We start from the raw sequence: 68,675 nt of genomic DNA, 5'->3' as shown, positions 1-68,675 counted from the left end.
GGCAATGAGGGTACATGACCAGAGAGTGTGAGAGTACAGGAGTGCAGAGTATGAAAGTACAGGAGTGGAGAGTGTGAGTGTACAGGAGTGGAGAGTGTGAGTGTACAGGAGTGGAGACTATGAGGGTACATAACCAGAGAGTGCAGTGTGAGCGTACAGGAATCGAAAGTGTGAGAGAATAGGGCTAGAGAGTGTGAAAGTACAGGAGTGGAAAGTATGAGGTTACAGGAGTGGAGAGTGTGAAAGTACAGGAGTGGAAAGTATGAGGGTACAGGAGTGGAGAGTGTGAGAGTACAGGAGTTGAGAGTGTGAGAGTACAGGACTGGAGAGTGTGAGAGTACAGGGGTGGAGAGTGTGAGAGTACAAGAGTGGAGAGTGTGAGAGTACAGGAGTGGAGAGTATGAGAGTACAGGAGTGGAGAGTGTGAGAGTACAGGAGTGGAGATTGTGAGAGTACAGGAGTGGAGAGTGTGAGAGTACAGGACTGGAGAGTGTGAGAGTACAGGGGTGGAGAGTGTGAGAGTACAGGAGTGGAGAGTGTGAGTGTACAGGAGTGGAGAGTGTGAGAGTACAGGTGTGGAGAGTGTGGGAGTACAGGGGTGGAGAGTGTGAGAGTACAGGAGTGGAGATTGTGAGTGGACAGGACATTAGAGTGTGAGGGGAGAGGACCGGAGAGTGCAAGAGTACAGGAGTGGAGAGTGTGAGAGTACAGGAGTGGAGAGTGTGAGAGTACAGGAGTGGAGAGTGTGAGAGTACAGGAGTAGAGTGTGAGAGTACAGGAGTGGAGAGTGTGAGAGTACAGGAGTGGAGAGTGTGAGAGTACAGGAGTGGAGAGTGTGAGAGTGCAGGAGTACAGAGTGTGAGAGTACAGGAGTGGAGAATTTGAGAGTGCAGGAGTGGAGAGTGTGAGAGTACAGGAGTAGAGTGTGAGAGTACAGGAGTGAAGAGTGTGAGAGTACAGGAGTGGAGAGTGTGAGAGTACAGGAGTGGAGAGTGTGAGAATGCAGGAGTACAGAGTGTGAGAGTACAGGAGTGGAGAATTTGAGAGTGCAGGAGTGGAGAGTGTGAGAGTACAGGAGTAGAGTGTGAGAGTACAGGAGTGAAGAGTGTGAGAGTACAGGTGTGGAGAGTGTGAGAGTACAGGAGTGGAGAGTGTGAGAGTACTGGACTGGACAGTGTGAGGGTACAGGAGTGGAGAGTGTGAGGGTAAAGGAGTGGAGAATTTGAGAGTACAGGAGTGGAGATTTCGATAGTACAGGAGTGGAGAGTGTGAGAGTACAGGAGTGGAGAGTGTGAGGGTACAGGAGTGGAGTGTGTGAGCGTACAGGACCAGAGTGTTTGAGGGTACAGGATTGGACAGTGTGAGTGTACAGGAGTGTAGAGTGTGAGTGTACAGGAGTGGAGAGTGTGAGGGTACAGGAGTGGAGATTGTGAGGGTACAGGAGTGGAGTGTGTGAGGGTACAGGACTGGAGAGTGTGAGGGTACAGGCCTGCAGAGTGTGAGGGTACAGGACCAGATCCTGTGAAGGTACAGGAGCGGAGACTGTGAAAGTACAGGAGTGGAGAGTATGAGAGTACAGGACTGGCAAGCAATGAGGGTACATGACCAGAGAGTGTGAGAGTACAGGAGTGCAGAGTATGAAAGTACAGGAGTGGAGAGTGTGAGTGTACAGGAGTGGAGAGTGTGAGTGTACAGGAGTGGAGAGTATGAGGGTACATAACCAGAGAGTGCAGTGTGAGCGTACAGGAATCGAAAGTGTGAGAGCATAGGGCTAGAGAGTGTGAAAGTACAGGAGTGGAAAGTATGAGGGTACAGGAGTGGAGAGTGTGAAAGTACAGGAGTGGAAAGTATGAGGGTACAGGAGTGGAGAGTGTGAGAGTACAGGAGTTGAGAGTGTGAGAGTACAGGACTGGAGAGTGTGAGAGTACAGGGGTGGAGAGTGTGAGAGTACAGGAGTGGAGAGTGTGAGAGTACAGGAGTGGAGAGTATGAGAGTACAGGAGTGGAGAGTGTGAGAGTACAGGAGTGGAGAGTGTGAGAGTACAGGAGTGGAGAGTGTGAGAGTACAGGACTGGAGAGTGTGAGAGTATAGGGGTGGAGAGTGTGAGAGTACAGGAGTGGAGAGTGTGAGTGTACAGGAGTGGAGAGTGTGAGAGTACAGGTGTGGAGAGTGTGGGAGTACAGGGGTGGAGAGTGTGAGAGTACAGGAGTGGAGATTGTGAGTGGACAGGACATTAGAGTGTGAGGGGAGAGGACCGGAGAGTGCAAGAGTACAGGAGTGGACAGTGTGAGAGTACAGGAGTGGAGAGTGTGAGAGTACAGGAGTGGAGAGTGTGAGAGTACAGGAGTGGAGAGTGTGAGAGTGCAGGAGTACAGAGTGTGAGAGTACAGGAGTGGAGAATTTGAGAGTACAGGTGTGGAGAGTGTGAGAGTACAGGTGTGGAGAGTGTGGGAGTACAGGGGTGGAGAGTGTGAGAGTACAGGAGTGGAGAGTGTGAGTGTACAGGAGTGGAGAGTGTGAGAGTACAGGTGTGGAGAGTGTGGGAGTACAGGGGTGGAGAGTGTGAGAGTACAGGATTGGAGAGTGTGAGAGTACAGGAGTAGAGTGTGAGAGTACAGGAGTGAAGAGTGTGAGAGTACAGGAGTGGAGAGTGTGAGAGTACAGTAGTGGAGAGTGTGAGAGTGCAGGAGTACAGAGTGTGAGAGTACAGGAGTGTAGAATTTGAGAGTACAGGAGTGGAGAGTGTGAGAGTACAGGAGTGGAGAGTGTGAGAGTACTGGACTGGACAGTGTGAGGGTACAGGAGTGGAGAGTGTGAGAGTACAGGACTGGACAGTGTGAGGGTACAGGAGTGGAGACTGTGAGAGTGCAGGAGCGGAGAGTGTGTGGGTATAGGAGTGGAGAGTGTGAGGGTACAGGACTGGAGAATTTGAGATTACAGGACTGGACAGTGTGAGAGTACAGGACTGGACAGGGTGAGTGTACAGGACTGGACAGTGTGAGGGTACAGGACTGGACAGTGTGACGGTACAGGAGTTGAGAGTGTGAGAGTACAGGAGTGGAGAATTTGAGAGTACAGGACTGGACAGTGTGAGGGTACAGGACAGGACAGTGTGAGGGTACAGGAGTGGAGAGTGTGAGAGTACAGGAGTGGAGAGTGTGAGAGTACAGGAGTGGACAGTGTGAGAGTACAGGAGTGGAGAGTGTGAGAGTACAGGACTGGACAGTGTGAGAGTACAGCTGTGGAGAGTGTGACAGTACAGGAGTGGAGAGTGTGAGAGTACAGGAGTGGAGAGTGTGAGAGTACAGGAGTGGACAGTGTGAGAGTACAGGACTGCACAGTGTGAGAGTACAGGAGTGGAAAGTGTGAGAATACAGGAGTGGAGATTGCGAGAGTACAGGAGTGGAGAGTGTGAGAGTACAGGACTGGGCAGTGTGAGGGTACAGGAGTGGAGAGTGTGAGAGTACAGGAGTGGAGAGTGTGAGAGTACAGGACTGGACAAAGTGAGTCTATAGGAGTGGACAGTGTGAGGGTAATGGAGTGGAGAATTTGAGAGTACAGGACTGGACAGTTTGAGAGTACAGGAGTGGAGAGGATGAGAGTACAGGAGTAGAGGGTGTGAGTGTACAGGACTGGACAGTGTGAGGGTATAGGAGTGGAGAATTTGAGAGTACAGGAGCGGAGAGTTTGTGGGTATAGGAGTGGGGAGTGTGAGAGTACAGGACTGGAGAGTGTAAGATACAGGACTGGACAGTGTGAGAGTACAGGAGTGAGGAGTGTGAAAGTACAGGAGTGGAAAATTTGAGAGTAAAGGAGTGGAGAGTGCAAGAGTACAGGAGTGGAGAGTGTGAGAGTGCAGGAGTGGAGAGTGTGAGAGTACAGGAGTGGAGAGTATGAGAGTAAAGGAGTGGAGAGTGTGAGAGTACAGGAGTGGAGAGTGTGAGGGTACAGGACCAGAGTGTTTGAGGGTACAGGATTGGACAGTGTGAGTGTACAGGAGTGTAGAGTGTGAGACTACAGGACTGGACAGTGCGAGAGTACAGGACAGGACAGTGTGAGAGTACAGGAGTGGAGAGTGTGAGAGTACAGGAGGGGACAGTGTGAGAGAAAAGGACAGGACAGTGTGAGAGTACAGGGGTGGAGTGTGTGAGAGTACTGGAGTGGACAGTGTGAGAGTACAGGATTGGAGAGTGTAAGATACAGGACTGGACAGTGTGAGAGTACAGGAGTGGTGAATGTGAGAGTACAGGACTGGACAGTGTGAGAGTACAGGAGTGGAGAGTGTGAGAGTATAGGAGTGGAGAGTGTGAGAGTACAGGAGTGGAGAGTGTGAGAGTACAGGAGTGGAGAGTGTGAGTGTACAGGAGTGGGGAGTGTGAAGGTATAGGATCAGAGTGTGTGAGAGTATAGGAGTGGAGAGTGTGAGAGTACAGGAGTGGTGAGTGTTAGAGTACAGGAGTGGAGAGTGTGAGAGTACAGGAGTGGAGAGTGTGAGAGTACAGGAGTGGAGAGTGTGAGAGGACAGGAGTGGAGAGTGTTAGAGTACAGGAGTGGAGAGTGTGAGTGTACAGGAGTGGGGAGTGTGAAGGTATAGGATCAGAGTGTGTGAGAGTACAGGAGTAGAGTGTGAGAGTACAGGAGTGGAGAGTGTGAGAGTACAGGAGTGGACAGTGTGAGAGTACAGGACTGGAGAGTGTGAGAGTACAGGACTGGACAGTGTGAGGGTACAGGACTGGACAGAGTGAGAGTACAGGACTGGACAGCGCGAGAGTACAGGAGTGGAGAGTGTGAGAGTACAGGACTGGAGAGTGTGAGGGTACAGGCCCAGATCCTGTGAAGGTACAGGAGCGGAGACTGTGAAAGTACAGGCGTGGAGAGTATGAGAGTACAGGACTGGCAAGCAATGAGGGTACGTGACCAGAGAGTGTGAGAGTACAGGAGTGCAGAGTATGAAAGTACAGGAGTGGTGAGTGTGAGTGTACAGGAGAGGAGAGTATGAGGGTACATAACCAGAGAGTGCAGTGTGAGAGTACAGGAATCGAGAGTGTGAGAGCATAGGGCTAGAGAGTGTGAAAGTACAGGAGTGGAGAGTATGAGAGTACAGGAGTGGAGAGTGTGAGAGTACAGGAGTGGAGAGTGTGAGAGTACAGGAGTGGAGAGTGTGAGTACAGGAGTGGAGAGTATGAGAGTACAGGAGTGGAGAGTGTAAGGGTACAGGAGTGGAGTGTGTGAGAGTACAGGAGTGGAGAGTGTGAGGGTACAGGAGTGGAGAGTGTGAGAGTACAGGAGTGGAGAGTGTGAGGGTACAGGACCTGATCCTGTGAAGGTACAGGAGCGGAGACTGTGAAAGTACAGGAGTGGAGAGTATGAGAGTACAGGACTGGCAATCAATGAGGGTACATGACCAGGGAGTATGAGAGTACAGGAGTGGAGAGTGTGAGTGTACAGGAGTGGACAGTGTGAGTGTACAGGAGTGGACAGTGTGAGTGTAGAGGAGTGGGGAGTGTGAGAGTACAGGACTGGACAGTGTGAGAGTACAGGACTGGACAGCGTGAGAGTACAGGAGTGGAGATTGCGAGAGTACAGGAGTGGACAGTGTGAGAGTACAGGACTGGACAGTGTGAGGGTACAGGAGTGGAGAGTGTGAGAGTACAGGAGTGGAGAGTGTGAGAGTACAGGAGTGGAGAGTGTGAGTACAGGAGTGGAGAGTGTGAGAGTACAGGAGTGGAGAGTGTGAGAGTACAGGAGTGGAGAGTGTGAGAGTACAGGAGTGGAGTGTGTGAGAGTACAGGAGTGGAGAGTGTGAGTACAGGAGTGGAGAGTATGAGAGTACAGGAGTGGAGAGTGTGAGCGTACAGGAGTGGAGTGTGTGAGAGTACAGGAGTGGAGAGTGTGAAGGTACTGGAGTGGAGAGTGTGAGAGTACAGGAGTGGAGAGTGTGAGGGTACAGGACCTGATCCTGTGAAGGTACAGGAGCGGAGACTGTGAAAGTACAGGAGTGGAGAGTATGAGAGTACAGGACTGGCAAGCAATGAGGGTACATGACCAGGGAGTATTAGAGTACAGGAGTGGAGAGTGTGTGAGTACAGGTGTGGAGAGTGTGGGAGTACGGGGGTGGAGAGTGTGAGTGTACAGGAGTGGAGAGTGTGAGAGTACAGGTGTGGAGAGTGTGGGAGTACAGGGGTGGAGAGTGTGAGAGTACAGGATTGGAGAGTGTGAGAGTACAGGAGTAGAGTGTGAGAGTACAGGAGTGAAGAGTGTGAGAGTACAGGAGTGGAGAGTGTGAGAGTACAGTAGTGGAGAGTGTGAGAGTGCAGGAGTACAGAGTGTGAGAGTACAGGAGTGTAGAATTTGAGAGTACAGGAGTGGAGAGTGTGAGAGTACAGGAGTGGAGAGTGTGAGAGTACTGGACTGGACAGTGTGAGGGTACAGGAGTGGAGAGTGTGAGAGTACAGGACTGGACAGTGTGAGGGTACAGGAGTGGAGACTGTGAGAGTGCAGGAGCGGAGAGTGTGTGGGTATAGGAGTGGAGAGTGTGAGGGTACAGGACTGGAGAATTTGAGATTACAGGACTGGACAGTGTGAGAGTACAGGACTGGACAGGGTGAGTGTACAGGACTGGACAGTGTGAGGGTACAGGACTGGACAGTGTGACGGTACAGGAGTTGAGAGTGTGAGAGTACAGGAGTGGAGAATTTGAGAGTACAGGACTGGACAGTGTGAGGGTACAGGACAGGACAGTGTGAGGGTACAGGAGTGGAGAGTGTGAGAGTACAGGAGTGGAGAGTGTGAGAGTACAGGAGTGGACAGTGTGAGAGTACAGGAGTGGAGAGTGTGAGAGTACAGGACTGGACAGTGTGAGAGTACAGCTGTGGAGAGTGTGACAGTACAGGAGTGGAGAGTGTGAGAGTACAGGAGTGGAAAGTGTGAGAATACAGGAGTGGAGATTGCGAGAGTACAGGAGTGGAGAGTGTGAGAGTACAGGACTGGGCAGTGTGAGGGTACAGGAGTGGAGAGTGTGAGAGTACAGGAGTGGAGAGTGTGAGAGTACAGGACTGGACAAAGTGAGTCTATAGGAGTGGACAGTGTGAGGGTAATGGAGTGGAGAATTTGAGAGTACAGGACTGGACAGTTTGAGAGTACAGGAGTGGAGAGGATGAGAGTACAGGAGTAGAGGGTGTGAGTGTACAGGACTGGACAGTGTGAGGGTATAGGAGTGGAGAATTTGAGAGTACAGGAGCGGAGAGTTTGTGGGTATAGGAGTGGGGAGTGTGAGAGTACAGGACTGGAGAGTGTAAGATACAGGACTGGACAGTGTGAGAGTACAGGAGTGAGGAGTGTGAAAGTACAGGAGTGGAAAATTTGAGAGTAAAGGAGTGGAGAGTGCAAGAGTACAGGAGTGGAGAGTGTGAGAGTGCAGGAGTGGAGAGTGTGAGAGTACAGGAGTGGAGAGTATGAGAGTAAAGGAGTGGAGAGTGTGAGAGTACAGGAGTGGAGAGTGTGAGGGTACAGGACCAGAGTGTTTGAGGGTACAGGATTGGACAGTGTGAGTGTACAGGAGTGTAGAGTGTGAGACTACAGGACTGGACAGTGCGAGAGTACAGGACAGGACAGTGTGAGAGTACAGGAGTGGAGAGTGTGAGAGTACAGGAGGGGACAGTGTGAGAGAAAAGGACAGGACAGTGTGAGAGTACAGGGGTGGAGTGTGTGAGAGTACTGGAGTGGACAGTGTGAGAGTACAGGATTGGAGAGTGTAAGATACAGGACTGGACAGTGTGAGAGTACAGGAGTGGTGAATGTGAGAGTACAGGACTGGACAGTGTGAGAGTACAGGAGTGGAGAGTGTGAGAGTATAGGAGTGGAGAGTGTGAGAGTACAGGAGTGGAGAGTGTGAGAGTACAGGAGTGGAGAGTGTGAGTGTACAGGAGTGGGGAGTGTGAAGGTATAGGATCAGAGTGTGTGAGAGTATAGGAGTGGAGAGTGTGAGAGTACAGGAGTGGTGAGTGTTAGAGTACAGGAGTGGAGAGTGTGAGAGTACAGGAGTGGAGAGTGTGAGAGTACAGGAGTGGAGAGTGTGAGAGGACAGGAGTGGAGAGTGTTAGAGTACAGGAGTGGAGAGTGTGAGTGTACAGGAGTGGGGAGTGTGAAGGTATAGGATCAGAGTGTGTGAGAGTACAGGAGTAGAGTGTGAGAGTACAGGAGTGGAGAGTGTGAGAGTACAGGAGTGGACAGTGTGAGAGTACAGGACTGGAGAGTGTGAGAGTACAGGACTGGACAGTGTGAGGGTACAGGACTGGACAGAGTGAGAGTACAGGACTGGACAGCGCGAGAGTACAGGAGTGGAGAGTGTGAGAGTACAGGACTGGAGAGTGTGAGGGTACAGGCCCAGATCCTGTGAAGGTACAGGAGCGGAGACTGTGAAAGTACAGGCGTGGAGAGTATGAGAGTACAGGACTGGCAAGCAATGAGGGTACGTGACCAGAGAGTGTGAGAGTACAGGAGTGCAGAGTATGAAAGTACAGGAGTGGTGAGTGTGAGTGTACAGGAGAGGAGAGTATGAGGGTACATAACCAGAGAGTGCAGTGTGAGAGTACAGGAATCGAGAGTGTGAGAGCATAGGGCTAGAGAGTGTGAAAGTACAGGAGTGGAGAGTATGAGAGTACAGGAGTGGAGAGTGTGAGAGTACAGGAGTGGAGAGTGTGAGAGTACAGGAGTGGAGAGTGTGAGTACAGGAGTGGAGAGTATGAGAGTACAGGAGTGGAGAGTGTAAGGGTACAGGAGTGGAGTGTGTGAGAGTACAGGAGTGGAGAGTGTGAGGGTACAGGAGTGGAGAGTGTGAGAGTACAGGAGTGGAGAGTGTGAGGGTACAGGACCTGATCCTGTGAAGGTACAGGAGCGGAGACTGTGAAAGTACAGGAGTGGAGAGTATGAGAGTACAGGACTGGCAATCAATGAGGGTACATGACCAGGGAGTATGAGAGTACAGGAGTGGAGAGTGTGAGTGTACAGGAGTGGACAGTGTGAGTGTACAGGAGTGGACAGTGTGAGTGTAGAGGAGTGGGGAGTGTGAGAGTACAGGACTGGACAGTGTGAGAGTACAGGACTGGACAGCGTGAGAGTACAGGAGTGGAGATTGCGAGAGTACAGGAGTGGACAGTGTGAGAGTACAGGACTGGACAGTGTGAGGGTACAGGAGTGGAGAGTGTGAGAGTACAGGAGTGGAGAGTGTGAGAGTACAGGAGTGGAGAGTGTGAGTACAGGAGTGGAGAGTGTGAGAGTACAGGAGTGGAGAGTGTGAGAGTACAGGAGTGGAGAGTGTGAGAGTACAGGAGTGGAGTGTGTGAGAGTACAGGAGTGGAGAGTGTGAGTACAGGAGTGGAGAGTATGAGAGTACAGGAGTGGAGAGTGTGAGCGTACAGGAGTGGAGTGTGTGAGAGTACAGGAGTGGAGAGTGTGAAGGTACTGGAGTGGAGAGTGTGAGAGTACAGGAGTGGAGAGTGTGAGGGTACAGGACCTGATCCTGTGAAGGTACAGGAGCGGAGACTGTGAAAGTACAGGAGTGGAGAGTATGAGAGTACAGGACTGGCAAGCAATGAGGGTACATGACCAGGGAGTATTAGAGTACAGGAGTGGAGAGTGTGTGAGTACAGGAGTGGACAGTGTGAGTGTAGTGGAGTGGGGAGTGTGAGAGTACAGGAGTGGAGAGTGTGAGAGTACAGGAGTGGAGAGTGTGAGAGTACAGGACTGGACAGTGTGAGAGTACAGGACTGGACAGTGTGAGGGTACAGGAGTGGAGAGTGTGAGAGTACAGGAGTGGACAGTGTGAGAGTACAGGACTGGAGAGTGTAAGATACAGGACTGGACAGTGTGAGGGTACAGGAGTGGAGAGTGTGAGTGTACAGGAGTGGAGAGTGTGAGAGTACAGGACTGGAGAGTGTAAGATACAGGACTGGACAGTGTGAGAGTACAGGAGTGGAGAGTGTGAGAGTATAGGAGTGGAGCGTGTGAGAGTACAGGAGTGGAGAGTGTGAGAGTACAGGAGTGGAGAGTGTGAGAGTACAGGAGTGGGGAGTGTGAAGGTATAGGATCAGAGTTTGTGAGAGTATAGGAGTGGAGAGTGTGAGAGTGCAGGAGTGGTGAGTGTGAGAGTACAGGAGTGGAGAGTGTGAGAGTACAGGAGTGGAGAGTGTGAGAGTACAGGAGTGGAGAGTGTGAGAGTACAGGAGTGGAGAGTGTTAGAGTACAGGAGTGGAGAGTGTGAGTGTACAGGAGTGGGGAGTGTGAAGGTATAGGATCAGAGTGTGTGAGAGTACTGGAGTGGAGAGTGTGAGAGTACAGGAGTGGAGAGTGTGAGAGTACAGGAGTGGAGAGTGTGAGTGTACAGGAGTGGAGAGTGTGAGAGTACAGGAGTGGAGAGTGTCAGAGTACAGGAGTGGAGAGTGTGAGAGTACAGGATTGGAGAGTGTGAGTGTACAGGAGTAGAGTGTGAGAGTAAAGGAGTGGAGAGTGTGAGAGTACAGGACTGGAGAGTGTGAGAGTACAGGAGTGGAGAGTGTGAGAATACAGGAGTGGAGAGTGTGAGTGTACAGGAGTGGAGAGTGTGAGAGTACAGGAGTGGAGAGTGTGAGTGTACAGGAGTGGAAAGTGTGAGAGTACAGGAGTGGAGAGTGTGAGAGTATAGGAGTGGAGAGTGTGAGAGTAGAGGAGTGGAGAGTGTGAGTGTACAGGAGTGGAAAGTGTGAGAGTACAGGAGTGGAGAGTGTGAGAGTACAGGAGTGGAGAGTGTGAGAGTACAGGAGTGGACAGTGTGTGAGTACAGGACTGGAGAGTGTGAGAGTACAGGACTGGACAGTGTGAGGGTACAGGACTGGACAGTGTGAGAGTACAGGAGTGGAGAGTGTGAGAGTACAGGACTGGAGAGTGTGAGGGTACAGGCCCAGATCCTGTGAAGGTACAGGAGCGGAGACTGTGAAAGTAGAGGAGTTGAGAGTATGAGAGTACAGGACTGGCAAGCAATGAGGGTACGTGACCAGAGAGTGTGAGAGTACAGGAGTGCAGAGTATGAAAGTACAGGAGTGGTGAGTGTGAGTGTACAGGAGTGGAGAGTATGAGGCTACATAACCAGAGAGTGCAGTGTGAGAGTACAGGAATCGAGAGTGTGAGAGCATAGGGCTAGAGAGTGTGAAAGTACAGGAGTGGAGAGTATGAGAGTACAGGAGTGGAGAATGTGAGAGTACAGAACTGGACAGCGTGAGAGTACAGGAGTGGAGATTGCGAGAGTACAGGAGTGGACAGTGTGAGAGTACAGGACTGGACAGTGTGAGGGTACAGGAGTGGAGAGTGTGAGTGTACAGGAGTGGGGAGTGTGAGAGTACAGGACTGGAGAGTGTAAGATACAGGACTGGACAGTGTGAGAGTACAGGAGTGGGGAGTGTGAGAGTACAGGGGTGGAAAATTTGACAGTAAAGGAGTGGAGAGTGCAAGACTACAGGAGTGGAGAGTGTGAGGGTACAGGACCAGAATGTGTGAGGGTACAGGATTGGACAGTGTGAGAGTACAGGTGTGGAGAGTGTGAGAGTACAGGAGTGGTGAGTGTGAGAGTACAGGAGTGGAGAGTGTGAGAGTACAGGAGTGGAGAGTGTGAGAGTACAGGAGGGGAGAGTGTTAGAGTACAGGAGTGGAGAGTGTGAGGGTACAGGAGTGGAGAGTATGAGAGTACAGGAGTGGAGAGTGTGAGGGTACAGGAGTGGAGTGTGTGAGAGTACAGGAGTGGAGAGTGTGAGGGTACAGGAGTGGAGAGTGTGAGAGTACAGGAGTGGACAGTGTGAGAGTACAGGACTGGAGAGTGTGAGAGTACAGGACTGGACAGTGTGAGGGTACAGGACTGGACAGTGTGAGAGTACAGGACTGGACAGCGCGAGAGTACAGGAGTGGAGAGTGTGAGAGTACAGGACTGGAAAGTGTGAGAGTACAGGACTGGACAGCGCGAGAGTACAGGAGTGGAGAGTGTGAGGGTACAGGACTGGAGAGTGTGAGAGTACAGGACTGGACAGCGCGAGAGGACAGGAGTGGAGAGTGTGAGGGTACAGGACTGGAGAGTGTGAGGGTACAGGCCCAGATCCTGTGAAGGTACAGGAGCGGAGACTGTGAAAGTACAGGAGTGGAGAGTATGAGAGTACAGGACTGGCAAGCAATGAGGGTACGTGACCAGCGAGTGTGAGAGTACAGGAGTGCAGAGTATGAAAGTACAGGAGTGGTGAGTGTGAGTGTACAGGAGTGGAGAGTGTGAGTGTACAGGAGTGGAGAGTATGAGGGTACATAACCAGAGAGTGCAGTGTGAGCCTACAGGAATCGAGAGTGTGAGAGCATAGGGCTAGAGAGTGTGAAAGTACAGGAGTGGAGAGTATGAGGGTACAGGAGTAGAGTGTGAGAGTACAGGTGTGGAGAGTGTGAGAGTACAGGTGTGGAGAGTGTGAGAGTACAGGAGTGCAGAGTGTGAGTACAGGAGTGGAGAGTGTGAGAGTACAGGAGTGGAGAGTGTGAGAGTACAGGAGTGGAGAGTGTGAGTACAGGAGTGGAGAGTGTGAGAGTACAGGAGTGGAGAGTGTGAGAGTACAGGAGTGGAGAGTGTGAGAGTACAGGAGTGGAGAGTGTGAGAGTACAGGAGTGGAGAGTGTGAGAGTACAGGAGTGGAGAGTGTGAGTACAGGAGTGGAGAGTATGTGAGTACAGGAGTGGAGAGTGTGAGCGTACAGGAGTGGAGTGTGTGAGAGTACAGGAGTGGATAGTGTGAGGGTACTGGAGTGGAGAGTGTGAGAGTACAGGAGTGGAGAGTGTGAGGGTACAGGACCTGATCCTGTGAAGGTACAGGAGCGGAGACTGTGAAAGTACAGGAGTGGAGAGTATGAGAGTACAGGACTGGCAAGCAATGAGGGTACATGACCAGGGAGTATTAGAGTACAGGAGTGGAGAGTGTGAGAGTACAGGAGTGGACAGTGTGAGTGTAGTGGAGTGGGGAGTGTGAGAGTACAGGAGTGGAGAGTGTGAGAGTACAGGAGTGGAGAGTGTGAGAGTACAGGACTGGACAGTGTGAGAGTACAGGACTGGACAGTGTGAGGGTACAGGAGTGGAGAGTGTGAGAGTACAGGAGTGGACAGTGTGAGAGTACAGGACTGGAGAGTGTAAGATACAGGACTGGACAGTGTGAGGGTACAGGAGTGGAGAGTGTGAGTGTACAGGAGTGGAGAGTGTGAGAGTACAGGACTGGAGAGTGTAAGATACAGGACTGGACAGTGTGAGAGTACAGGAGTGGTGAATGTGAGAGTACAGGACTGGACAGTGTGAGAGTACAGGAGTGGAGAGTGTGAGAGTATAGGAGTGGAGCATGTGAGAGTACAGGAGTGGAGAGTGTGAGAGTACAGGAGTGGAGAGTGTGAGTGTACAGGAGTGGGGAGTGTGAAGGTATAGGATCAGAGTGTGTGAGAGTATAGGAGTGGAGAGTGTGAGAGTGCAGGAGTGGTGAGTGTGAGAGTACAGGAGTGGAGAGTGTGAGAGTACAGGAGTGGAGAGTGTGAGAGTACAGGAGTGGAGAGTGTGAGAGTGCAGGAGTGGAGAGTGTTAGAGTACAGGAGTGGAGAGTGTGAGTGTACAGGAGTGGGGAGTGTGAAGGTATAGGATCAGAGTGTGTGAGAGTACTGGAGTGGAGAGTGTGAGAGTACAGGAGTGGAGAGTGTGAGAGTACAGGAGTGGAGAGTGTGAGTGTACAGGAGTGGAGAGTGTGAGAGTACAGGAGTGGAGAGTGTGAGAGTTCAGGAGTGGAGAGTGTGAGAGTACAGGATTGGAGAGTGTGAGAGTACAGGAGTAGAGTGTGAGAGTAAAGGAGTGGAGAGTGTGAGAGTACAGGACTGGAGAGTGTGAGAGTACAGGAGTGGAGAGTGTGAGAGTACAGGAGTGGAGAGTGTGAGTTTACAGGAGTGGAAAGTGTGAGAGTACAGGAGTGGAGAGTGTGAGAGTATAGGAGTGGAGAGTGTGAGAGTAGAGGAGTGGAGAGTGTGAGTGTGCAGGAGTGGAAAGTGTGAGAGTACAGGAGTGGAGAGTGTGAGAGTACAGGAGTGGACAGTGTGAGAGTACAGGAGTGGAGAGTGTGAGAGTACAGGATTGGAGAGTGTGAGAGTACAGGAGTGGACAGTGTGTGAGTACAGGACTGGAGAGTGTGAGAGTACAGGACTGGACAGTGTGAGGGTACAGGACTGGACAGTGTGAGAGTACAGGAGTGGAGAGTGTGAGAGTACAGGACTGGAGAGTGTGAGAGCATAGGGCTAGAGAGTGTGAAAGTACAGGAGTGGAGAGTATGAGAGTACAGGAGTGGAGAGTGTGAGAGTACAGGAGTGGAGAGTGTGAGAGTACAGGAGTGGTGAGTGTGAGTACAGGAGTGGAGAGTATGAGAGTACAGGAGTGGAGAGTGTGAGGGTACAGGAGTGGAGTGTGTGAGAGTACAGGAGTGGAGAGTGTGAGGGTACAGGAGGGGAGAGTGTGAGAGTACAGGAGTGGAGAGTGTGAGGGTACAGGACCTGATCCTGTGAAGGTACAGGAGCGGAGACTGTGAAAGTACAGGAGTGGAGAGTATGAGAGTACAGGACTGGCAAGCAATGAGGGTACATGACCAGGGAGTATGAGAGTACAGGAGTGGAGAGTGTGAGTGTACAGGAGTGGACAGTGTGAGTGTACAGGAGTGGACAGTGTGAGTGTAGAGGAGTGGGGAGTGTGAGAGTACAGGAGTGGAGAGTGTGAGAGTACAGGACTGGACAGCGTGAGAGTACAGGAGTGGAGATTGCGAGAGTACAGGAGTGGACAGTGTGAGAGTACAGTACTGGACAGTGTGAGGGTACAGGAGTGGATAGTGTGAGTGTACAGGAGTGGGGAGTGTGAGATTACAGGACTGGAGAGTGTAAGATACAGGACTGGACAGTGTGAGAGTACAGGAGTGGGGAGTGTGAGAGTACAGGAGTGGATAATTTGAGAGTAAAGGAGTGGAGAGTGCAAGACTACAGGAGTGGAGAGTGTGAGGGTACAGGACCAGAATGTGTGAGGGTACAGGATTGGACAGTGCGAGAGTACAGGTGTGGAGAGTGTGAGAGTACAGGAGTGGTGAGTGTGAGAGTACAGGAGTGGAGAGTGTGAGAGTACAGGAGTGGAGAGTGTGAGAGTACAGGAGTGGAGATTGTGAGTGGATAGGACAGTAGAGTGTGAGAGTACAGGAGGGGAGAGTGTTAGAGTACAGGAGTGGAGAGTGTGAGGGTACAGGAGTGGAGAGTATGAGAGTACAGGAGTGGAGAGTGTGAGGGTACAGGAGTGGAGTGTGTGAGAGTACAGGAGTGGAGAGTGTGAGGGTACAGGAGTGGAGAGTGTGAGAGTACAGGAGTGGACAGTGTGAGAGTACAGGACTGGAGTGTGTGAGAGTACAGGACTGGACAGTGTGGGGGTACAGGACTGGACAGTGTGAGAGTACAGGACTGGACAGCGCGAGAGTACAGGAGTGGAGAGTGTGAGAGTACAGGACTGGACAGTGTTAGAGTACAGGACTGGACAGCGCGAGAGTACAGGAGTGGAGAGTGTGAGGGTACAGGACTGGAGAGTGTGAGAGTACAGGACTGGACAGCGCGAGAGTACAGGAGTGGAGAGTGTGAGGGTACAGGACTGGAGAGTGTGAGGGTACAGGCCCAGATCCTGTGAAGGTACAGGAGCGGAGACTGTGAAAGTACAGGAGTGGAGAGTATGAGAGTACAGGACTGGCAAGCAATGAGGGTACGTGACCAGCGAGTGTGAGAGTACAGGAGTGCAGAGTATGAAAGTACAGGAGTGGTGAGTGTGAGTGTACAGGAGTGGAGAGTGTGAGTGTACAGGAGTGGAGAGTATGAGGGTACATAACCAGAGAGTGCAGTGTGAGCCTACAGGAATCGAGAGTGTGAGAGCATAGGGCTAGAGAGTGTGAAAGTACAGGAGTGGAGAGTATGAGGGTACAGGAGTAGAGTGTGAGAGTACAGGTGTGGAGAGTGTGAGAGTACAGGTGTGGAGAGTGTGAGAGTACAGGAGTGGAGAGTGTGAGTACAGGAGTGGAGAGTGTGAGAGTACAGGAGTGGAGAGTGTGAGAGTACAGGAGTATAGAGTGTGAGTACAGGAGTGGAGAGTGTGAGAGTACAGGAGTGGAGAGTGTGAGAGTACAGGAGTGGAGAGTGTGAGAGTACAGGAGTGGAGAGTGTGAGAGTACAGGAGTGGAGAGTGTGAGATTACAGGAGTGGAGAGTGTGAGTACAGGAGTGGAGAGTATGAGAGTACAGGAGTGGAGAGTGTGAGCGTACAGGAGTGGAGTGTGTGAGAGTACAGGACTGGAGAGTGTGAGGGTACTGGAGTGGAGAGTGTGAGAGTACAGGAGTGGAGAGTGTGAGGGTACAGGACCTGATCCTGTGAAGGTACAGGAGCGGAGACTGTGAAAGTACAGGAGTGGAGAGTATGAGAGTACAGGACTGGCAAGCAATGAGGGGACATGACCAGGGAGTATGAGAGTACAGGAGTGGAGTGTGTGAGAGTACAGGAGTGGACAGTGTGAGTGTAGAGGAGTGGGGAGTGTGAGAGTACAGGAGTGGAGAGTGTGAGAGTACAGGAGTGGAGAGTGTGAGAGTACAGGACTGGACAGTGTGAGAGTACAGGACTGGACAGTGTGAGGGTACAGAAGTGGAGAGTGTGAGAGTACAGGAGTGGACAGTGTGAGAGTACAGGACTGGAGAGTGTAAGATACAGGACTGGACAGTGTGAGGGTACAGGAGTGGAGAGTGTGAGTGTACAGGAGTGGAGAGTGTGAGAGTACAGGACTGGAGAGTGTAAGATACAGGACTGGACAGTGTGAGAGTACAGGAGTGGTGAATGTGAGAGTACAGGACTGGACAGTGTGAGAGTACAGGAGTGGAGAGTGTGAGAGTATAGGAGTGGAGAGTGTGAGAGTACAGGAGTGGAGAGTGTGAGAGTACAGGAGTGGAGAGTGTGAGTGTACAGGAGTGGGGAGTGTGAAGGTATAGGATCAGAGTGTGTGAGAGTATAGGAGTGGAGAGTGTGAGAGTACAGGAGTGGTGAGTGTGAGAGTACAGGAGTGGAGAGTGTGAGTGTACAGGAGTGGGGAGTGTGAAGGTATAGGATCAGAGTGTGTGAGAGTATAGGAGTGGAGAGTGTGAGAGTACAGGTGTGGTGAGTGTGAGAGTGCAGGAGTGGAGAGTGTGAGAGTACAGGAGTGGAGAGTGTGAGAGTACAGGAGTGGAGAGTGTGAGAGGACAGGAGTGGAGAGTGTTAGAGTACAGGAGTGGAGAGTGTGAGTGTACAGGAGTGGGGAGTGTGAAGGTATAGGATCAGAGTGTGTGAGAGTACTGGAGTGGAGAGTGTGAGTGTACAGGAGTGGAGAGTGTGAGGGTACAGGAGTAGAGTGTGAGAGTACAGGAGTGGAGAGTGTGAGAGTACAGGAGTGGAGAGTGTGAGAGTACAGGATTGGAGAGTGTGAGAGTACAGGAGTAGAGTGTGAGAGTAAAGGAGTGGAGAGTGTGAGCGTACAGGAGTGGAGAGTGTGAGAGTACAGGAGTGGAGAGTGTGAGTGTACAGGAGTGGAGAGTGTGAGTGTACTGGAGTGGAGAGTGTGAGTGTACAGGAGTGGAAAGTGTGAGTGTACAGGAGTGGAGAGTGTGAGTACAGGAGTGGAGAGTGTGAGAGTATAGGAGTGGAGAGTGTGAGAGTACAGGAGTGGAGAGTGTGAGTGTACAGGAGTGGAGAGTGTGAGTGTACTGGAGTGGAGAGTGTGAGTGTACAGGAGTGGAAAGTGTGAGTGTACAGGAGTGGAGAGTGTGAGTACAGGAGTGGAGAGTGTGAGAGTATAGGAGTGGAGAGTGTGAGAGTAGAGGAGTGGAGAGTGTGAGTGTACAGGAGTGGAAAGTGTGAGAGTACAGGAGTGGAGAGTGTGAGAGTACAGGAGTGGACAGTGTGAGAGTACAGGAGTGGAGAGTGTGAGTGTACAGGAGTGGAGAGTGTGAGAGTACAGGAGTGGAGAGTGTGAGAGTACAGGAGTGGGGAGTGTGAGAGTACAGGAGTGGAAAATTTGAGAGTAAAGGAGTGGAGAGTGCAAGAGTACAGGAGTGGAGAGTGTGAGGGTACTGGACCAGAATGTGTGAGGGTACAGGATTGGACAGTGTGAGAGTACAGGTGTGCAGAGTGTGAGAGTACAGGACTGGACAGTGTGAGAGTTCAGGAGTGGACAGTGTGAGTATGCAGGACTGGACAGTGTGAGAGTACAGGAGTGGAGAGTGTGAGGGTACAGGATTGGACAGTGTGAGTGTACAGGAGTGGAGTGTGTGAGGGTACTGGAGTGGAGAGTGTGAGAGTACAGGAGTGGAGAGTGTGAGAGTATAGGAGTGGAGAGTGTGAGAGTACAGGAGTGGAGAGTGTGAGAGTACAGGAGTGGAGAGTGTGAGTGTACAGGAGTGGGGAGTGTGAAGGTACAGGAGTGGAGAGTGTGAGAGTACAGGACTGGACAGTGTGAGGGTACTGGAGTGGCGAGTGTGAGAGTACAGGACTGGGCAGTGTGAGGGTACAGGAGTGGAGAGTGTGAGAGTGCAGGAGCGGAGAGTGTGAGAGTACAAGAGTGGAGAGTGTGAGGGTACAGGACTGGAGAATTTGAGATTACAGGACTGGACAGTGTGAGAGTACAGGACTGGACAGTATGAGAGTACAGGACTGGACAGTGTGAGGGTACAGGACTGGACAGTGTGAGGGTACAGGAGTGGAGAGTGTGAGAGTACAGGACTGGACAGTGTGAGAGTACAGGAGTGGAGAGTGTGAGAGTACAGGAGTGGAGAGTGTGAGAGTACAGGAGTGGACAGTGTGAGGGTACAGGAGTGGAGAGTGTGTGGGTACAGGAGTGGAGAGTGTGAGAGTATAGGACTGGACAGTGTGACAGTACAGGAGTGGAGAGTGTGAGAGTACAGGACTGGACAGTGTGACAGTACAGGAGTGGAGAGTGTGAGGGTACAGGAGTGGAGATTGCGAGAGTACAGGAGTGGAGAGTGTGAGAGTACAGGACTGGGCAGTGTGAGGGTACAGGAGTGGAGAGTGTGAGAGTACAGGACTGGACAAAGTGAGTCTATAGGAGTGGACAGTGTGAGGGTAATGGAGTAGAGAACTTGAGAGTACAGGACTGGACAGTTTGAGAGTACAGGAGTGGAGAGGATGAGAGTACAGGAGTAGAGAGTGTGAGTGTACAGGACTGGACAGTGTGAGGGTATAGGAGTGGAGAATTTGAGAGTACAGGAGCGGAGAGTTTGTGGGTATAGGAGTGGGGAGTGTGAGAGTACAGTACTGGAGAGTGTAAGATACAGGACTGGACAGTGTGAGAGTACAGGAGTGAGGAGTGTGAAAGTACAGGAGTGGAAAATTTGAGAGAAAAGGAGTGGAGAGTGCAAGAGTACAGGAGTGGAGAGTGTGAGAGTGCAGGAGTGGAGAGTGTGAGAGTACAGGAGTGGAGAGTATGAGAGTAAAGGAGTGGAGAGTGTGAGAGTACAGGAGTGGAGAGTGTGAGGGTACAGGACCAGAGTGTTTGAGGGTACAGGATTGGACAGTGTGAGTGTACAGGAGTGTAGAGTGTGAGACTACAGGACTGGACAGTGCGAGAGTACAGGACTGGACAGTGTGAGAGTACAGGAGTGGAGAGTGTGAGAGTACAGGAGGGGACAGTGTGAGAGAAAAGGACAGGACAGTGTGAGAGTACAGGGGTGGAGTGTGTGAGAGTACTGGAGTGGACAGTGTGAGAGTACAGGATTGGAGAGTGTAAGATACAGGACTGGACAGTGTGAGAGTACAGGAGTGGTGAATGTGAGTGTACAGGACTGGACAGTGTGAGAGTACAGGAGTGGAGAGTGTGAGTGTATAGGAGTGGAGAGTGTGAGAGTACAGGAGTGGAGAGTGTGAGAGTGCAGGAGTGGAGAGTGTGTGTGTTTAGGAGTGGGGAGTGTGAAGGTATAGGATCAGAGTGTGTGAGAGTATAGGAGTGGAGAGTGTGAGAGTACAGGAGTGGTGAGTGTGAGATGACAGGAGTGGAGAGTGTTAGAGTACAGGAGTGGAGAGTGTGAGTTTACAGGAGTGGGGAGTGTGAAGGTATAGGATCATAGTGTGTGAGTGTACTGGAGTGGAGAGTGTGAGTGTACAGGAGTGGAGAGTGTGAGGGTACAGGAGTAGAGTGTGAGAGTACAGGAGTGGAGAGTGTGAGAGTACAGGAGTGGACAGTGTGAGAGTACAGGAGTGGAGAGTGTGAGAGTACAGGATTGGAGAGTGTGAGAGTACAGGAGTAGAGTGTGAGAGTAAAGGAGTGGAGAGTGTGAGAGTACAGGAGTGGAGAGTGTGAGAGTACAGGAGTGGAGAGTGTGAGTGTACAGGAGTGGAGAGTGTGAGAGTATAGGAGTGGAGAGTGTGAGAGTAGAGGAGTGGAGAGTGTGAGTGTACAGGAGTGGAAAGTGTGAGAGTACTGGAGTGGAGAGTGTGAGAGTACAGGAGTGGAGAGTGTGAGTGTACAGGAGTGGAGAGTGTGAGAGTACAGGACTGGACAGTGTGAGAGTACAGGAGTGGAGAGTGTGAGATTAGAGGAGTGGAGAGTGTGAGATTACAGGAGTGGAGAGTGTGAGAGTACAGGAGTGGAGAGTGTAAGATACAGGACTGGACAGTGTGAGGGTACAGGACTGGACAGTGTGAGAGTATAGGAGTGGAGAGTGTGAGTACACAGGACTGGACAGTGTGAGGGTACAGGAGTGGAGAGTGTGAGTGTACAGGAGTGGACAGTGTGAGAGTACAGGAGTGGAGAGTGTGATACAGGAGTGGAGAGTGTGACAGTACTGGAGTGGAGCGTGTAAGATATTGGACTGGACAGTGTGAGAGTACAGGAGTGGAGAGTGTAACATACACGACTGGAGTGTGTGAGGGTACAGGAGTGGAGAGTGTGAGAGTACAGGACTGGACAAAGTGAGTCTATCGGAGTGGACAGTGTGTGGGTAAAGGAGTGGAGAACTTGAGAGTACAGGACTGGACAGTTTGAGAGTACAGGAGTGGAGAGGATGAGAGTACAGGAGTAGAGAGTGTGAGTGTACAGGACTGGACAGTGTGAGGGTATAGGAGTGGAGAATTTGAGAGTACAGGAGCGGAGAGTTTGTGGGTATAGGAGTGGGGAGTGTGAGAGTACAGGACTGGAGAGTGTAAGATACTGGACTGGACAGTGTGAGAGTACAGGATTGGAGAGTATGAGAGTAAAGGAGTGGAGAGTGTGAGAGTACAGGAGTGGAGAGTGTGAGGGTACAGGACTAGAGATTGTGAGGGTACAGGAGTGCAGTGTGTGAGGGTACAGGACTGGAGAGTGTGAGGGTACAGGACCTGATCCTGTGAAGGTACAGGAGCGGAGACTGTGAAAGTACAGGAGTGGAGATTATGAGAGTACAGAACCTGCAAGCAATGAGGGTACATGACCAGAGAGTGTGAGAGTACAGGAGTGGAGAGTGTGAGTGTACAGGAGTGGAGAGTGTGAGTGTACAGGAGTGGAGAGTATGAGGGTACATAACCAGAGAGTGCAGTGTGAGCGTACAGGAATCGAAAGTGTGAGAGCATAGGGCTAGAGAGTGTGAAAGTACAGGAGTGGAAAGTATGATGGTACAGGAGTGGAGAGTGTGAAAGTACAGGAGTGGAAAGTATGAGGGTACAGGAGTGGAGAGTGTGAGAGTAAAGGAGTGCAGAGTGCGAGACTACAGAAGTGGAGAGTGTGATGGTATAGGATCAGAGTGTGTGAGAGTACAGGAGTGGAGAGTGTGAGAGTACAGGAGTGGAGAGTGTGAGAGTACAGGAGTGGAGAGTGTGAGAGTACAGGAGTGGAGAGTGTGAGAGTACAGGAGTGGAGAGTGTGAGAGTACAGGAGTGGAGAGTGTGAGAGTACAGGAGTGGAGTGTGTGAGAGTACAGGAGTGGAGAGTGTGAGAGTACAGGACTGGACAGTGTTAGAGTACAGGGGTGGAGTGTGTGAGAGTACTGGAGTCGAGAGTGTGAGATGAGAGGAGTGGAGATTGTGAGAGTACAGGAGTGGAGAGTGTGAGAGTACAGGAGTGGAGAGTGTGAGAGTACAGGAGTGGAGAGTGTAAGATACAGGACTGGACAGTGTGAGAGTATAGGAGTGGAGAGTGTGAGTATACAGGACTGGACAGTGTGAGGGTACAGGAGTGGAGTGTGTGAGTGTACAGGAGTGGACAGTGTGAGAGTACAGGAGTGGAGAGTGTGATACAGGAGTGGAGAGTGTGACAGTACTGGAGTGGAGCGTGTAAGATACAGGACTGGACAGTGTGAGAGTACAGGAGTGGAGAGTGTAACATACACGACTGGAGTGTGTGAGGTTACAGGAGTGGAGAGTGTGAGAGTACAGGAATGGAGAGTGTGAGAGTGCAGGAGTGGAGAGTGTGAGAGTACAGGAGTGGACAGTGTGAGAGTACAGGAGTGGAGAATGTGAGAACAAAGGACTGGACAGTGTGAGAGTACAGGACTGGACAGTGTGAGAGTACAGGAGTGGAGAGGTTGTGAGTACAGGAGTGGAGAGTGTGAGATTACAGGAGTGGAGAGTGTGTGATTAGAGGAGTGGAGAGTGTGATAGTACAGGAGTGGAGAGTGTGATACAGGAGTGGAGAGTGTGAGAGTACAGGAGGGGAGAGTGTAAGATACAGGACTGGACAGTGTGAGAGTACAGGACTGGACATTGTGAGAGTACAGGACTGGACATTGTGTGAGTAGAGGACTGGTCAGTGTGAGAGTACAGGAGTGGAGAGTGTGAGTACAGGACTGGACAGTGTGAGAGTACAGGACTGGAGAGTGTAAGATACAGGACTGGACAGTGTGAGAGTACAGGAGTGGTGAATGTGAGAGTACAGGACTGGACAGTGTGAGAGTACAGGAGTGGAGAGTGTGAGAGTATAGGAGTGGAGAGTGTGAGAGTACAGGAGTGGAGAGTGTGAGAGTACAGGAGTGGAGAGTGTGAGTGTACAGGAGTGGGGAGTGTGAAGGTATAGGATCAGAGTGTGTGAGAGTATAGGAGTGGAGAGTGTGATAGTACAGGAGTGGTGAGTGTGAGAGTACAGGAGTGGAGAGTGTGAGAGTACAGGAGTGGAGAGTGTGAGAGTACAGGAGTGGAGAGTGTGAGAGTACAGGAGTGGAGAGTGTTAGAGTACAGGAGTGGAGAGTGTGAGTGTACAGGAGCGGGGAGTGTGAAGGTATAGTATCATAGTGTGTGAGAGTACTGGATTGGAGAGTGTGAGAGTACAGGAGTGGAGAGTGTGAGAGTACAGGAGTGGAGAGTGTGAGTGTACAGGAGTGGAGAGTGTGAGAGTACAGGAGTGGAGAGTGTGAGAGTACAGGAGTGGAGAGTGTGAGAGTACAGGATTGGAGAGTGTGAGAGTACAGGAGTAGAGTGTGAGAGTAAAGGAGTGGAGAGTGTGAGAGTACAGGACTGGAGAGTGTGAGAGTACAGGAGTGGAGAGTGTGAGAGTACAGGAGTGGAGAGTGTGAGTGTACAGGAGTGGAGAGTGTGAGAGTACAGGAGTGGAGAGTGTGAGTGTACAGGAGTGGAAAGTGTGAGAGTACAGGAGTGGAGAGTGTGAGAGTATAGGAGTGGAGAGTGTGAGAGTAGAGGAGTGGAGAGTGTGAGTGTACAGGAGTGGAAAGTGTGAGAGTACAGGAGTGGAGAGTGTGAGAGTACAGGAGTGGACAGTGTGAGAGTACAGGAGTGGTGAGTGTGAGAGTACTGGAGTGGAAAATTTGAGAGTAAAGGAGTGGAGAGTGCAAGAGTACAGGAGTGGAGAGTGTGAGGGTACAGGAGTGGGGAGTGTGAGAGTACAGGAGTGGAAAATTTGAGAGTAAAGGAGTGGAGAGTGCAAGAGTACAGGAGTGGAGAGTGTGAGGGTACAGGACCAGAATGTGTGAGGGTACAGGATTGGACAGTGTGAGAGTACAGGTGTGGAGAGTGTGAGAGTACAGGACTGGACAGTGTGAGAGTTCAGGAGTGGAGAGTGTGAGTATGCAGGACTGGACAGTGTGAGAGTACAGGAGTGGAGAGTGTGAGGGTACAGGATTGGACAGTGTGAGTGTACAGGAGTGGAGTGTGTGAGGGTACAGGAGTGGAGAGTGTGAGAGTACAGGAGTGGAGAGTGTGAGAGTACAGGAGTGGAGAGTGTGAGAGTACAGGACTGCACAGTGTGAGAGTACAGGAGTGGAGAGTGTGAGAGTACAGGAGTGGAGATTGCGAGAGTACAGGAGTGGACAGTGTGAGAGTACAGGACTGGGCAGTGTGAGGGTACAGGAGTGGAGAGTGTGAGAGTACAGGACTGGGCAGTGTGAGGGTACAGGAGTGGAGAGTGTGAGAGTACAGGAGTGGAGAGTGTGAGAGTACAGGACTGGGCAGTGTGAGGGTACAGGAGTGGAGATTGCGAGAGTACAGGAGTGGAGAGTGTGAGAGTACAGGACTGGGCAGTGTGAGGGTACAGGAGTGGAGAGTGTGAGAGTACAGGACTGGACAAAGTGAGTCTATAGGAGTGGACAGTGTGAGGGTAATGGAGTGGAGAACTTGAGAGTACAGGACTGGACAGTTTGAGAGTACAGGAGTGGAGAGGATGAGAGTACAGGAGTAGAGAGTGTGAGTGTACAGGACTGGACAGTGTGAGGGTATAGGAGTGGAGAATTTGAGAGTACAGGAGCGGAGAGTTTGTGGGTATAGGAGTGGGGAGTGTGAGAGTACAGGACTGGAGAGTGTAAGATACAGGACTGGACAGTGTGAGAGTACAGGAGTGAGGAGTTTGAAAGTACAGGAGTGGAAAATTTGAGAGTAAAGGAGTGGAGAGTGCAAGAGTACAGGAGTGGAGAGTGTGAGAGTGCAGGAGTGGAGAGTGTGAGAGTACAGGAGTGGAGAGTATGAGAGTAAAGGAGTGGAGAGTGTGAGAGTACAGGAGTGGAGAGTGTGAGGGTACAGGACCAGAGTGTTTGAGGGTACAGGATTGGACAGTGTGAGTGTACAGGAGTGTAGAGTGTGAGACTACAGGACTGGACAGTGCGAGAGTACAGGACTAGACAGTGTGAGAGTACAGGAGTGGAGAGTGTGAGAGTACAGGAGGGGACAGTGTGAGAGAAAAGGACAGGACAGTGTGAGAGTACAGGGGTGGAGTGTGTGAGAGTACTGGAGTGGACAGTGTGAGAGTACTGGATTGGAGAGTGTAAGATACAGGACTGGACAGTGTGAGAGTACAGGAGTGGTGAATGTGAGAGTACAGGACTGGACAGTGTGAGAGTACAGGAGTGGAGAGTGTGAGAGTACAGGAGTGGAGAGTGTGAGAGTACAGGAGTGGACAGTGTGAGAGTACAGGAGTGGAGAGTGTGAGAGTACTGGAGTGGAAAATTTGAGAGTAAAGGAGTGGAGAGTGCAAGAGTACAGGAGTGGAGAGTGTGAGGGTACAGGAGTGGGGAGTGTGAGAGTACAGGAGTGGAAAATTTGAGAGTAAAGGAGTGGAGAGTGCAAGAGTACAGGAGTGGAGAGTGTGAGGGTACAGGACCAGAATGTGTGAGGGTACAGGATTGGACAGTGTGAGAGTACAGGTGTGGAGAGTGTGAGAGTACAGGACTGGACAGTGTGAGAGTTCAGGAGTGGAGAGTGTGAGGGTACAGGAGTGGAGAGTGTGAGAGTACAGGAGTGGAGAGTGTGAGAGTACAGGAGTGGAGAGTGTGAGAGTACAGGACTGCACAGTGTGAGAGTACAGGAGTGCAGAGTGTGAGGGTACAGGAGTGGAGAGTGTGAGAGTACAGGAGTGGAGAGTGTGAGAGTACAGGAGTGGAGAGTGTGAGAGTACAGGAGTGGAGATTGCGAGAGTACAGGAGTGGACAGTGGGAGAGTACAGGACTGGGCAGTGTGAGGGTACAGGAGTGGAGAGTGTGAGAGTACAGGACTGGAGTGTGTGAGGTTACAGGATTGGAGAGTGTGAGAGTACAGGAATGGAGAGTGTGAGAGTGCAGGAGTGGAGAGTGTGAGAGTACAGGAGTGGACAGTGTGAGAGTACAGGAGTGGAGAATGTGAGAACAAAGGACTGGACAGTGTGAGAGTACAGGACTGGACAGTGTGAGAGTACAGGAGTGGAGAGGTTGTGAGTACAGGAGTGGAGAGTGTGAGATTACAGGAGTGGAGAGTGTGTGATTAGAGGAGTGGAGATTGTGATAGTACAGGAGTGGAGAGTGTGATACAGGAGTGGAGAGTGTGAGAGTACAGGAGGGGAGAGTGTAAGATACAGGACTGGACAGTGTGAGAGTACAGGACTGGACAGTGTGAGAGTACAGGACTGGACATTGTGTGAGTAGAGGACTGGTCAGTGTGAGAGTACAGGAGTGGAGAGTGTGAGTACAGGACTGGACAGTGTGAGAGTACAGGACTGGAGAGTGTAAGATACAGGACTGGACAGTGTGAGAGTACAGGAGTGGTGAATGTGAGAGTACAGGACTGGACAGTGTGTGAGTACAGGAGTGGAGAGTGTGAGAGTATAGGAGTGGAGAGTGTGAGAGTACAGGAGTGGAGAGTGTGAGAGTACAGGAGTGGAGAGTGTGAGTGTACAGGAGTGGGGAGTGTGAAGGTATAGGATCAGAGTGTGTGAGAGTATAGGAGTGGAGAGTGTGAGAGTACAGGAGTGGTGAGTGTGAGAGTACAGGAGTGGAGAGTGTGAGAGTACAGGAGTGGAGAGTGTGAGAGTACAGGAGTGGAGAGTGTGAGAGTACAGGAGTGGAGAGTGTTAGAGTACAGGAGTGGAGAGTGTGAGTGTACAGGAGTGGGGAGTGTGAAGGTATAGGATCATAGTGTGTGAGAGTACTGGATTGGAGAGTGTGAGAGTACAGGAGTGGAGAGTGTGAGAGTACAGGAGTGGAGACTGTGAGTGTACAGGAGTGGAGAGTGTGAGAGTACAGGAGTGGAGAGTGTGAGAGTACAGGAGTGGAGAGTGTGAGAGTACAGGATTGGAGAGTGTGAGAGTACAGGAGTAGAGTGTGAGAGTAAAGGAGTGGAGAGTGTGAGAGTACAGGACTGGAGAGTGTGAGAGTACAGGAGTGGAGTGTGTGAGAGTACAGGAGTGGAGAGTGTGAGTGTACAGGAGTGGAGAGTGTGAGAGTACAGGAGTGGAGAGTGTGAGTGTACAGGAGTGGAAAGTGTGAGAGTACAGGAGTGGAGAGTGTGAGAGTATAGGAGTGGAGAGTGTGAGAGTAGAGGAGTGGAGAGTGTGAGTGTACAGGAGTGGAAAGTGTGAGAGTACAGGAGTGGAGAGTGTGAGAGTACAGGAGTGGACAGTGTGAGAGTACAGGAGTGGTGAGTGTGAGAGTACTGGAGTGGAAAATTTGAGAGTAAAGGAGTGGAGAGTGCAAGAGTACAGGAGTGGAGAGTGTGAGGGTACAGGAGTGGGGAGTGTGAGAGTACAGGAGTGGAAAATTTGAGAGTAAAGGAGTGGAGAGTGCAAGAGTACAGGAGTGGAGAGTGTGAGGGTACAGGACCAGAATGTGTGAGGGTACAGGATTGGACAGTGTGAGAGTACAGGTGTGGAGAGTGTGAGAGTACAGGACTGGACAGTGTGAGAGTTCAGGAGTGGAGAGTGTGAGTATGCAGGACTGGACAGTGTGAGAGTACAGGAGTGGAGAGTGTGAGGGTACAGGATTGGACAGTGTGAGTGTACAGGAGTGGAGTGTGTGAGGGTACAGGAGTGGAGAGTGTGAGAGTACAGGAGTGGAGAGTGTGAGAGTACAGGAGTGGAGAGTGTGAGAGTACAGGACTGCACAGTGTGAGAGTACAGGAGTGGAGAGTGTGAGAGTACAGGAGTGGAGATTGCGAGAGTACAGGAGTGGACAGTGTGAGAGTACAGGACTGGGCAGTGTGAGGGTACAGGAGTGGAGAGTGTGAGAGTACAGGACTGGGCAGTGTGAGGGTACAGGAGTGGAGAGTGTGAGAGTACAGGAGTGGAGAGTGTGAGAGTACAGGACTGGGCAGTGTGAGGGTACAGGAGTGGAGATTGCGAGAGTACAGGAGTGGAGAGTGTGAGAGTACAGGACTGGGCAGTGTGAGGGTACAGGAGTGGAGAGTGTGAGAGTACAGGACTGGACAAAGTGAGTCTATAGGAGTGGACAGTGTGAGGGTAATGGAGTGGAGAACTTGAGAGTACAGGACTGGACAGTTTGAGAGTACAGGAGTGGAGAGGATGAGAGTACAGGAGTAGAGAGTGTGAGTGTACAGGACTGGACAGTGTGAGGGTATAGGAGTGGAGAATTTGAGAGTACAGGAGCGGAGAGTTTGTGGGTATAGGAGTGGGGAGTGTGAGAGTACAGGACTGGAGAGTGTAAGATACAGGACTGGACAGTGTGAGAGTACAGGAGTGAGGAGTTTGAAAGTACAGGAGTGGAAAATTTGAGAGTAAAGGAGTGGAGAGTGCAAGAGTACAGGAGTGGAGAGTGTGAGAGTGCAGGAGTGGAGAGTGTGAGAGTACAGGAGTGGAGAGTATGAGAGTAAAGGAGTGGAGAGTGTGAGAGTACAGGAGTGGAGAGTGTGAGGGTACAGGACCAGAGTGTTTGAGGGTACAGGATTGGACAGTGTGAGTGTACAGGAGTGTAGAGTGTGAGACTACAGGACTGGACAGTGCGAGAGTACAGGACTAGACAGTGTGAGAGTACAGGAGTGGAGAGTGTGAGAGTACAGGAGGGGACAGTGTGAGAGAAAAGGACAGGACAGTGTGAGAGTACAGGGGTGGAGTGTGTGAGAGTACTGGAGTGGACAGTGTGAGAGTACAGGATTGGAGAGTGTAAGATACAGGACTGGACAGTGTGAGAGTACAGGAGTGGTGAATGTGAGAGTACAGGACTGGACAGTGTGAGAGTACAGGAGTGGAGAGTGTGAGAGTACAGGAGTGGAGAGTGTGAGAGTACAGGAGTGGACAGTGTGAGAGTACAGGAGTGGAGAGTGTGAGAGTACTGGAGTGGAAAATTTGAGAGTAAAGGAGTGGAGAGTGCAAGAGTACAGGAGTGGAGAGTGTGAGGGTACAGGAGTGGGGAGTGTGAGAGTACAGGAGTGGAAAATTTGAGAGTAAAGGAGTGGAGAGTGCAAGAGTACAGGAGTGGAGAGTGTGAGGGTACAGGACCAGAATGTGTGAGGGTACAGGATTGGACAGTGTGAGAGTACAGGTGTGGAGAGTGTGAGAGTACAGGACTGGACAGTGTGAGAGTTCAGGAGTGGAGAGTGTGAGGGTACAGGAGTGGAGAGTGTGAGAGTACAGGAGTGGAGAGTGTGAGAGTACAGGAGTGGAGAGTGTGAGAGTATAGGACTGCACAGTGTGAGAGTACAGGAGTGCAGAGTGTGAGGGTACAGGAGTGGAGAGTGTGAGAGTACAGGAGTGGAGAGTGTGAGAGTACAGGAGTGGAGAGTGTGAGAGTACAGGAGTGGAGAGTGTGAGAGTACAGGAGTGGAGAGTGTGAGAGTACAGGAGTGGAGATTGCGAGAGTACAGGAGTGGACAGTGTGAGAGTACAGGACTGGGCAGTGTGAGGGTACAGGAGTGGAGAGTGTGAGAGTACAGGACTGGGCAGTGTGAGGGTACAGGAGTGGAGAGTGTGAGAGTACAGGAGTGGAGAGTGTGAGGGTAAAGGAGTGGAGAATTTGAGAGTACAGGAGTGGAGATTTCGATAGTACAGGAGTGGAGAGTGTGAGAGTACAGGAGTGGAGAGTGTGAGGGTACAGGAGTGGAGTGTGTGAGCCTACAGGACCAGAGTGTTTGAGGGTACAGGATTGGACAGTGTGACTGTACAGGAGTGTAGAGTGTGAGTGTACAGGAGTGGAGAGTGTGAGGGTACAGGAGTGGAGTGTGTGAGGGTACAGGACTGGAGATTGTGAGGGTACAGGAGTGGAGTGTGTGAGGGTACAGGACTGGAGAGTGTGAGGGTACAGGACCAGATCCTGTGAAGGTACAGGAACGGAGACTGTGAAAGTACAGGAGTGGAGAGTATGAGAGTACAGGACTGGCAAGCAATGAGGGTACATGACCAGAGAGTGTGAGAGTACAGGAGTGCAGAGTATGAAAGTACAGGAGTGGAGAGTGTGAGTGTACAGGAATGGAGATTGTGAGTGTACAGGAGTGGAGAGTATGAGGGTACATAACCAGAGAGTGCAGTGTGAGCGTACAGGAATCGAAAGTGTGAGAGCATAGGGCTAGAGAGTGTGAAAGTACAGGAGTGGAAAGTATGAGGGTACAGGAGTGGAGAGTGTGAAAGTACAGGAGTGGAAAGTATGAGGGTACAGGAGTGGAGAGTGCGAGACTACAGAAGTGGAGAGTGTGATGGTATAGGATCAGAGTGTGTGAGAGTACAGGAGTGGAGAGTGTGAGAGTACAGGAGTGGAGAGTGTGAGAGTACAGGGGTGGAGAGTGTGAGAGTACAGGAGTGGAGAGTGTGAGAGTACAGGAGTGGAGAGTATGAGAGTACAGGAGTGGAGAGTGTGAGAGTACAGGAGTGGAGAGTGTGAGAGTACAGGAGTGGACAGTGTGAGAGTACAGGAGTGGAGAGTGTGAGAGTACCGGACTGGACAGTGTTAGAGTACAGGAGTGGAGAGTGTAAGATACAGGACTGGACAGTGTGAGAGTACAGGAGTGGTGGACAGTGTGTGATAGTACAGGAGTGGAGTGTGTGAGTGTACATGAGTGGAGAGTGTAAGATACAGGACTGGACAGTTTGAGAATACAGGAGTGGACAGTGTGTGATAGTACAGGAGTGGAGTGTGTGATTGTACATGAGTGGAGAGTGTAAGATACAGGACTGGGCAGTGTGAGAATACAGGAGTGGACAGTGTGAGAGTACAGGAGTGGAGAGTGTGAGAGTACAGGAGTGGAGAGTGTGAGACTACAGGACTGGACAGTGCGAGAGTACAGGACTGGACAGTGTGAGAGTACAGGAGTGGACAGTGTGAGAGTACAGGACTGGACAGTGTGAGAGTACAGGACTGGACAGTGTGAGACTACAGGAGTGGAGAGTGTGAGAGTACAGGGGTGGAGTGTGTGAGAGTACTGGAGTGGACAGTGTGAGAGTACAGGAGTGGTGAGTGTGAGAGTACAGGACTGGACCGTGTGAGAGTACAGGAGTGGAGAGGGTGAGAGTACAGGAGTGGAGAGTGTGAGAGTACAGTAGTGGAGAGTGTGAGATTAGAGGAGTGGAGATTGTGAGAGTACAGGAGTGGAGAGTGTGAGAGTACAGGAGTGGAGAGTGTGAGAGTACAGGAGTGGAGAGTGTAAGATACAGGACTGGACAGTGTGAGAGTACAGGACTGGAGAGTGTCAGAGCACAGGAGTGGAGAGTGTGAGAGTGCAGGAATGGAGAGTGTGAGAGTGCAGGAGTGGAGAGTGTGAGAGTACAGGACTGGAGAGTGTCAGAGCACAGGAGTGGAGAGTGTGAGAGTGCAGGAGTGGAGAGTGTGAGAGTACAGGAGTGGAGAGTGTAAGATACAGGACTGGACAGTGTGAGAGTACAGGACTGGACAGTGTTAGAGTGCAGGACTGGAGAGTGTCAGAGTACAGGAGTGGAGAGTGTGAGAGTACAGGAGTGGAGAGTGTGATATAGGAGTGGAGAGTGTGACAGTACTGGAGTGGAGCGTGTAAGATACAGGACTGGACAGTGTGAGAGTACAGAAGTGGAGAGTGTAAGATACAGGACTGGAGTGTGGGAGAGTACAGGAGTGGAGAGTGTGAGAGTACAGGAGTGGAGCGTGTGAGATACAGGACTGGAGTGTGTGAGAGTACAGGAGTGGAAAGTGTAAGATACAGGACTGGACAGTGTGAGAGTACAGGACTGGACAGTGTGAGAGTACAGGAATGGAGAGTGTGAGAGTACAGGAGTGGCGAGTGTGAGAGTAAAAGACTGGACAGTGTGAGAGAACAGGAGTGTAGAGTGTGAGAGTACAGGAGTGGAGAGTGTGAGAGTAGAGGACTGGACAGTCTGAGAGTACAAGAGTTGAGTGTGTGAGAGTACAGGAGTGGAGAGTGTGAGAGTACAGGACTGGACAGTGTGAGACTACAGGACTCGGCAGTGTGAGAGTACGGGACTGGACAGTGTGAGAGTACAGGAGTGGAGAGTGTGAGAGTACAGGATTGGACAGTGTGAGAGTACAGGATTGGACAGTGTGAGAGTACAGGAGTGGAGAGTGTGAGAGTACAGGACTGGACAGTGTGAGAGTACAGGACTGGACAGTGTGAGAGTACAGGAGTGGAGAGTTTGAGAGTACAGGACTGGACAGTGTGAGAGTACGGGACTGGACAGTGTGAGAGTACAGGACTGGACAGTGTGAGAGTACAGGACTGGACAGTGTGAGAGTACAGGACTCGACAGTGTGAGTTTACAGGAGTGGAGAGTTTGAGTACACAGGACTGGACTGTGTGAGAGTACAGGACTGGACAGTGTGAGGGTACAGGACTGGAGAGTGTAAGATACAGGACTGGACAGTGTGAGAGTACAGGACTGGACAGTGTGAGGGTACACGACTGGAGAGTGTAAGATACAGGACTGGACAGTGTGAGAGTACAGGACTGGACAGTTTGAGAGTGGAGTTGAGATTGCGAGAGTACAGGAGTGGAGATTGCGAGAGTACAGGAGTGGAGAGTGTGAGTATATGGGAGTGGAGAGTGTGAGAGTACTGGACTGGAGAGTGTCAGAGTACAGGAGTGGACATTGCGAGAGTACAGGAGTGGAGAGTGTGAGGGTACAGGAGTGGAGAGTGTGAGTACAGGAATGGAGAGTGTGAGAGTACAGGAGTGGACAGTGTGAGAGTATAGGAGTGGAGAGTGTGAGTGTACAGGAGTGGAGAGTGTGAGAGTACAGGAGTGGAGAGTGTGAGAGTACAGGTGTGGAGAGTGTGAGAGAATTGCTGCAGCCCATTGGTGTAGGTACACCCACAGTGCTGTTAGGGAGGGAGTTCCAGGATTTTGACCCAGCGACAGTGAAGGAACGGCGATATATTTCCAAGTCAGGATGGTGAGTGACTTGGAGGGGAACTTTCAAGTGGTGGTGTTCCCATCTATCTGCTGCCCTTGTCCTTCTAGATGCGAGTGGTCGTGGGTTTGGAAGGTGCTGTCTAAGAAACCTTGGTGAATTCCTGCAGTGCATCTTGTAGATGGTACACACACTGCTGCTACTGTGCATCGGAGGTGGAGGGAATGAATGTTTCTGGATGTGGGGCAAATCAAGTGGGCTGCTTTGTCCTGGATGGTGTGAAGCTTTTTGAGTGTTATGGGAGCTGCACTCATCCAGGCAAGTGGGGAGTATTCCATCACACTCCTGACTTGTGCCTCGTAGATGATGGACAGGCTTTGGGGAGTCAGGAGGTGGGTTACTCGTTGCCTATTCCTATCCTCTGGCCTGTTCTTGTAGCCACAGTATTTATATGGCTCGTCCAGTTCAGTTTCTGGTCAATGGTAACCCCCAGGATGTTGATAGTGGGGGATTCAGTGATGGTAATGCCATTGAATGTCAAGGGCGATTTTTGAATATTTTCTGTTGGTGATGATCATTGCCTGGCACTTGTGTGGTGCGAATGTTACTTGTCACTTGTCAGCCCAAACCTGGATATTGTTCAGGTCTTGCTGCATTTGGACATAGACTGTTTCAGTGTCTGAGGAGTCGCGAATGGCGCTGACCTTATGTTGGAAGAAAGATCATTGATGAAGCAACTGAAGATGGTTGGACCGAGGACACTACCCTGAGGAACACCCACAGTGATGTCCTGGAGCTGAGATAACTGACCTCCAACAACCACATCCACCTTCCTTTGTGCTAGGTATGTCTCCAACCAGCGGAGGGCTTTCCCCCTGATTCCCATTGACTCCAGTTTTGCTCGGGCTCCTTGATACCACACTCGGTCAAATGCGGCCTTGATGTTAAGGTATCACTATCACTTCACCTCGGGTGTTCAGCTCTTTTGTCTATGTTTGAACCAAGGCTGTAATGAGGTCAGGAGCTGAGTGGCCCTGGCAGAACCCAAACTGGGTGTCAGTGAGCAGGTTATTGCTAAGCAAGTACCGCTTGATAGCACTGTTGATGACCCCTTCCATTACTTTACTGATGATGGAGAGTAGACTGATGGGGCAGTAATTGGCCAGGATGGATTTGTCCTGCTTTTTGTGTACAGGACATACCTGAGCAATTTTCCACATAGCCGGGTAGATGCCAGTGTTGTAGCTGTACTGGAACAGCTTGGCTAGGGGCGCGGCAAGTTCTGGGGCACAAGTCTTCAGTACTATTGCCGGAATATTGTCAGGGTCCATAGCCTTTGCAGTATCCAGTGCCTTCAGCCGTTTCTTGATATCACGTGGAGTGAATTGAATTGGCTGAAGACTGTCATCTGTGATGCTGGGGACCTGGATCATCCACTCAGCACTTCTGGCTGAAGATTGTAGCAAATGCTTCAGCCTTATATTTTGCACTGATGTGCCGGGCCCCTCCATCATTGAGGATGGGGATATTTGTGGAGCCTCCTCCTCCAGTAAACTGTTTAATTGTCCACCACCATTCACGACTGGATGTGGCAGGAATGCAGAGCTTAGATCTGATCCATTGGTTGTGGGATCACTTAGCCTTATCACTTGTTGCTTATGCTGTTTGGCACGCAAGTAGTCCTGTGTTATAGCTTCACACCTCATTTTTAGGTATGCCTGGTGCTGCTCCTGGCATGCCCTCCTGCACTCTTCATTGAACCAGGGTTGATCCTCTGGCTTGATGGTAATGGTAGAGTGGGGGATATGCCAGGCCATGAGGTTACAGATTGTGTTCGAGTACAATTCTGCTGCTGTAGATGGCCCACAGCGTCTCATGGAGGCCCAGTGTTGAGTTGCTAGGTCTGTTTGAAATCTATCCCATTTAGCACGGTGGTAGTGCCACACAACACGATGGAGGGTATCCTCAATGTGAAGGCGGGACTTCGTCTCCACAATGACTGTGCGGTGGTCACTCCTACCGATACTGCCATGGACAGATGCATCTGCGGCAGGCAGGTTGGTGAGGATGAGGTCAAGTATGTTTTTCCCTCACCACCTGCTGCAGACTCAGTCCAGCAGCTATGTAATTTGAGACTCGGTCAGTAGCAGTGCTACCGAGCCACTCTGGATGGGGGACTTCAATGTCTGCCGCAGATGCATCTGTCCGTGACAGTATTGGTAGGAGTGACCACTGCATTGAAGTTCCCCCACCCAGAGTACATTCTATGCCCTTGCCACCCTCAGTGCTTCCTCCAAGTGGTGTTCAACATGGAGGGGCACTGATTCATCAGCTGAGGGAGGGCGGTAGATGGTAATCAGCAGGAGGTTTCCTTGCCCGTGTTTGACCTGATGACATGAGACTTCATGGGAGGACACCCAGGGCAACTCCCCCCAACACTGTATACCACTGTGCCACCACCTCTGTTGGGTCTGTCCTGCTGATGGGACAGGACATACCCAGGGATGGTGGAGTCTGGGACATTATCTGTAAGGTATGACTCGGTGAGGATGACTACATCAGGCTGTTGCTTGACTAGCCTGAGAGACAGCTCTCCCAGTTTTGGCATTAGCCCCCCAGATGTTAGTCAGGAGGACTTTGCAGGGTCGACAGGCCTGAGATTGCTGCTGTCATTTCCAGTGCCTTGGTCAATGCCGGGTGGTCGGTCCAGTTTCATTCCTTTGTTGTGAATGACTTGCTAGTCCATTTCAGAGGGTATTTAAGAGTCAACCACATAGCTGTGAGCCTGGACGACAGATTTACTTCCCCTAAAGGGAATTAGTGAACCAGATGGGTTTTTACAACAATTGACAATGGTTTCATCATCGTCATCCAGATTTTCTTTTTTTTAAATTAATATTTGATTCCAAATTCTACCTTTTTCCTGTGGTGGGATTTGAACTCAAGTCCCCAGAGCATTACCCTGGTTCTCTGGATCATTACTCCAGCGACAATACCACTACACCATCGCCTCCCCCTAATTAAAAAAAAACTAAACACAATAAACTGTTTCAATTTATTTTATGTAGAGAAAATCTTGCTTGTATTGTAGAGTTCTTTGATTCTGTACATTTTTCAACCTTATAATGGTCAGCTTTAGCAAGTTACAAGATAAAGAAAGATATAAGAGGGTACAAATCCGAAAGTGGATGGAACTGGAAGGGGAAGTGAGAGAGGGGACAGACCACCGATTGGCTGTGCTTTTATAACCCTCTTGCCTTACATTGCAGGTCAAGCACCTTCAAGCTGTTCAGGGTCCTGCCCTTATTCCTGTGGGGTGTGACACACCTCAGCGTTCCAAAGGGAGATAAGTTTGCTTTACTCTGGGAAAGCCAGTGGAGAAAGGTCTTCATTCTGCAGTCACATGACCAAGGGTTGCCATGGAGGAAAACCTCCCGGAGACCTGGAAATAATGTGAATAAACACACGCATTGGTCAGAGCAACCTGCCTCAAGATACTTTTATCAGGTTGTAAAATTTGCAAACACTTTCTTGTCTTCATAAACTTAGTGCCCCTAAATAGATGGATAGATCCCTAACTATTTGAAATCTGTTGCAATGCACTGTGCTATGTAAATAATACAGCACTCTCCTATGTCTTTAAGCAGTTTGTGTGCAAGTGTTTAAAATCTGCTTCTACTCAATCAGCAGGAAACTCCAGATAAAGTGATAGCTGCCCTAAATCCTAACTTTCATAAATTAGTCTAACCCAATGTAGTCAATAATTAGTTAGGGTGAACCTATTCCATTACCAAATATTTATAGCACACAAACCCAACAGACCCATGGCCAGAATTTTACCCTCCACCACCGGTGGGGTTTTAGGCTGTGAAATGAAAGGGATGGGATTCCCTCTGTGTTCCTGCCCACCCCAACCACACAATGATTTTAGGCTGGGATGGGCAAGGCCTCAGACAGGAAGCCCACCCTTACTCCAGTTGTGGCCGTTTCCTGCCCAGCCTCAATCCTTAGGCTAGCCTTGACTCCCATTGACTCCAGTTTCACTAGGGCTCCTTGATGCCACACTCGGTCAAATGCTGCCTTGATGTCAAGGGCAGTCACTCTCACCTGGCCTCGGGATTTCAGCCCTTCGGTTTACATTTGCACCAAGGCTGTAATGAGGTCAGGAGCTGAGTGGCCCTGGTGAAAGCCAAATTGAGCATCAGGCCTTTCCCCCAAGACCCCTATCACCCACTTCCTGCCCCCCCCACCAGGCCTTCCCTACCCTCCCTGCCGTGGGACCCCTTGAACTTACCCGGGCCTCTGGTGCTCGAACTTAAGCTCTTCTTCTGCCCTCTGCAGCACTGTCTCTGCAGGACTGGAGAGCTGCCAGCCCACCAGATTGGCCAGCGGCTCCCTAAGGTGGGACTTCCTCCCGAGTGAGCCTGAAATGGCAGTGGGGATGTGTCACCGATGGCGGGAAGCGAGACCCTGCCATCCAAAAAATCCATGCCCATGTTGAGATTTATTTTCTGTAGGAGCAATTTCTCACCTTCCTTCACCTCACCTTATCGTGCAACATTCCTTTCTCCCTTTAAATACATCAATGCTATTCAGAGAGAAGGTTTTGTGATGCAGGGCGTAGTGTCCCTGCCTCTGAGCCAGATACTCTGGGTTCAAGTCCCACTCTGTGGATGGAATCTTCTGCTCTCACTGGTGGCCAGCTTGATGGCAGGAATGGCATTTCTTAGGCAGGGTGGTGGGGTACCTCAACCTCACTACCTTCCCACCTCTGTCAGAATTAAGTTCGGGGCAGGGAGGCCCATAGTTGAGTTTCCCACCCCACCTCCTGTTGAGCCCTTGAGTGGCCAATTAATGACCACCTAAGGGCCCCATTTTGCTTTTGCTGCGATTAACCCAGCAGCAAGTGGGCCTGTCACCATACAAGACCATAAGACATAGGAGGAGAAATTAGGCCATTCGGCCCATCAAGTCTGCTCCGCCATTCAATCATGGCTGATAAGTTTCTCAACCCCATTCTCCCGCCTTCTCCCCATAATCTTTGATCCCCTTACCAGTCAAGAAACTATCTATCTCGGTCTTAAATACACTCAATGACCTGGCCTCCACAGCCTTCTGTGGCAATGAATTCCATAGATTCACCACTCTCTGACTAATGAAGTTTCTCCTCATCTCTGTTGTAAAAGGTCTTCCCTTTACTCTGAGGCTGTGCCATCGGGTCCTAGTCTCTCCTACTAATGGAAACATTTTCCCCACGTCCACTCTATCCAGGCCTTTCAGTATTCTGTAAATTTCAATCAGATCCCCACTCATCCTTCTAAACTCCATCGAGTATAGACCCAGAGTCCTCAAACGTTCCTCATATGTTAAGCCTTTCATTCCTGGGATCGTTCTCGTGAATCTCCTCTGGACCCTCTCCAGGGCCAGAACATCCTTCCTGAGATACGGGGCCCAAAATTGCTCACAATATTCTAAATGTGGTCTGACCAGAGCCTTATAAAGCCTCAGCAGCACATCCCTGCTTTTATATTCTAGTCTTCTCGAAATAAATGCCAACATTGCATTTGCCTTCCTAACTACCGACTCAACCTGCAAGTTAACCTTAAGAGAATCCTGGACTAGGACTCCCAAGTCCCTTTGCACTCCAAATTTCTGAATTCTCTCCCCATTTAGAAAATAGTCTATGCCTCTATTCTTCCTACCAAAGTGCATGACCTCACACTTGCCCACGTTGTATTCCATCTGCCACTTCTTTGCCCATTCTCCTAACCTGTCCAAATCCTTCTGCAGCCTCCCCCCCTCCTCAATACTACCTGTCCCTCCACCTATCTTTGTATCATCTGCGACTGGACAATGGGAAGGTGGGGCCTGCTGAGAGAGACTCTCGCTAGGCAGGACTACAGTCCCCAGGGTCGGGATTCCAGGGAAAAGCCCACTAGTGGCCTTGGCACTGCATGATTGGCGTTTGCTTCGGCAGGCCTTCCCAAAAAGAGGCAGCATGGCTCTCCTGACAGCACAGCAACTCTCTTGCTGGGTCTCCAACTGCCTGAGCGGGTCTCTGTCTAGCACTCCAGCTGACAGAGCAGGTCTCTCACTCAGTCTCCAACTGCCAAAGCAGGTCTCCCTCTGGCTCTCCAACTGCCAGAGCAGGTCTCTCTCTCTGGCTCTCCAGCTGACAGAGCAGGTCTCTCTCTCCGGCTCTCCAGCTGACAGAGCAGGTCTCTCACTGGGTCTTCAACTGCCAGAGCGGGTCTCTCTCCGGCTCTCCAACTGCCAGAGCGGGTCTCTCACTGGCTCTCTAGCTGACAGAGTGGGTCTCCCACTCGGTCTCCAACTGCCAGAGTGGGTCTCTCAAAGGTTCTTCAGCTGCTGACAGAGTGAGTCTCTCTACGGCTCTCCAACTGCCAGAGCGGGCCTATCATTTGCTCTCCAGCAGCCAGAGCAGCTCTCCCACTGGCTCTCCAGCTGACAGAAAGGGTCTCTCAACGGCTCTCCAGCTGCCAGAGCAGCTTTCTCACTGGCTCTCCAGCTGACAGATCTGGTCTCTCAACAGCTCTCCAACTGCCAGAGCGGGCCTATCATTTGCTCTCCAGCAGCCAGAGCGGGTCTCTCACTGGCTCACCAGCTGACAGAAAGGGTCTCTCAACAGCTCTCCAGCTGCCAGAGCAGCCCCCCACTGGGTATCCAACTGCCAGAGTGGGTCTCTCTACGGCTCTCCAACTGCCAGAGTGGGCCTATCATTGGGTCTACAGTGGCCAGAGCAGCTCTCTCATTGGCTCTCCATCTGACAGAGCAGGTCTCTCATTGGGTCTCCAGCTGACAGAAAGGGTCTCTCAACAGCTCTCCAGCTGCCAGAGCAGCTCTCTCACTGGCTCTCCAGCTGTCAGAGAGGGACCCTCACTGGCCCTCCAGCTGTCAGAGCAGGTCTCTCACTGGCTCTCCAGCTGTCAGAGCGGGTCCCTCACTGGCTCTCCAGCTGTCAGAGTGGGTCTCGCACTGGCTCTCCAGCTGTCAGAGCGGGTCCTTCACTGGCTCTCCAGCTGTCAGAGTGGGTCTCGCACTGGCTCGCCAGCTGTCAGAGAGGGACTCTCACTGGCCCTCCAGCTGTCAGAGCAGGTCTCTCAATGGCTCTCCAGCTGACAGAGCGGGTCTCTCAATGGCTCTCCAGCTGACAGAGCGGGTCTCTCACTGGCTCGCCAGCCATCAGAGCGGGTCACTCACTGGCTCTCCAGCCATCAGAGCGGGTCACTCACTGGCCCTCCAGCTGTCAGAGCAGGTCTCTCAATGGCTCTCCAGCTGACAGAGCAGGTCTCTCACTGGCTCTCCAGCTGACAGAGCTGGTCCGTCATTGGCTCTACAGCTGTCAGAGTGGGTCCCTCACTGGCTCTACAGCTTTTAGAGGGGGTCTCTCACTGGCTCTCCAGCTGTCAGAGCTGGTCCCTCACTGGCTCTCCAGCTGACAGAGCGGGTCTTTCACAGGCTTTCCAGCTGACAGAGCGGGTCTCTCACTGGCTCTCCACCTGCCAGAGCAGGTCTCTCACTGGTTCTCCAGCTGACAGAGCAGGTCTCTCACAGGCTCTCCACCTGCCAGAGCAGGTCTCTCACTGGCTCTCCAGCTGTCAGAGCGGGTCCCTCACTGGCTCTCCAGCTGTCAGAGCGGGCCACTCACTGGCTCTCCACCTGCCAGAGCAGGTCTCTCACTGGCTCTCCAGCTGTCAGAGCGGGTCTCTCACTGGCTCTCCGGCTGTCAGAGCGGGTCACTCACTGGCTCTCCAGCTGTCAGAGCGGGTCACTCACTGGCTCTCCGGCTGTCAGAGCGGGTCACTCGCTGGCTCTCCAGCTGTCAGAGCGGGGCTCTCCGGGGGTTGTGGGGTGTAGGGTGGGCGCGGTCTGGGGATTGGGGAGGTATGGTCTGGGGGTGGGAGGCTCTGGGCGGGTGTCCGGGATGTGGGGACAGTGTGGGTGGTGGATGAGGGGGTGTCCATGGTGGTGGGGGAGAGGGGGTTGGGGGGTGTAGGTGAGGAGGTTTGGGGTGTAGGGGGGTGTAGGGTGTGTGAGGAGGTTTGGGGTGTAGGGGGGGGTGGAGGGTGTGTGAGGAGGTGTTGGGTGTTGGGGGGATAGAGAGTGTGTAAGGAGGTGTGGGGTGTAGGGGGGGTGTAGGGTGTGTGAGGAGGTGTGGGGTGTAGGGGGGGTGTAGAGAGTGTGTAAGGAGGTGTGGGGTGCAGTGGGGTGTGGGGGGTGTGGGGTGTAGGGGGGTGTAGGGTGTGTGAGAAGGTGTGGGGTGTAGGGGGGGTAGAGAATGTGTAAGGAGGAGTGGGGTGTAGTGGGGTGTGGGGGGTGTGAGGAGGTGTGGGGTGTAGGGGGGTGTAGGGTGTGTGAGAAGGTGTGGGGTGTAGGGGGGTGTAGGGTGTGTGTGGAGGTGTGGGGTGTAGGGTGGGTGTAGGGTGTGTGAGGAGGTGTGGGGTGTAGTGGGGTGTAGGGTGTGTGAGGTGGTGTGAGGTGTAGGGGTGTGTAGGGTGTGTGAGCAGGTGTGGGGTGTAGGGGGGTGTAGGGTGTGTGAAGACGTGTGGGGTGTAGGGGGGTGTAGGGTGTGTGAGGATGTGTGGGGTGTAGGGGTGGTGTAGGGTGTGTGAGGAGGTGTGGGGTGTAGGGGTGGTGTAGGGTGTGTGAGGAGGTGTGGGGTGTAGGGGGGTGTAGGGTCTGTGAGGAGGTGTGGGGTGTAAGGGGGTGTAGGGTGTGTGAGCAGGTGTGGGGTATAGGGGGTGTGTAGGGTATGTGAGGAGGTGTGGGGTGTAGGGGGGGTGTAGGGTGTGTGAGGAGGTGTGGGGTGCAGGGGGGGTGTAGGGTGTGTGAGGAGGTGTGGGGTGTAGTGAGGGTGTAAGGAGTGTGAGGAGATGTGGGGTGTACGGGGTGTAGGGTGTGTGAGGAGGTGTTGTATGTAGGGGGGGTGCAGGGTGTGTGAGGAGGTGAGGGGTGTAGGGGGGTGAAGGGTATGTGAGGATGTGTGAGGTGTAGGGGGGTGTAGGGGTGTGTAGGGGGGGTGAGGAGGTGTGGGCTGTTGGGAGTGTGAGGAGGTGTGGGGTGTAGGGTGGGTGTAGGGTGTGTGAGGAGGTGTGGGGTGTGTAGGGTGGGTGAGGAGGTGTGGGGTGTAGGTGGGTGTAGGGTGTGTGAGCAGGTGTGGGGTGTAGTGGGGTGTAGGGTGTGTGAGGAGGTGTGGGGTGTAGAAGTGGTGTAGGGTGTGTGAGGAGGTGTGGGGTGTAGGGGGGGTGTAGGATGTGTGAGGAGGTGTGGGGTGTAGGGGGGGTGTAGGGAGTTTGAGGAGGTGTGGGGTGTAGATGGGGTTGTAGGGTGTGTGAGGAGGTGTGGGGTGTAGGGGGGGTGTAGGGTGTGTGCAGAGGTATGGGGTGTAGTTGGGGTCTAGGGTGTGTGAGGAGGTGTGGGGTGTAGCGGGGTGTAAGGTGTGTGAGGAGCTTTGGGGTGTAGGGTGGTGTAAGGTGTGTGAGGAGGTGTGGGGTTTAGGGGGTGTGTAGGGTGTGTGAGGAGGTGTGGGGTGTAGGGGTGGTGTAGGGTGTGTGAGGAGGTGTGGGGTGTAGGGGGGTGTAGGGTGTGTGAGGAGGTGTGGGGTGTAGGGGGGCTGTAGTGTGTGAGGAGGTGTAGGGTGTAGGGGGGTGTAGGGTGTGTGAGGTGGTGTGGGGTGTCGGGTGTGTGAGGAGGTGTGGGGTGTAGGGGGTGTAGGGTCTGTGAGGGGGTGTGGGGTGTAAGGTGTGTAGGGTGTGTAAGGAGGTGCGGGGTGTATGGGGTGTAGGGTCCGTGATGAGGTGTGGCGTTTAGGGGGTGTAGGGTGTGTGAGGAGGTGTGGGGTGTAGAGGGGTGTGGGGTGTGTGAGGAGGTGTGGGGTGCAGGGGGGGTGTAGGGTGAGTTAGGAGGTGTGCGGTGTAGGTGGTGGTGTCGGGTTTGTGAGGAGGTTTGGGGTGTAGGGGGGTGTAGGGTGTGTGAGGTGTGGGTTGTAAGGTGAGTGTAGGGTGTGTGAGGAGTTGTGGAGTGTCGGTGTGTGTAGGGTCTGTGAGGAGATGTGGGGTGTAGGGGAGGTGTAGGATGTGAAAGGAAGTGTTGGGTGTAGGGGGGTGTAGGGTGTGTGAGGAGGTGTGGAGTGTAGGGGGGGTGTAGGGCGTATGAGGAGGTGTGGGGTATAGGGTGTGTGAGCAGGTCTGGGGTGTAGGGGGGGTGTAGGGTGTGTGAGGAGGTGTGGGGTGTAGTGGGGTCAAGGGTGTGTGAGGAGGTGTGGTTTGTAGGGGTGTGTAGGGTGTGTGAGGAGGTATGGGGTGTAGGGTGTGTGAGAAGGTTTGGGGTGTAGGGGGTGTGTAGGGTATGTGAGGAGGTGTGGGGTCAAGGGAGGGTGTAGGGTGTGTGAGGAGGTGTCGGGAGTAGGGGGTGTAGGGTGTGTGAGGAGGTGTGGGGTGTAGGGGGGTGTAGGGTGTGTGAGGAGGTGTGGGGTGTAGTAGTGGTGTAGGGTGTGTGAGGAGGTGTGGGGTGTAGGGGGGTGTAGGGTGTGTGAGGAGGTCTGGGATGTAGGGGGGTGTAGGATGTGTGAGGAGGTGTGGGGTGAAGGGGGGGTGTAGGGAGTTTGAGGAGGTGTGGGGTGTAGTAGGTTGCAGGGTGTGTGCGGAGGTGTGGGGTGTAGGGAGGGTGTAGGGTGTGTGAGGAGTTGTTGAGTGTATGGGGGTGTAGGGTCTGTGAGGAGGTGTGGGGTGTAGGGGGGGTGTAGGGTCAGTGAGGAGGTGTGGGGTGTAGGGAGGGTGTAGGGTGTGTGAGGAGGTGTGGGGTGTAGGGGGGGTTGTAGGGTGTGTGAGGAGGTGTGGGGTGTAGGGGGGGTGTAGGGTTTGTGAGGAGGTGTGGAGTGTAGGGTGTGTGAGGAGGTGTGGGATGTAGGGGGGGTGTAGGGTGTTTGAGGAGGTGTGGGGTGTAGTGGGGTGTAGGGTGTGCGGGGAGGTGTGGGGTGTAGGGGGGGTGTAGGGTCAGTGAGGAGGTGTGGGGTGTAGGGAGGGTGTAGGGAGTGTGAGGAGTTGTTGGGTGTAGGGTGTTGTAGGGAGTGTGAGGAGGTGTGGGGTGTAGGGGGGGTTGTAGGGTGTGTGAGGAGGTGTGGGGTGTAGGGGGGGTGTAGGGTTTGTGAGGAGGTGTGGAGTGTAGGGTGTGTGAGGAGGTGTGGGGTGTAGCAGGTGTAGGGTGTGTGAGGAGGTGTGGGGTTTAGTGCGGTGCAGGGTGTGTGAGGAGGTGTGGGGTGTAGGGAGTGTAGGGCCTGTGAGGAGGTGTGGAGTGTAGGGGGGTGTAGGATTTGTGAGGAGGTTTAGGGTGTAGGGCGCATAGGGCGTCTGAGGAAGTGTGGGGTGTAGCGGGGTGTAGGGTGTGTGCAGAGGTATGGGGTGTAGTTGGGGTCTAGGGTGTGTGAGGAGGTGTGGGGTGTAACGGGGTGTAAGGTGTGTGAGGGGCTTTGGGGTGTAGGGTGATGTAAGGTGTGTGAGGAGGTGTGGGGTTTAGGGGGTGTGTAGGGTGTGTGAGGAGGTGTGGGGTGTAGGGGTGGGTAGGGTGTGTGAGGAGGTGTGGGGTGTAGGGGGTGTGTAGGGTTTGTGAGGAGATGTGGGGTGTAGGGAGGTGTAGGGTGTGTGAGGAGCTGTGGGGTGTTGGGGTTGTGTAGTGTGTGTGAGGAGGTGTGGGGTGTAGGGGGGTGTAGGATGTGTGAGGAGGTGTGGGGGGTACGGGGGGTGTAGGTTGTGTGAGTAGGTGTGTGGTGTAGTGGTGGTGTAGGGTGTGTGAGGAGGTGTGGGGTGTTGGGGGGGTGTAGGGTGTATGAGGAGGTGTGGGTTGTTGGGAGGTGTAGGGTGTTTGAGGAGATGTGGGGTGTAGGGGGGTGTAGGGTGTGTGAGGAGGTGTGGGGTGTAGGGAGTGTAGGGTCTGTGAGGAGGTGTGGGATGTAGGAGGGGGAGTAGGGTGTGTGACGAGGTGTGGGGTGTAGAGGTGTGTAGGGTCTGTGAGGAGATGTGGGATGTAGGGGGTGTGCAGGGTGTGTGAGGAGGTGTGGGGTGTAGGGTTTTGTAGGGTGTGTGAGGAGGTGTGGGGTGTAGGGGGTGTAGTGTGTGTGAGGAGGTGTGGGGTGTAGGGTGTGTGTAGGTTGTGTGAGGGGCTGTGGGGTGTAGGGAGTATAGGGTCTGTGAGGAGTTGTGGGATGTAGGGGGGCATTAGGGTGTGTGAGGAGCTGTGGGGTGTAGGGGTGTGTGAGGAGGTGTGGGGTGTAGGGCGGTGTGTAGGTTGTGTGAGGAGGTGTGGGGTGTAGGGGGAGTGTAGTGTGTGTGAGGAGGTGTGGGGTGTAGGGTGTGTGTAGGTTTTGTGAGGAGGTGTGGGGTGTAGGGGGAGTGTAGGGTCTGTGAGGAGGTGTGGGGTGTAGGGGTGTGTAGGGTGTTTGAGGAATTGTGGGGTTTAGGGCGGTGTGTAGGGTGTGTGAGGAGGTGTGGAGTTTAGGTGGGGTGTAAGGTGTGTGAGGAGGTGTGGGGTGAAGTGGGGGTGTAGGGAGTGTGAGGTGGTGTGGGTTGTAAGGGGTTTAGAGTGTGTGAGGAGGTGTGGGGTGTAGTGGGGGCGTAGCGTGTGTGAGGAGGTGTTTGATATAGGGGTGTGTAGGGTGTGTGAGGAGGTGTGGGGTGTAGGGGGTTGTGTGTGTGAGGAGGTGTAGGGTGTAGGGGGTGTAGGGTGTGTGAGGAGGTGTGGGGTGTAGGGCGGTTGTAGGGTGTGTGAGGAGGTGTGGGGTGTAGGGGGTGTGTAGGGTGTGTGAGGAGGTGTGGGGTGTAGGGAGGTGTAGGGTGTGTGAGGAGGTATGGAATGTAGGGTGGTGTAGGGTATGTGAGGAGGTGTGGGGTGTAGGGTGGTGTAGGGTGTGTGAGGAGGTGTGGGATGTAGATGGATGTAGAGTGTGTGAGGACCTGTGGGGTGTAGGGGGTGTTTAGGGTGTGTGAAGAGGTTTGGGGTGTAGGGAAGTGTAGGGTCTGTGAGGGGGTGTGGGGTGTAGGGAGTGTAGGGTGTGTGAGGAGGTGTGGGGTATAGGGGGGTGTAAGGTGTGTGAGGAGGTGTGGGGAGTAGGGCGGTGTGTAGGTTGTGTGAGGAGGTGTGGGGTGTAGGGGGAGTGTAGTGTGTGTGAGGAGATGTGGTGTGTAGGAGGGGTGTAAGGTATGTGAGGAGTTGTGGAGTGTCGGTGTGTGTTGGGTCTGTGAGGAGATGTGGGGTGTAGGGGAGGTGTAGGATGTGAAAGGAAGTGTTTGGTGTAGGGGGGTCTAGGGTGTGTGAGTAGGTGTGGAGTGTAGGGGGGGTGGAGGGCATATGAGGAGGTGTGGGGTGTAGGGTGTGTGAGGAGGTCTGGGGTGTAGGGGGGGTGTAGGGTGTGTGAGGAGGTGTGGGGTGTAGTGGGGTCAAGGGTGTGTGAGGAGGTGTGGTTTGTAGGGGGTGTGTAGGGTGTGTGAGGAGGTTTGGGGTGTAGGGGGTGTGTAGGGTATGTGAGGAGGTGTGGGGTCGAGGGAGGGTGTAGGGTGTGTGAAGTGGTGTCGGGAGTAGAGGGTGTGGGTTGGTGAGGAGGTGTGGGGTGTAGGGGGGTGTAGGGTGTGTGAGGAGGTGTGGGGTGTAGTAGTGGTGTAGGGTGTGTGAGGAGGTGTGGGGTGTAGGGGGGGTGTAGGGTGTGTGAGGAGGTCTGGGATGTAGGGGGGTGTAGGATGTGTGAGGAGGTGTGGGGTGTAGGGGAGGTGTAGGGAGTTTGAGGAGGTGTGTGGTGTAGGGAGGGTGTAGGGTGTGTGAGGAGGTGTGGGGTGTATGGGGGTGTAGGGTGTGTGAGGAGGTGTGGGGTGTAGGGAGGGTGTAGGGTGTGTGAGGAGGTGTGGGGTGTATGGGGGTGTAGGGTCTGTGAGGAGGTGTGGGGTGTAGGGGGGGTGTAGGGTCAGTGAGGAGGTGTGGGGTGTAGGGAGGGTGTAGGGAGTGTGAGGAGTTGTTGGGTGTAGGGTGTTGTAGGGAGTGTGAGGAGGTGTGGGGTGTAGGGGGGTTGTAGGGTGTGTGAGGAGGTGTGGGGTGTAAGGTGTGTGAGAAGGTGTGGGATGTAGGGGGGGGTGTAGGGTGTGTGAGGAGGTGTGGGGTGTAGTGGGGTGTAGGGTGTGTGAGGAGGTGTGGGGTTTAGTGGGGTGTAGGGTGTGTGAGGAGGTGTGGGGTTTAGGGGGTGTAGGGTGTGTGAGGAGGTGTGGGGTTTAGTGGGGTGTAGGGTGTGTGAGGAGGTGTGGGGTGTAGGGGGTGTAGGGTGTGTGAGGAGGTGTGGGGTTTAGTGGGGTGTAGGGTGTGTGAGGAGGTGTGGGGTGTAGGGGGTGTAGGATGTGTGAGGGGGTGTGGGGTGTAGGGGGGTTGTAGGGTGTGTGAGGAGGTGTGGGATGTAGGGGGGTGTAGGATGTGTGAGGAGGTGTGGCATGTAGGGGGGGTGTAGGGTGTGTGAGGAGGTGTGGGGTGTAGGGTGGGTGTAGGGTGTGTGAGGAGGTGTTGGTTGTAGGGCGGTGTAGGTTGTGTGAGGAGCCGTGGGGTGTAGGTGGGGTGTAGGGTCTGTGAGGAAGTGTGGGGTGTAAGTGGGGATGTAGGGTGTGTGAGGAGGTGTGGGGCGTAGTGGGGTGTAGGGTGTGTGAGAATGTGTGGGAGTAGGGGTATGTAGGGTGTGTGAGGAGGTGTGGGGTGTAGGGGGGGTGTAGGGTGCGAGAGGTGGTGTGGGGTGTAGAGTTGTGTAGGGTTTGTGAGGAGGTGTGGGGTGAGGGGGGGTGTAGGGTGTGTGAAGAGATGTGTGGAGAAGGGGGGTTGTAGGGTGTGTGAGGAGGTGTGGAGAATAGGGGGGGTGTAGGGGGTGAGGAGGTGTGTGGTATAGATTGTTTCAGGGTGTGTGAGGAGGTGTGGGGTGTCGGGGTGTGTAGGGTCTCTCAGGAGGTGTGGGTTGTAGTGGGGTGTAGGGTATGTGAGGAGTTGGGTGTGGGGGAGGTGCAGGGAGTGTGAGGAGGTGTGGGGTGTAGGGGGGTGTAGGGTGTGTGAGGATGTGTGGGGTGTAGGGGGGGTGTAGGGTGTGTGTGGATGTGTGGGGTGTAGGGAGGGTGTAGGGTCTGTGAGGAGTTGTGGGGTGTGGGGGAGGTGTAGAGTTTGTGAGGATGTGTGGCGTGTAGGGGTTGTGTAGGGAATGTGAGGAGGTGCGGGGTGTAGGGGGTGTAGGGTGTGTGAGGAGGTGTTGTGTCTAGGGGGGGTGTAGGGTCGTTGAGGAGGTTAGGGATGTAGGGGGGTGTAGGGTGTGTGAGTATGTGTGGGGTGTTACGGGGGTGTAGGGTGTGTGTGGAGGTGTGGGGTGTAGGGGGGGTGTAGGGTCTGTGAGGAGGTGTGTGGTGTAGGGGGGTGTAGGGTGTGTGAGGAGGTGTGGGGTGTTACGGGGGTGTAGGGTGTGTGTGGAGGTGTGGGGTGTAGGGGGGGTGTAGGGTCTGTGAGGAGGTGTGGGGTGTAGGGGGGTGTAGGGTGTGTGAGGAGGTGTGGGGTGTAGGGTGTTGTTGGGTGTGTGAGGAGGCGTGGGGTGTAGTGTGGTGTAGGGTGTGTGAGGAGGTGTGGGGTGTAGGGGGAGTGTAGGGTGTGTAAGGATGTGCGGTGTGTAGGGGTGTGTAGGGTGTGTGAGGACGTGTGGGGTGTAGGGCGGTGTGTAGGTTGTGTGAGGAGGTGTGGGATGTAGATGGATGTAGGGTGTGTGAGGAGGTGTGGGGTATAGGGGTGTGTAGGGTGTGTGACGATGTGTGGGGTGTAGGGAGCTGTAGGGTGTGTGAGGACCTGTGGGGTGTAGGGGGTGTTTAGGGTGTGTGAAGAGGTGTGGGGTGTAGGGAAGTGTAGGGTCTGTGAGGGGGTGTGGGGTGTAGGGAGTGTAGGGTGTGTGAGGAGGTGTGGGGTATAGGGGGGTGTAAGGTGTGTGAGGAGGTGTGGGGAGTAGGGCGGTGTGTAGGTTGTGTGAACAGGTGTGGGGTGTAGGGGGAGTGTAGTGTGTGTGAGGAGGTGTGTGTAGGGGGGGTGTAAGGTGTGTGAGGAGGTGTGAGGTGTAGGGGGTGTAGGGTGTGTGAGGAGGTGTGGGGTGTAGGGGGGGTGTAGGGCGTGTGAGGAGGTGTGGGGTGTAGGGGGGGTGTAGGGCGTGTGAGGAGGTGTTGGGTGTATGGGATGGTTAGGGTGTGTGGTGAGGTGTGGGGTGTAGGGGGTTGTACGGTGTGTGAGGAGGTGTTTGGTCTAGGGGTGGTGTAGGGTGTGTGTGGAGGTGTGGGTTGTAGGGGGGTATTTAGGGTGTGTGAGGAGGTGTGGGGTATAGTGGGTGTGCAGGGTGTGTGAGGAGTTGTGGGGTGTAGGGGGTGTAGGGTGTGTGAGGAGGTGTGGGTTGTAGGGGGATGTAGGGTGTGTGAGGAGGTTTGGGGTTGAGGGAGGTGTAGGGTGTGTGAGGAGGCGTAGTGTGTAGGGGGGTGTAGGGTGTGTGAGGAGGTGTGGGGTGTTGGGAGTGTCGGGTCTGTGATGAGGTGTGGGGTGTAGGGAGTGTAGGGTATGTGAGAAGGTGTGGGATGTAGGGGGGGTGTAGGGTGTCTGAGGAGGTGTGGGGTGTAGGGGGGTGTAGGATGTGTGAGGCGGAGTGGGGTGTAGGGGGGAGTGTAGGGTGTGTACGGAGGTGTGGGGCGTAGTGGGTGTAGGGTGTGTGAGGAGGTGCGGTGTTTAGGGGAGGTGTAGGGTGTTTGAGGAGGTGTGGGGTGTAGGGGGGTTGTAGGGCGTCTGAGGAGGTGTGGGGTGTAGGGGGCTGTAGGTTGTGTGCGGAGGTATGGGATGTAGGTGGGGTGTAGGGAGTGTGAGGAGGTGTGTGGTGTACGGTGGATAGGCTGTGTGAGGAGGTGTGGGGTGTAGGGGGAGTGTAGGGTGTGAGGAGGTGTGGGGTGTAGGGGAGTGTAGCATGTGTGAGGATGTGTGGGGTGTAAAGGGTGTGTAGGGTCTGTGAGGAGGTGTTGGGTGTAGGGTGGGTGGAAGGGTGTGTGAGAAGGTGTGGGTGTTGAGTGGGTGTAGAGTGTGTGAGGAGGTGTGGGGTGTAGGGGGGTGTAGGGTGTGTGAGGAGGTGTGGGGTGTAGGGGGGTGTAGGGTGTGTGAGGAGGTGTGGGGTGTAGAGTGGATGTAGGGTGTGTGAGGAGGTGTGGGGTAAAATGGGTGTGTAGGGTGTGTGAGGAGGTGTGCAGTGTAGTGGGGGCTGTAGGGCGTGTGTGGAGGTGTGGGGTGTAGAGGGGATGTAGAGTGTGTGAGGAGGTGTGGGGTGTAGGGGGTGTGTAGGGTGTGTGAGGACGTGCGGGGTGTAGGGAGGTGTAGGGTGTGTGAGGAGGTGTGGGTTGTAGGTGGGTGTAGGGTGTGTGAGGAGGTGTGGGGTTTAGGGGGTTGTACGGTGTGTGAGGAGGTGTGGGGTGTATGGGATGGTTAGGGTGTGTGAGGAGGTGTGGGGTGTAGGTGGGTGTAGGGTGTGTGAGGAGGTGTGGGGTCTAGGGGTGGTGTAGGGTGTGTGTGGAGGTGTGGGGTGTCGGGGGTGTAGGGTGTGTATGGAGGTGTGTGTTGTCGGGGGTGTAGGGTGTGTGAGGAGGTGTGGGGTGTAGGGGGTTGTAGGGTGTGTGAGGAGGTGTTTGGTCTAGGGGTGGTGTAGGGTGTGTGAGGAGGTGTGGGGTGTAGGGAGTGTAGGGTGTGTGAGAAGGTGTGGGATGTAGGGGGGTTGTAGGGTGTGTGAGGAGGTGTGGGGTTTAGGGGGGCGTAGGGGTTGTGAGGAGGTGTGGGGTGTAGTGAGTGTGCAAGGTGTGTGAGGAGGTGTGGGGTGTAGGGGGTTGTGTAGGATGTGTGAGGAGGAGTGGGGTGTAGGGGGGAGTGTAGGGTGTGTGAGGAGGTGTGGGATGTATGGGTGTGTAGGGTGTGTGAGGAGGTGTGGGGCATAGTGGGCTGTGTGAGGAGGTGTTGGGTGCAGGGGGGTGTAAGGTGTGTGAGGAAGTGTGGGGTGTAGGGGGTGTAGGGTGTGTGAGGAGGTTGGGGTGTATTGCGGGTGTAGGGTGTGTGAGGCGGTGTGGGATGTATGGGTGTGTAGGGTGTGTGAGGAGGTGTGGGGCATAGCGGGGGTGTAGGCTGTGTGAGGAGGTGTTGGGTGCAGGGGGGTGTAAGGTGTGTGAGGAAGTGTGGGGTGTAGGGAGGTGTAGGGTGTATGAGGAGCTGTGGGGTGTAGGGGGTGTGTAGGGTGTGTGAGGAGGTGTAGGGTGTTTGAGCAGGTGAGGGGTGTAGGGGTGGTGTAGGGTGTGTGAGGAGGTGTGTGATGTAGGGGGTTGTAGGGTATGTGAGGAGGTGTGGGGTGTAGGGGGGTTGTAAGGTGTGTGAGGAGGTGTGGGGTGTAGGGGGTGTAGGGTGTGTGAGGAGGTGTGGGGTGTAGGGGCGTGTAAGGTGTGTGAGGAGGTGTGGGGTGTAGGGGGTGTAGGGCGTCTGAGGAGGTGTGGGGTGTAGGGGATGGTTAGGGTGTGAGGAGGTGTGGGGTGTAGGGGGTTGTAGGGTGTGTGAGGAGGTGTGGGGTGTAGGGAGGTGTAGGGTGTGTGAGGTGGTGGGGGCTGTAGGGGATTGTTAGGCTCTGTGAGGAGGTGTGGTGTGTAGGTGCTGTGTAGGGGGTGTGAGGAGGTGTGGGGTGTAGGGGGTGTTTCGGGTGTGTGAGGAGCTGTGGGGTGTAGGGGGGTGTAGGGAGTGTGAGGAGGTGTGGGGTGTAGGGGGTGTTTCGGGTGTGTGAGGAGCTGTGGGGTGTAGGGGGGTGTAGGGAGTGTGAGGAGGTGTGGGGTGTAGGGGGTGTTTCGGATGTGTGAGGGTGTGTGAGGAGGTGTGGGGTGTAGGGGAGTGTAGGGTGTGTGAGGAGGTGTGGGTTGTAGGGAGTGTAGGGTGTGTAAGGAGATGTGTGAGTTGTAGGGGGGTGTAGGGCGTGTGAGGAGGTGTGGGATGTAGGGGGGTGTAGGGCGTGTGAGGAGGTGTGGGATGTAGGGGGGTGTAGGGAGTGTGAGGAGGTGTGGGGTGTAGGGGGGTGTAGGGAGTGTGAGGAGGTGTGGGTTGTAGGGGGGTGTAGGGTGTGTGAGGAGTTGTGGGGTGTTGGGAGGTGTAGGGTGTGTGAGGTGTGGGCTGTAGGGAGTGTGTAGTGTGTGTGAGGAGCTGTGGGGTGTAGCGGATGGTCAGGGTGTGTGAGGAGGTGTGGGGTGTAGGTGGTGTTTAAGGTGTGTGGGGTGAGGGTGAGTGGGCGGGGGTTGTGGGAGGTGTCCAGGATGTGGGTGTTGTTGGTGTGGTTCCAGCCCTGGGGTGCGATGCTGCCTCTTGGTTTAGTGTCTGGATCAGTTTGGAGCTCGGAGCCCCGGATTCAATCATTGTTCTGGCTCGGCTGGGTTTGGGAGCTGCCTCCATGTCCTATCTCTTACTGAGATGCAGAGCGATGGGTCAGACCTGCCTTTGGATAGAAACCTAATGAAGATACTATTCAGCGCATCTCCTCAATGTAGTTGTGAGTTCCACATTCTCAGCGCACATGGGTAAAGAATGGTTTATTGATTATTAACGTTACTGCGAATATTTTTCTGTGCTTGTTGGTCCCTCTATAGTGTGGGCTCCTCCAGCATAACAAAGAGTTTCAGCTGTGCACGTGTAAACCAGAAACAAGTGGACACTGCAGTGATCAGTTCTAAAATGCTAACAAGGGGACTCTCTGTGTGATCTGTTAAAATTAAGCTCCTCATCCTTTCCAAAACACTCAATATTTCCAAATCCTAGCATAGGGACAAAGGAGCAGGGGAGACCATTCAGCCCCTCAAACCTGTTCTACTATTCAATTAGATCACAGCTGACCTGCCTCTTAACTCCATTTACCTGCCTTGGTTCCCTAATCCTTAATACACTTGCCTAGATGAACCTATCAATATTAGTTTTGAAATTTCCAATTGACTGTCAGCCTCAGCAGCTTCCTTCCACTTCCACCCATCTCGACATCACTCCCTGAGGCCCTGCCTCCCTACTCTTTGTTTCCCATTTGAAACTCATTGCAGTTCCAGCATTACAATGATGGGAGCGATCACCAAAAGGAGTGAAGGCCCTCACATCAGGCATTCATCTCCATCTCTCAAACAACATGTTGTTTGTTGTTTTGATAAAATAAAACTTCAAGCACAGTGTCAGTCGAAAACATTCCTCTGCAAGTTCCCTTTAGCAAAATAATAAGTTTTTAAAAGATGCATTTCAGGAGCTTACTAATTATGTGAAATTACTTTGGGAATAAGCACCAAATAAATAAATCTGTAATTAATCACAGAGAGCACCAAATGAACTCTCGGACTGATCTAATTCGGGCAGGTGACCCAAAGGGTAGGTTTTCAGTGGCATATCCAAGGGGCAGTGAGAGGCGGAGAGGCAGAGCGGGTTGGGAAGGGAATTCCAAAGCTCAGAGTCTAGATTGCGAAAAGTGCAATCATGAAGCAGGTAAAATCAGGAATATGCAAGAGGCCGGATTGACAAGAGTCGGATTCTCGGGAGGAGTGTAAGGCTGGGGGAGGCTGAACAAACCAGTGTTCAGCAGGTATGAGTTATGGAAACTAAAAGGAGCCGCACTTAGAGATTTGGTCAAGGAAGAAATTCGAGTACTGAAGTAAACACTTGGGCATCAGCAGAAGCCCAGCAGTTGCACAAACACCTCTTGAGTTAGAAGCATCGTGGGTTCAAGACCAATTCTGGATAATTGAGCACATAATCCAAGCTGACTGTTCAGTGAAGCACTGAGGGAACGGAGCCCTGTCAGAGGGTCAGTAATGAGGGAACGGAGCCCTGTCAGAGGGTCAGTACTGAGGGAACGGAGCCCTGTCAGAGGGTCAGTACTGAGGGAACGGAGCCCTGTCAGAGGGTCAGTACTGAGGGAACGGAGCCCTGTCAGAGGGTCAGTACTGAGGGAGTGCTGCACTGTCAGATGGTCAGTACTGAGGGAACGGAGCCCTGTCAGAGGGTCAGTACTGAGGGAACGGAGCCCTGTCAGAGGGTCAGTACTGAGGGAGTGCCGCACTGTCAGAGGGTCAGTACTGAGGGAACGGAGCCCTGTCAGAGGGTCAGTACTGAGGGAGTGCCGCACTGTCAGAGGGTCAGTACTGAGGGAGTGCTGCACTGTCAGAGGGTCAGTACTGAGGGAATGCTGCACTGTCAGAGGGTCAGTACTGAGGGAATGCTGCACTGTCAGAGGGTCAGTACTGAGGGAATGCTGCACTGTCAGAGGGTCAGTACTGAGGGTGTGCTGCACTGTCAGAGGGTCAGTACTGAGGGAGTGCTGCGATGTCAGAGGGTCAGTACTGAGGGAGTGCTGCACTGTCAGAGGGTCAGTACTGAGGGAGTGCTGCACTGTCAGAGGGTCAGTACTGAGGGAGTGATGCACAGTCAGAGGGTCAGTACTGAGGGAACGGAGCCCTGTCAGAGGGTCAGTACTGAGGGAACGGAGCCCTGTCAGAGGGTCAATACTGAGGGAACGGAGCCCTGTCAGAGGGTCAGTACAGAGGGAACGGAGCCCTGTCAGAGGGACAGTACTGAGGGAGTGCTGCACTGTCAGAGGGTCAGTACTGAGGGAGTGATGCACAGTCAGAGGGTCAGTACTGAGGGAACGGAGCCCTGTCAGAGGGTCAGTACTGAGGGAACGGAGACCTGTCAGAGGGTCAGTACTGAGGGAACGGAGCCCTGTCAGAGGGTCAGTACTGAGGGAGTGCTGCACTGTCAGAGGGTCAGTACTGAGGGAACGGAGCCCTGTCAGAGGGTCAGTACTGAGGGAGTGCCGCACTGTCAGAGGGTCAGTACTGAGGGAGTGCTGCACTGTCAGAGGGTCAGTACTGAGGGAGTGCCGCACTGTCAGAGGGTCAGTACTGAGGGAGTGCTGCACTGTCAGAGGGTCAGTACTGAGGGAGTGCCGCACTGTCAGAGGGTCAGTACTGAGGGAGTGCTGCACTGTCAGAGGGTCAGTACTGAGGGAGTGCTGCACTGTCAGAGGGTCATTACTGAGGGAGTGCTGCGATGTCAGAGGGTCAGTACTGAGGGAGTGCTGCACTGTCAGAGGGTCAGTACTGAGGGAGTGCTGCACTGTCAGAGGGTCAGTACTGAGGGAGTGATGCACAGTCAGAGGGTCAGTACTGAGGGAACGGAGCCCTGTCAGAGGGTCAGTACTGAGGGAACGGAGCCCTGTCAGAGGGACAGTACTGAGGGAGTGCTGCACTGTCAGAGGGTCAGTACTGAGGGAGTGCTGCACTGTCAGAGGGTCAGTACTGAGGGAACGGAGCCCTGTCAGAGGGTCAATACTGAGGGAACGGAGCCCTGTCAGAGGGTCAGTACTGAGGGAACGGAGCCCTGTCAGAGGGACAGTACTGAGGGAGTGCTGCACTGTCAGAGGGTCAGTACTGAGGGAGTGCTGCACTGTCAGAGGGTCAGTACTGAGGGAACGGAGCCCTGTCAGAGGGTCAGTACTGAGGGAACGGAGCCCTGTCAGAGGGTCAGTACTGAGGGAGTGCCGCACTGTCAGAGGGTCAGTACTGAGGGAGTGCTGCACTGTCAGAGGGTCAGTACTGAGGGAGTGCCGCACTGTCAGAGGGTCAGTACTGAGGGAGTGCTGCACTGTCAGAGGGTCAGTACTGAGGGAGTGCTGCACTGTCAGAGGGTCAGTACTGAGGGAATGCTGCACTGTCAGAGGGTCAGTACTGAGGGAATGCTGCACTGTCAGAGGGTCAGTACTGAGGGAATGCTGCACTGTCAGAGGGTCAGTACTGATGGTGTGCTGCACTGTCAGAGGGTCAGTACTGAGGGAGTGCTGCACTGTCAGAGGGTCATTACTGAGGGAGTGCTGCGATGTCAGAGGGTCAGTACTGAGGGAGTGCTGCACTGTCAGAGGATCAGTACTGAGGGAACGGAGCCCTGTCAGAGGGTCAGTACTGAGGGAGTGATGCACAGTCAGAGGGTCAGTACTGAGGGAGTGCTGCACTGTCAGAGAGTCAGTACTGAGGGAGTGCTGCACTGTCAGAGGGTCAGTACTGAGGGAGTGCTGCACTGTCAGAGGGTCAGTACTGAGGGAGTGCTGCACTGTCAGAGGGTCAGTACTGAGGGAACGGAGCCCTGTCAGAGGGTCAGTACTGAGGGAACGGAGACCTGTCAGAGGGTCAGTACTGAGGGAACGGAGCCCTGTCAGAGGGTCAGTACTGAGGGAACGGAGCCCTGTCAGAGGGTCAATACTGAGGGAACGGAGCCCTGTCAGAGGGTCAGTACTGAGGGAACGGAGCCCTGTCAGAGGGACAGTACTGAGGGAGTGCTGCACTGTCAGAGGGTCAGTACTGAGGGAGTGATGCACAGTCAGAGGGTCAGTACTGAGGGAACGGAGCCCTGTCAGAGGGTCAGTACTGAGGGAACGGAGACCTGTCAGAGGGTCAGTACTGAGGGAACGGAGCCCTGTCAGAGGGTCAGTACTGAGGGAACGGAGCCCTGTCAGAGGGTCAGTACTGAGGGAACGGAGCCCTGTCAGAGGGTCAGTACTGAGGGAGTGCTGCACTGTCAGAGGGTCAGTACTGAGGGAACGGAGCCCTGTCAGAGGGTCAGTACTGAGGGAACGGAGCCCTGTCAGAGGGTCAGTACTGAGGGAGTGCCGCACTGTCAGAGGGTCAGTACTGAGGGAGTGCTGCACTGTCAGAGGGTCAGTACTGAGGGAGTGCCGCACTGTCAGAGGGTCAGTACTGAGGGAGTGCTGCACTGTCAGAGGGTCAGTACTGAGGGAGTGCCGCACTGTCAGAGGGTCAGTACTGAGGGAGTGCTGCACTGTCAGAGGGTCAGTACTGAGGGAGTGCTGCACTGTCAGAGGGTCATTACTGAGGGAGTGCTGCGATGTCAGAGGGTCAGTACTGAGGGAGTGCTGCACTGTCAGAGGGTCAGTACTGAGGGAGTGCTGCACTGTCAGAGGGTCAGTACTGAGGGAGTGATGCACAGTCAGAGGGTCAGTACTGAGGGAACGGTGCCCTGTCAGAGGGTCAGTACTGAGGGAACGGAGCCCTGTCAGAGGGACAGTACTGAGGGAGTGCTGCACTGTCAGAGGGTCAGTACTGAGGGAGTGCTGCACTGTCAGAGGGTCAGTACTGAGGGAACGGAGCCCTGTCAGAGGGTCAATACTGAGGGAACGGAGCCCTGTCAGAGGGTCAGTACTGAGGGAACGGAGCCCTGTCAGAGGGACAGTACTGAGGGAGTGCTGCACTGTCAGAGGGTCAGTACTGAGGGAGTGCTGCACTGTCAGAGGGTCAGTACTGAGGGAGTGATGCACAGTCAGAGGGTCAGTACTGAGGGAACGGAGCCCTGTCAGAGGGTCAGTACTGAGGGAACGGAGACCTGTCAGAGGGTCAGTACTGAGGGAACGGAGCCCTGTCAGAGGGTCAGTACTGAGGGAACGGAGCCCTGTCAGAGGGTCAGTACTGAGGGAACGGAGCCCTGTCAGAGGGTCAGTACTGAGGGAGTGCTGCACTGTCAGAGGGTCAGTACTGAGGGAACGGAGCCCTGTCAGAGGGTCAGTACTGAGGGAACGGAGCCCTGTCAGAGGGTCAGTACTGAGGGAGTGCCGCACTGTCAGAGGGTCAGTACTGAGGGAGTGCTGCACTGTCAGAGGGTCAGTACTGAGGGAGTGCCGCACTGTCAGAGGGTCAGTACTGAGGGAGTGCTGCACTGTCAGAGGGTCAGTACTGAGGGAGTGCCGCACTGTCAGAGGGTCAGTACTGAGGGAGTGCTGCACTGTCAGAGGGTCAGTACTGAGGGAGTGCTGCACTGTCAGAGGGTCATTACTGAGGGAGTGCTGCGATGTCAGAGGGTCAGTACTGAGGGAGTGCTGCACTGTCAGAGGGTCAGTACTGAGGGAGTGCTGCACTGTCAGAGGGTCAGTACTGAGGGAGTGATGCACAGTCAGAGGGTCAGTACTGAGGGAACGGTGCCCTGTCAGAGGGTCAGTACTGAGGGAACGGAGCCCTGTCAGAGGGACAGTACTGAGGGAGTGCTGCACTGTCAGAGGGTCAGTACTGAGGGAGTGCTGCACTGTCAGAGGGTCAGTACTGAGGGAACGGAGCCCTGTCAGAGGGTCAATACTGAGGGAACGGAGCCCTGTCAGAGGGTCAGTACTGAGGGAACGGAGCCCTGTCAGAGGGACAGTACTGAGGGAGTGCTGCACTGTCAGAGGGTCAGTACTGAGGGAGTGCTGCACTGTCAGAGGGTCAGTACTGAGGGAACGGAGCCCTGTCAGAGGGTCAGTACTGAGGGAACGGAGCCCTGTCAGAGGGTCAGTACTGAGGGAGTGCCGCACTGTCAGAGGGTCAGTACTGAGGGAGTGCTGCACTGTCAGAGGGTCAGTACTGAGGGAGTGCCGCACTGTCAGAGGGTCAGTACTGAGGGAGTGCTGCACTGTCAGAGGGTCAGTACTGAGGGAGTGCTGCACTGTCAGAGGGTCAGTACTGAGGGAATGCTGCACTGTCAGAGGGTCAGTACTGAGGGAATGCTGCACTGTCAGAGGGTCAGTACTGAGGGAATGCTGCACTGTCAGAGGGTCAGTACTGATGGTGTGCTGCACTGTCAGAGGGTCAGTACTGAGGGAGTGCTGCACTGTCAGAGGGTCATTACTGAGGGAGTGCTGCGATGTCAGAGGGTCAGTACTGAGGGAGTGCTGCACTGTCAGAGGGTCAGTACTGAGGGAATGCTGCACTGTCAGAGGGTCAGTACTGAGGGAGTGCTGCACTGTCAGAGGGTCAGTACTGAGGGAGTGCTGCACTGTCAGAGGGTCAGTACTGAGGGAGTGCCGCACTGTCAGAGGGTCAGTACTGAGGGAGTGCTGCACTGTCAGAGGGTCAGTACTGAGGGAGTGCCGCACTGTCAGAGGGTCAGTACTGAGGGAGTGCTGCACTGTCAGAGGGTCAGTACTGAGGGAGTGCTGCACTGTCAGAGGGTCAGTACTGAGGGAATGCTGCACTGTCAGAGGGTCAGTACTGAGGGAATGCTGCACTGTCAGAGGGTCAGTACTGAGGGAATGCTGCACTGTCAGAGGGTCAGTACTGATGGTGTGCTGCACTGTCAGAGGGTCAGTACTGAGGGAGTGCTGCACTGTCAGAGGGTCATTACTGAGGGAGTGCTGCGATGTCAGAGGGTCAGTACTGAGGGAGTGCTGCACTGTCAGAGGATCAGTACTGAGGGAACGGAGCCCTGTCAGAGGGTCAGTACTGAGGGAGTGATGCACAGTCAGAGGGTCAGTACTGAGGGAGTGCTGCACTGTCAGAGAGTCAGTACTGAGGGAGTGCTGCACTGTCAGAGGGTCAGTACTGAGGGAGTGCTGCACTGTCAGAGGGTCAGTACTGAGGGAGTGCTGCACTGTCAGAGGGTCAGTACTGAGGGAACGGAGCCCTGTCAGAGGGTCAGTACTGAGGGAACGGAGCCCTGTCAGAGGGTCAGTACTGAGGGAGTGCTGCACTGTCAGAGGGTCAGTACTGAGGGAATGCTGCACTGTCAGAGGGTCAGTACTGAGGGAGTGCTGCACTGTCAGAGTGTCAGTACTGAGGGAACGGAGCCCTGTCAGAGGGTCAGTGCTGAGGGAGTGCTGCACTGTCAGAGGGTCAGTACTGAGGGAGTGCTGCACTGTCAGAGGGTCAGTGCTGAGGGAGTGCTGCACTGTCAGAGGGTCAGTACTGAGGGAGCGCTGCACTGTTAGAGGGTCAGTACTGAGGGAACGGAGCCCTGTCAGAGGGTCAGTACTGAGGGAGTGCTGCACTGTCAGAGGGACAGTACTGAGGGAGTACTGCACTGCCAGAGGGTCAGTACTGAGGGAGTGCTGCACTGTCAGAGGGTCAGTACTGAGGGAGTGCTGCACTGTCAGAGGGTCAGTACTGAGGGAACGGAGCCCTGTCAGAGGGTCAGTACTGAGGGAACGGAGCCCTGTCAGAGGGTCAGTACTGAGGGAGTGCCGCACTGTCAGAGGGTCAGTACTGAGGGAGTGCTGCACTGTCAGAGGGTCAGTACTGAGGGAGTGCCGCACTGTCAGAGGGTCAGTACTGAGGGAGTGCTGCACTGTCAGAGGGTCAGTACTGAGGGAATGCTGCACTGTCAGAGGGTCAGTACTGAGGGAATGCTGCACTGTCAGAGGGTCAGTACTGAGGGAATGCTGCACTGTCAGAGGGTCAGTACTGAGGGAACGGAGCCCTGTCAGAGGGTCAGTACTGAGGGTGTGCTGCACTGTCAGAGGGTCAGTACTGAGGGAGTGCTGCACTGTCAGAGGATCAGTGCTGAGGGGGTGCTGCACTGTCAGAGGATCAGTGCTTGGGAGTGCAGCACTGTCTGAGGGTCAGTACTAAAGGAGTGCCGCACTGCCGGAGAGTCAGTGCTGAGGGAGTGCTGCACTGTCAGAGGGTCAGTACTGAGGGAGTGATGCACTGTCAGAAGGTCAGTACTGAGGGAATGCTGCACTGTCAGAGGGTCAGTACTGAGGGAGTGCTGCACTGTCAGAGGGTCAATACTGAGGGAGTGCTGCACTGTGAGAGGGTCAGTACTGAAGGAACGGAGCCCTGTCAGAGGGTCAGAACTGAGAGAGTGCTGCACTGTCAGAGGGTCAGTACTGAGGGAGTGCTGCACTGTCAGAGGGTCAGTACTGAGGGAGTGATGCACTGTCAGAGGGTCAGTACTGAGGGTGTACCGCACTGTCGGAGGGTCAGTATTGAGGGAGTGCTGCACTGTCAGAAGATCAGTGCTGAGGGGGTGCTGCACTGTTAGAGGGTCAGTACTGAGGGAGTGCCGCACTGTGACAGGATCAGTGCTTGGGAGTGCAGCACTGTCAGAGGGTCAATACTGAGGGAGTGCTGCACTGTCTGAAGCTCAGTACTGAGGGAGTGCTGCACTGTCAGAGGGTCAATACTGAGGGAGTGCTGCACTGTCTGAAGCTCAGTACTGAGGGAGTGCTGCACTGTCAAAGGGTCAGTACTGAGGGAACAGAGCCCTGTCAGAGGGTCAGAACTGAGGGAGTGCTGCACAGTCAGAGGGTCAGTACTGAGCGAGTGCTGCACTGTCAGAGGGTCAGTACTGAGGGAGTGCCGCACTGTCAGAGGGTCAGTACTGAGGAAGTGCCGCACTGTCAGAGGGTCAGTACTGAGGGAGTGCCGCACTGTCAGAGGAGGGTCAGTACTGAGGGAGTGCTGCACTGTCAGAGGGTCAGTACTGAGGACAGAAATGAGGAGAATCTTTTTCTCTCAGAGGGTTTTGCAACTTTGGAACTGTCTGCCTGTTTTGGATGAGACTTTATACCAAGGCCCATTTGCCTCCTGCAGGTGTAAATGATCTCAAAGCACAATTTTGAAGTATAAGAAATTTCACCCAGGTGTTCTGGCTGATGTTTATTCTTTCACCAACATTACTAAAAACAGGTTATCTGGTCATTCTCACTTTGCAGTTTGTGGGAACTTGCTGTGTGTAAAGTGGTAGCCGTGTTTCCTGGATTACAACAGTGTCTATACTTCGAAAAACTAAATCAACAGAAGAGCACATTGGGACATTCTGAGGCTGTGATAATTGCTTTTTAAATTCAAGGTTTTCTGTCTTCCTACAGCTGCTTATTTGTCTGTGTTTCTTTTGTTTGTTCTTTCTTAATGAGTCTTTAAAAAGAAAGTATCTGGCTGAAGTGCTCTTACCTGGTAGCTGCGAGAATGATGTCACGTCAATTGACTTCAGTTTATTACCACTCAGCGCTAGCTGGGTAAGTTTGGGTGTGTGTTTGAAGATATCTTTTGGAAGCTTGCCCAGACCATTATTTCTCATGTACAACTCCTGCAAATTGCCTAAACCTTCAAAACTGGCAGCATTGACGGTCCCAAGCAAGTTGTTGTCCATGATTAACATCTGCAGGCCACTGAGTGGCTTAAAGGTTCCTTGTGGGATGTCAGTAATGCTATTGTGATCTAGGTTCAGAAAGTAGAGCTTGCTCAGACCTGTAAAAGATTTGCTAGAAAGCTTCTGGATCTTATTGAAGGCCAAGTCCATGATCCTGAGGGCAGTCAGAGCCTGGAAGACATTGGGCGGCAGTGAAGTGATATCATTTAGTGGCATGTCCAAGTCAGACAGGTTATGGAGGCCGTAAAACGCCCCTGGTTTGATGGAACTAAAATGGTTTTGGCCCAGCATCAAGAAGCGAAGCCTGGACAGACCCTGGAAGGCCTTTCGTGGAAGCCTGGTGAGTTGGTTGCCATGGAGATTAACCAGTATTAGTTGGCTGGCACCAGAGAAGGCCTGAGGATGGATTGATCTGATGGCGTTGTGCTCAAAATTGATGCTTTCAATTTGTGGCATTCCTTGAAGGAGTTTAGCAGGAAGGGTTTGCAGCTGGTTCTGACCTTTGAAAAAGAAGCACACATTAGCCCAGTGCAGATCTACATGATGTTCAAGTACTCCTGGAGCAGTGTACTTCTGAAATACCATCAGTGGTCAATACAATCAGCTAACCATCCTCCTTCCACATAACAACCACATCCATATTTATATAGCACCCTTTACATAGTCATATATCCAAAGGAGCTTTGCATGAGTATTATTAAACAGTAGTAGAGACTGGATCACATAAGGAGTTATTAGGACAGGTGACCAAAAGTTTAGTCAAAAAGGTAGGTTTTAAGAACATAACCAATAGGAGCAGGAGGAAACATATGGCCCCTCAAGCCTGCTCCGCCATTCAATATGATAATCTGTGACCTCAACTCCACTCCCACGCCTGATCCCCATATCCCCTCAAGAGACCAAAAATTTATCAATCTCGGCCTTGAAGATACTCAATGATTGTGTGTCCACAGCCCTTCGGGATAGAGAATTACTACAAGGCAGGAAGAATGTACAGGCCTATGGGGAGAAAGCAGGGGAATGGCACTAGGTGAATTGCTCATTCAGAGAGCCAGCACAGACACGATGGTCCGAATGGCCACCTTCTGCACTGTAACAATTCTGTAATTCACCACCTTATCAGGGAAGAATTTCTTGTCACTTCAATCCTAAATAATTGACCCTTTATCCTGAGACTGTGCCTCCATGTTCTAGACTCTTGAGTAAAGGGAAACATCTTCTCAGCATCTACCCAGTGTTAGGAAATAGAGACAGTTTAAGTAAGTTATATTGGTATTTGTAGTTGTTAGGAATGGGTTTTAGCTTTAAAGTTTACATTTCTGTACGTGTGTGTTAAGAAAGGCCAAATGGAGTTTTAGTTTCACTTTAAAAAGGTGCTTGCATTTCTAATGAGAGTATCTAAACAAACAAATTAAAAGTTAGGATCTATCAAGCGGGGTTCCACTCTGGGATCAGGCTTGTCCAGGGGTAATCTCAGCTGGGATCATAACACCAGACAAACCTTCCAAGAGTTTATATGGGCAGCATTTTCCCCCAGTTAGGGGGGTTGTGCGGGAGCGGCTGTGAGCGGGCAGTTTCCTGATCGGCGTCCCCGGTCGGGGGTGCACCGCCATTTTACATGGGCGGGCCAATTAAGGCCCGCCCAGCGTGACATCCGCCCGAAAGCGCTATGCATTCCCTGTACGGGTGCGGGTGGGGGGGGGGGGGGCATTCCCTGAGCCGGGAGTGGACTCTTTCATGCATGCGCGCAAAAGAGCGCACAGATCTCCCTGAGGCAAAGTGCTGCCTCAGGGAGATTAGTGTTACTTTTAAAAAGATAATAAAGGATGAGAAAAAATTCATTGACATGTCCCCTCATGTGACACTGTCACATGAGCTGGAACAATTACTTCTATTAAAAATGTAAGACAAATTTTAAATCCCTCATGAAACCTCATCCTGCCCATGGATGAGGTTTCATGTATTTTTTGAAGGCCGCCTGGGCTCTTCGCCTGTCCGCCAACCTTAAGGTTGGACGGGCAGGTCCATTAATTGTTTTAATTGCTTTTTTAATGGCCTTAATAGGTGCGCGCCCGCTGAACTGAAAATCTAAATGACACGGGGTGATGTCGGGAGTTCCACCCAATGTCACCCCGTGTCATTTTATGCATCAGTGAGCGGGCCCCAGAAAATGCTGCCCTATGTCTCAGCGATATTGCCTCTCATTGTTCTAAACTCCAGACAACATAGGGCCTGTTCTACTTCATCTCTCCTCCTAGGACAGCCCTCCCTTCCCAAGGCTTGTTCCACAACGCTGCTGTACTCACTTTCATACATTGGCTTCCAGTAAAGCAGTGTTTTGATTTCATTATTTTCAACCATTTTTCAAGTGCCCCCCAGGACCTCGTCCTTCCTACTTTTGAATCTCGTCCAGCCCCACATCCTTCCAGGTCCTCTGTGCTTGTCTAAGTCAGGCTTTTTAATCATGGACGCCCATGACATAGCTGCCAAGGCTCTAATCTCCAGCATTCCCTCCGTCCACCTCTCCACCTCTCTTCCCTCATCTAAGACACTCCTTAAAATCTAACCCTTTGACAAAGCTTTCAGCCATCTTCCCAAATATCACCATATGCGGCTCGGGGTCAAATTTTGATTTATAACACTCCTGTGAAACGGCTCGGGGCTTTTATTCCATTAAAGGTGCAATATAAATACAAATTGTTGTTGGTATCTACCCTACAAATTAGACACTCAGAATATTTTAATCGATTTAACAGACAGGAGCAGGAGAGAGAGGTGGAGAGGTTTAGGGCGGGAATTACAGGAAGAATCCATTCCAAACCAATGTTCGCAGTATTCCCATTTCCCTGCCCGCTAATGCTCTCTCCACTCCATCTCTTCTCCTGAAGCATTGACTTCTTCCTGATGTGTGGTCTCAGGGGCACCAGTCACCATCAGTTACCCCACCCAGGTGGGCAGCTTTAGACAGCCAGTGCTGTATTCCTTCCGACCATAGGGATATTGACGGCTAAGTTTGATCCTTTCCTCATACCCACAGTGGGGCGCTGGAGAATGGCCTGGCAGATGGACTGCCAAAAGGGTCCTGGGGCCAAATACGGTATTGCCCTCACCCCCTCCCCCCCACCCCAATTCTACCCCAGTTGTAATGCACAAATACAACACACCCCAGAAATGGAACCAGAGCAGACAGCTCAATAACTCAGCTGACACACTGGGAGAGGCAGAAAAAACAGTACTTGCAAAAGTACTTCCGGTTACACCCCCTTTAAGGCAACAGCCAAAAAAATAGATTTTATAATTTAAACAGATCCAGCAAATTAACACAATACCCTGGACAGTGGAATTCAAAATGGCTTTCTCCAGCTTCAGTTTCTGTAGACAGCAGGCTTATGCACAAATACTGGAGGCTTCATTAAGGCTATTTCACACTCTTCTGTTAGAACTCACAAAGCCTTCTCCTGACACATAGCCTCGTTCTCTTTTATATCTGTTTCCACCTTCTTAATTTGTAAATTCCATTGTTTCCATGTGTCTTTGGAACTTTACCTTTCTCATCATATGAATATTTTCATGTTGCCAATATTCTCATTAACCTCTTTGAAATTCAAACCTCCCTTCATCTATCTAAAACTGCAAATCCCTGTCACACCTTACATGCTAAGACCCCAACCATGTTTACATACTTAGCATTTTAAAGACACCTCTACACCTTACTTCCTTCGGTAACTTCAACTTGCAGTCTGCTTGGCTACAAAATGTAATTAAATCATGTGCACAAACAGAAAAACACAACCCCCATAAACCTACTTTACAATAAACCAGAAAAATATGATGAAAATTATTATACTTCCATACATGGCTGGCAGAGTTCTTACAGGACTTTGAGTTCACCTCCAACATCTCAATTCTCCCTGCTAAGATTGCTCTTGGACAATGACCTTTACAACGCGGAGAGGGCCAGCTGAGCCTTCAAGTTCAGCCATGTTCCACCAAATGGCGAGTACAACACTGGACACGAATATGAACATTCAATAAAGAGTGAACAACAAAACACAGCATTGTTTCTTCCACAAGAAATGCCCCTAACTCCCCTGGAACCATCAATGCTTGCCAACCATGAGGCATAACAGTACATTTAGCTCTCTGAATAAGTTAGTCTCAATAATGATGATGTTCACATGAATAAACTGGAAACAACATACTGTGAAATATTTACTAGTGAAGTTAAATTTTGCAAAAACACCCTTGTGCTCTCAAGTCTTACGTTAATGGCAATGGAGTTGGGTAGGAAAGCTGTGATCCCTGTTTAATCGGCTGCCCATTGTCAGCGGGTGGTGGGTTTCACCAACAAATAGCTTCCCACGCCGCTAATCGCACATATTTTACATGCACACGGCTGACACTTAGAATTTGAGTTATAATCACGTGGGAAAAGGCAAAAAGAGAGAAAGTGGAAGTGGTCGGGAATGGCACGCTGATGACAAAACTCAGGAAAAATTGTTTCCAGTGGCAGGAGTGCTGGTAAACAGAGGAAACAGAACTGAAGTAATTGGCAAAAGAACCAGATGGGAGACAGGGAGACAGTTGTTTCACACAATGAGTTGCTGTGATCTGGAAAGGGAGGTAGAAGCAGAGTCAATAGGGAATTGGATAAATAATTAAAGAGGAAATATAAGCAAGTCAACAAGAAAAGAGCAGCAGAAGCGAAACTAATTGGATTGCTGTTTCAAAGAGCTGGCACAGGCATGATGGGCCAAATGGCCACCCTCTGTGCACGATTATATAACTCGTCAGAAACATCCTCAATCAGTTATGACAGGAGAACCATGAATAAGGCCTATTGTTGTGCTGTTCCAGAGAACATTAAACTGTGCCAGCTGTTATCAGCTGACCCGCGTGTGAGAATAACTACTCAGTGTGAGATCCAATCCCATCTCTACTTACCCATCCTCAGAACCCAGGAATCCTCAGGCAGCTTTGCTGGCATTGTCTTCAGGCCCTGCCGATAACAGTCCACCTCGGTGCGATTGATGGGTGGTTTCTGGCTACAGTTACACTCCTTAGGGCATTGTCCTGCTATTGCCTGACACACCCAAAGAGCGGCCCACAGCAGGCACTGCACGAGAACCATGCTCCTACCAGACTGAATGAAAGCAAAGAAAGCACAGACAGCATTTAGTGTGTTTATTTCACTTTCAGGGAAGGTATGTGTCTGACTCACCACATAACCCTGTGCCTATAGAGAGAGAGACCACTGCACACTCACTGGAAGCTCATTCACACTGTTGACAGAAAGGAATTGCATTTCAAACGGCCTCCCAAAATGTTTTCCTCTCAATAAAGTATCATTTTTGATGTGTAGTCACTGTTGGAAATAACACAGCTCGTTTCAGCACAGCCAGCTGCCACAAACAGCAGAATGACAATAACCGGATAACCTGTTGTCAGGATGTCAACTGAGGGATAAATATTGACCGGGACACTGGAGATAACTCTCCTGCTCTTCTTTGAAATAGTTATGTTGACCTCAGTGGGACCACAATTTAACGCCTCATCTGAAAGGCAGCACCCCCACCAGAGCAGCACTCCCGCTGTAGTTTGCTGGGAGCGGCAGCTTAAATATTGTGTTCAAGTTTCTGGAGTGGGACTCAAACCCACAAGTTCCTGACACAGAGATGAGAGTGCGACCAACTGAGCCATGGTTAACACCTAATGCAGCAACCAATTGTTGCACAGTGAGATCCCACAAAGCAATGAGCTGATGGCCTGATAATCTCTTTCTGGTGATTTGATTGAGGGAAGAACGTTGGTCTGAACACTGGGGAGATCTCAATGCTTTTTCAATCATTGAATGTCCTGCATCTCTTAAGGAACAGGCAGAGTGTGCTTCAGCCTAATGGCTCATTAGAAATACACAGCTCTCTCAATGTGAAAGAGAGATCGCTATATTACTGATTAAAACCTACAGCCAACAATCAGCATTGATGTAAAAACAGCAGTGCTAAACCAGCCAGTAACAATTGTGAAGGTGACAGTGTTTGAAACCCAGGTAGGGAAATAGAAATGCTACAAACTGCAGAGTTAAAGGCTTCACTCACAAGTACATTACATAACATACCAGACCTGAGGCAGTGACAAACTGCCACAGGAGCATTTTACTGCACATTTTAAAAAACAGATAGATTTCGTATTCAAAGTTTCAGAATTCAAACAGTGCGAATCTTAAACCTCAGAGAATTTCAGACACTGAAAATAGCCTGATTTTTTGTCTGTACACTGCTTGAAAAATAAAACCAGAGTAATGCTTTTTAAAAAAGAACTGAGATACCAGAAATAAACTCCATACCTTATGTCAAATAGTAGGTCCTAGGTTTGTTCTCTCTCAACAGAGGTGGTTCCGATGAGCAGGGAGACTGATCCTTCCCACACTACAGCAACATGGGTTTCAGTTGTGTGAGGGAGCTGGACTGAATACTCAGTCTATTCAAAGCCACCACCTCAAGCTAAGTAAGAAGGTGGGGTTCTCCAATAGTGACACTGCTGAGGGAAGTGGAGAGCTACGTGGATATCAAAACATTGAAATGACATCAGACTCAGGCAATCTGGAAATTGGGATTG

General features: G+C 52.6%; 1 protein-coding gene across 1 annotated transcript; it reads right to left on the bottom strand.

Moving 5' to 3' along the window:
• Nucleotides 1-36,114: 36,114 nt before the first annotated feature.
• On the bottom strand, nucleotides 36,115-67,188 carry LOC144673608 (uncharacterized). Its single transcript, XM_078535358.1, has 3 exons — nucleotides 67,002-67,188; nucleotides 61,859-62,557; nucleotides 36,115-36,513 (listed from the first exon to the last, which is right to left on the bottom strand). The coding sequence occupies exons 1-3, from the start codon at nucleotides 67,186-67,188 to the stop codon at nucleotides 36,314-36,316; spliced, it is 1,086 nt and encodes a 361-aa protein (XP_078391484.1). The 3' UTR covers nucleotides 36,115-36,313.
• Nucleotides 67,189-68,675: the final 1,487 nt, after the last annotated feature.

The sequence above is a fragment of the Cetorhinus maximus genome, unplaced genomic scaffold (assembly GCF_964194155.1).
Source record: "Cetorhinus maximus unplaced genomic scaffold, sCetMax3.hap1.1 HAP1_SCAFFOLD_401, whole genome shotgun sequence".
Lineage (NCBI taxonomy): Eukaryota > Metazoa > Chordata > Chondrichthyes > Lamniformes > Cetorhinidae > Cetorhinus > Cetorhinus maximus.
Note: the sequence above shows the minus strand (reverse complement) of the source record. Positions and strands in the feature narration are given on the sequence as shown.

What these genes read in the sequence shown, in the direction of transcription:
- LOC144673608 (XM_078535358.1), bottom strand. Translation starts at nt 67,188, where the DNA reads ATGGTTCTCGTGCAGTGCCTGCTGTGGGCCGCTCTTTGGGTGTGTCAG. An exon ending in TTCCTGGGTTCTGAGGATGG is followed by an intron (nt 62,558 to 67,001) that starts GTAAGTAGAGAT and finishes TCTTTTTCAAAG; the next exon opens with GTCAGAACCAGCTGCAAACC. An exon ending in ATCATTCTCGCAGCTACCAG is followed by an intron (nt 36,514 to 61,858) that starts GTAAGAGCACTT and finishes CATTATTTCCAG; the next exon opens with GTCTCCGGGAGGTTTTCCTC.